The 72,089-nt window shown below is 47.7% G+C and overlaps 1 protein-coding gene across 1 annotated transcript; it reads right to left on the reverse strand.

The window, feature by feature from the left end:
* Window positions 1–4,345: 4,345 nt before the first annotated feature.
* LOC138643503 (zinc finger protein 585A-like) lies at window positions 4,346–58,712 on the reverse strand. Its single transcript, XM_069732401.1, has 9 exons — window positions 58,499–58,712; window positions 56,108–56,267; window positions 48,751–48,924; window positions 48,554–48,677; window positions 45,784–46,781; window positions 10,522–10,665; window positions 6,310–6,483; window positions 6,113–6,236; window positions 4,346–5,734 (listed from the first exon to the last, which is right to left on the reverse strand). The coding sequence occupies exons 2-9, from the start codon at window positions 56,183–56,185 to the stop codon at window positions 4,740–4,742; spliced, it is 2,811 nt and encodes a 936-aa protein (XP_069588502.1). The 5' UTR covers window positions 56,186–56,267; window positions 58,499–58,712; the 3' UTR covers window positions 4,346–4,739.
* Between the last annotated feature and the right edge of the window lie 13,377 nt (window positions 58,713–72,089).

A 72,089-nucleotide genomic window follows, 5' to 3' on the forward strand; every position in this document is an offset into this window, starting at 1 on the left:
ATATTATATCCCATAAAAAATTAGGCAGTGCTTTATCAAAAATATTTTATAAAGATGTTATAAATGAGACAATTGCAAATATGTACAAGGGTAATTATAACATAAAGGGAATAAATTAGAAAAAGCAACACTTACATGTTCAAAGCATGACAGGCAACCAGGCTAGGGCAGTTTTCCATACGTCCCAACTCATGGGATGTACTCAGCTCTTCCAGGAAAATAGGACAAGTAAGAAGCTGGGGATGTGTGCAGACAGTTATAGCTTAAGCCTGTAACATCCCAGAAAGGGGTTGGATCACCTCGTCCCTCCTACCTCTTCAGTTTACTGATTTTACCCTAACCTATATCTAATTTCTATAATTCTGCTACAAAACATCTCATAGTCCTAACCAACCCATCATTCATCTCGGATTAACGTGAGCATTCTAATGAGATTAAATATGTCCTATCTGGGATACATATTTACAGAGAAAACCCTACTTCTTTACCAGACGGAGTTAGAAGCCCATGTTTCGGGAAATGGGTAGGTACACCGAGTGAGAATAAGAATATATATTTTCGTATGTCTAGCTTAAATCGTTTGCCTAATATCTAACAAAAACTAAACAAAGAATCTCTCATGGATCCTCGAAGTTTCTACTTCACTTATAGCTGAACAAGAGCTTACACAGGAAATGCCGGTCGTAAATACTTTTGGCTCTCCTAACCCCCACACTCTCTGAGAAGGAAAGCCAGGAATTTGCAGTATCACTCCAAGAAGGGGGGCTTAGCCCACGCAGGCTAGCAAGAGAACTACTTATGATATTTCATACCATATTGTGACAGAGTGCTAGGATTCTGGAATAGATTGCTGGTGCCAGGTCGCAGATCCAGAAACCCCCCCAGAAGTGACCCATTATGGATGCTCCATCACTCCAGTAACACACTACGTATCCCAGTGTGGCGCTACCCTCCGTTCTCAGACACTACTGTGCGGGAACATGAGGGCTGAGGACGGAAGGAGCAGTTTATCTTCTGGGGTGTACATTTTCTTGGAGTAGTTTGCGGGTGCCATTTGCACAACCCCTGAGCTGCCAGAAACACAGAAATCGCTGAAAAGTGACCCATTCTCCAAGTTACATGTGGGAGCAGTGATGGTTTTGAGCTCACCTGTGTTTTCTAGGAATTAATGTTCAGTGGATTTGCAGGGAGAACTTTGCAAATCTGCTCTTCTCTTGCCTCAGACATTGTGTGCAGCTTGTGCTTCTAGAGATCTCATGCTTCTGGAGATCTTGTGCTTCTGGAGATCTCGTGTATTTGGAGATTCGCGCCCCATAAAATGTTAAACCGGATTTCCAGGACTTTTATAATTCATGACCTCAGTGCGAAGTCAGAGGTGGTCCAGCACCGCAACGATCAGCTGAAAGCTGCTTCAGACAAGGCCCAAACTAAGCAATGTATGGGAGGACACGGCAGCCCCGCACATTGGTGGCCACTGCCACATACTGTAGTACATTCACTTCCATGGGAGACCACGTGCAGCACTCGTCTGCGGCCAATAAGCAATGTATGAAGTTGTTGTGTTCTGCCCGAACATCATTCAGTTCCGGATGCTGCTGGAGCAGTTTTCAGCTGACCGCCAGGTGTGACGGCAGTCGGACCCCCACCACTTCATGTCGATGACCATTTACTTTAACGTGAGAAATAATAGAGCACAACAGCTGGATCAGGATGCACTAGACAGATGTAGCAGAGCGGAGTGTGTCATCAACTCCACACCATCTACATCTTGTGGCGCACAGCAGACTGTATATATGTATAGCACTAATAGTTCCCTCTAGCACAGCTCCCATGATGTCCCAGTCTGTGCGGCAGCCCCCACACTTTGCTCTGCATATTACCTTTTAGCTCCAGTGACATCAGGAGGACAGGATAACGCAGGGATAGCTGAGCATAGTATAGGTATGAGCTCAGCAGAGGAGCGTCCCGCAGACTGAATGATTTGCTTATTCTCCTGAGCTTTACTGATCAGACAGGTTAGTGTCTGCAAGGAGAGAAAGCATTGCTTGGCCATGTAATATGAACACTGCTGTCAGTTGAAGAGGGGAGGCGCAGCTTTCTGAGCGCTCTCCCACATCACAGCATTGTGGCTCTGGCACTGCGGGAGCCGGGTGGGAATAGCTGCCTTCTAACTATAGCACACAAACACTTTTCAGCAAGATTTGTTTCTTGCTAAAAAGTGCATCTTATCATCCAAAATATACTGCAGTTGTTATTTTTTGGGAGCGATGTTGTTCCAGAGGTTTTGAGCTAATAATGTGTAAAATGTTTTGTCAGCAAGAGATCACTAGAGGACCAGGTGTTTAGTGCCTCCTAGTCAACTTGCTCTGTGAAAACTAAAAAAATAAATCCCTCATAAAATTATTAGTGACAAAATATCTTAGTTATATTTTTTTCCTGCTTTTTTTTTTTCTTAAAGGGAACCTGTCACCTGAATTTGGCGGTACTGGTTTTGGGTCATATGGGCGGAGTTTTCGGGTGTGTGATTCACCCTTTGCTTACCCACTGGCTGCATGCTGGCCGAAATATTGGATTGAAGTTCATTCTCTGTCCTCCGTAGCACACGCCTGCGCAAGGCAAGATTGCCTTGTGCAGTCATGTACTACGGAGGACAGAGAATGAACTTCAATCCAATATTGCGGCCAGCATGCCGCCAGCGGGTAAGGAAAGGGTGAATCAAACACCCGAAAACTCCGCCCACATGACCCAAAACCAGTCCCGCCAAATTCAGGTGACAGGTTCCCTTTAATAGTTGGACAAGTATTGTGGTATTAGACCAGCGATCGGACCAGTGAAAGCGGAAAAAAGTAGAAAAGATGTCATCAATATCAGATGGCAGGTGGGTGTCTGACACCTGGAACCTCCAGTTACCATTTTTTGGTAGCCGAATGTAGGCAATTACAGCTCAGTTCGATGTGTAGTCGCCACTGCTGGTACTGAGGCTCCTATTATAAAAAAATAAAGACAGGAGGTGATCTGCTGTACCCGGCCGTGGCCACTACATTTTCAACAAAGCTTTGTTCATTGATAAGATCTGGCCACAAGAGCTATTACGATTTGACTCGGAGGGCCGCCAAGTGTCAGACCCCGAACAATCTGATATTGATGACCTAGGTAAATTTTTGGAAATCGATGCTCAACGCACCCTGATGCAGCTCGGCTCAATGTGAACCTTGAACCATGATACGGATCCTGAACTTTTCAGTAAACCCACTAACGGCTCAAAAAAAAAAAAAAGATGGAAAGTTTTCGAATGACCAAGCTCGGTTCTGACCCCTGTCTCGATGCTCGGAGAAAAGTGTTTGAGAGATTGGCGCTTTCTCACATTTTGGATCTACTGTGAGGCAGTGACTCATGTCACAGGTAGGGGTCGCTGTCTTCTCCCCAGGTTATGTATGCAGACGGATGAAGTCCATAGGTGTGCATTGGAGTTACGGATTTCTGACTCGGGTTTTCCATGTGGCTGTAGGCCACAGGTTTGTGTGTGTTAAAAGCCCTGAAGAGGTATGGGTGTGTCAGGTGTACGTCAGTGTCAGTCTGGTGTGTGCTGTTGTGCAGAGCAGAGGCCTGCAGAGCGCTGGCTGAGTGCATGGGAGCACAGTCCAGCAGAGCCAGCACCCAGGGCAGCTGAATAGCCTGGCACCTACAGTGTATACAGCGATGCAAGATATCCATGGTACTGGTCTCGGATGTGGACAGTCCTGTGCCCAAAAGAGACAGATGTGGACAGTCCTGTGCCCGGAGGTGAATATCCTGTGCCCGAAAGAGGACTAGCATGTGTAACGATTGCAAACAGGTGGATATGGTGCCCGGCTGCTATCTGAAGGATATCCTGGGCTGTGTACGGCTGTGTGAATAAAGAGACTGTAAAAGTCTGTGATACAGTAATGCAGGACACCCACAGGAACTAAGCAGATGGGGCTGGCGTGTGGTGTCTGCAACATATGAGGATGTATGGAGACTGTCATATGGCGTGTCGTCGCCCAGGGAAACTGGACAAGGGAAGTCTGGCCTGTTTAGGGATTGTAAATCTAAAGCCATATGATTTATATTGGTGTGAACTGAACACTGATAATATGCCCTGACGTTATATGCATTTGTGTGAATTGGACTTTAATGCTGTGAGGAAACACATTAAGAGACTTTTGTGTTGGAACTTTGTGGGTCACTGCCTCTTCACTACGTACGGTGCTACTACAATCTTACCATACCCTTCCTTTATCTTAAATCCAATAATGATGCGGCATAATGACCGGAACACAAAAGTGAGAAAGAAGCTTTTAAACAAGGTTTTCACTCGACGGTAGAAATTTCATTAGTGTTAATTTTATTTTACATACTGTATAAATGAAAATCAAAATATTAATATGTCTACAAGTATTAAAAATGCATGTTCCATGGCGACAATTCAGCTTCACGGGTTTCTCTTTACTGCTCAATAGCCACAGTACTGTTCATTCATGGTTCCTGGTCACAGTTGAACTATGGTATTTGTAGGGTGTCTAGAAGATCCAAGCTAATTCCACCCCAAAAATAATATGAATGCCTGTTTAAACAGTCTTTGAAGAACCTGTAGTGTTAATATTCTTTTTTGCTCTTCTACCATTTTCCACATAAAAAAAAAAGTTTATGGATTTTTCTATGACTTCTCTGATAAGGTTCGAAATTTGATTTCCATGTAATACATTTTCCACATAACATCAAAGCTGCTTCTCTCCTGTGTGACTTCTCTCGTGTTTACCAAGACTTGATTTACCGGCAAAACATTTTTTACATACAGAACATGAATACGGCTTCTCCCCTCTGTGTAGTCTCTCGTGTATAACAAGATTCGGTTTACTTGTGAAGCATTTTCCACATTCGGAACACGAATACGGCTTCTCTCCTGTATGAATTCTCTGGTGTTTAACAAGACGTGATTTTGTTGGAAAGCGTTTCCCACAATGTGAACATGAATGCGGCTTCTCTCCTGTGTGAATTTTTTGATGTGTAAAAAGACTTGAGTTATCTGTAAAGCACCTCCCACATACTGGACATGAATACGGCTTCTCTCCTCTGTGAATTCTGTCATGTATAAGAAGACTTGCTTTACCTGTAAAGCATTTCCCACAGAGTGAACATGAATATGGCTTCTCTCCTGTGTGAGATCTCTCATGTTTAACAAGATTTGGTTTATGTATAAAACATTTTCCACATACTGTACATGGAAATGGCTTCACTCCTTTGTGAAGTTTCTGATGACTTACAAGACTTGATCTATCCGTAAAGCGTTTCTCACATTCTGGACATGAAAACGGCTTCTCTCCGGTGTGAATTCTCTCATGTGTAACAAGATTTGCTTTTTCTGTAAAGCATTTCCCACATACGGAACATGAATACGGCCTCTCTCCTGTGTGGATTTTCTCATGTCTAACAAGGTGTGCTTTACTTCTAAAACTTTTCCCGCAATCTGAACAAGAATACGGCTTCTCTCCTGTGTGAATTTTCTGATGATTAGCAAGAATATATTTTGTTGTAAAATATTTCCCGCATTGTAAACATGGATACAGCTTCTCTCCTATATGCCTTCTTTCACATATAACAAGGGTTGATTTATGGGGAAACAATTTCCCATGCTGTGAATAGGAATATCTTCCCGAGGAGTGCTGCGTAATAGCTTCATCTTCTAATTTATAAGATTTCTTACTGGGATTTTCTGTTCAGATAATAAATGAATGATAAATTCAAAAAGCAAAGGGGAAAGGAAGTGGCTGATAAGTGGAGAAAGAAGATGCATTCTCTGATAAAATACAAAGATTCTAATATATATTAGCTTCGACTAATGATTTATGCAAAGTTTGGTGACTGTATAGAGGGCACTCGGGAGCTGAGCTCCCTACACACGTGGCTGATGTCGGCTATATTACCTAGCAGCGGCTGTTAACCATTTAGATGCTGCAGTTAATGCAGCACAGACAGAGATGAAGTCGCCTCACCCAAAGGGTTTTTAGGATCCACCTCTTCAGGAGAGACAAAGCAGGCTTCAGTATGGATGCCATCCCTGGCCAACAGTAATGATCAAGCATCTCCTTACCTGGTGATGTGCGGGGCTGGTCGTCCTCCATCATGACGTCCTCGTACAGATCCTTGTGTCCTTCTAGATACTCCCACTCCTCCATGGAGAAATAGACGGCGACATCCTGACACCTTACAGGAACCTGACACATACAATGATACCATCATTACCCAGAATCCTCCAGTGCCGCTACCGTATAATGTCCCAGCAGTCACCTCTCCGGTCAGCAGCTCAATGATCTTGTTGGTCAGTTCTAGGATCTTTTTATTGCTCCTCTCATGTACTGGGGAGTGCGGGGGAGGATCCTTGATGAGGCTCCGCCCTCCTGACTCATTGAGACGACTGTCGGGAGTCACACAGTCACTTGTCTTCTTCACTATTGTATAATCCTGTGTGTGGAGACATTATTGTTATAGACACCATATAAAGGTGATGTCCCATAATAGAGGACTACAATCTGCCTCCTTCCACCCAATCTTCCCCTATCAACCTACAATCTAGTAATGGAAACATCTCCGCTACCCTGACATTGTGGAGGATGTCCACCACCGCTCTAGATGGAGACCTAATCTCCTTAATTCCGCACCATTATACTATGTTCGGTGATTAAACTTCTTGCCTTAGAAAAAATCTGAACGAGAGATCGACAGCCGCCATCAAATCCGACAGCTTGTGTAGGACACGGAGGAGCCGCCCACCCACTACCAAGCCGGGAAAGGAGAAAAGTCCGTCGAGTTCTATTGATTCTGTACAGTCGATTCCAAGCTCCTGCCATCAGCTCCTCATTCCTGGTTGTTAACCTGTAATTTCCTACTAGTTGCTGATGTTTGTGCCATATAAAGATTATCATCCAGAGGACGGCAAACTTTCATGATCGACAAACCCAATTTTCTTCGACATAAAGGAAAACAAATTTCTGACTTTAAACTTGTTGCTGTCACTTGGTGTTACGCCCGCTGAGGAAGGAGATCATCCGAAACGTGCGTCGGGGTGAGTGCGCGGACCCCGGGAACCCGTATACCTACACCGCTGTTAAGGTAATGTTTATCCCATCGGCTATTAATCTGTCCCTTAGGAGTTTTCACATGCACAGCTAGGAAATGTGGCTGACAAGGAGAGAGATGATGCCGACGCTGTTGGCTATGACCAAACATCACAGTGCAGGGCGGAGAATGAAACAACGGGGCCCTTATTCACACTGGTGACAATGGCACGCTGCATGCTTGGCTGCTTACACGGTAACCTGCACACTGTTAGTATCACGCAAAGGAATGACTGTTACATAGCCATGCTGTTAGACCCTCATTACAAAAACAAAATGGGGGGGATTTTTTCCTGCTTCTGATGCAGAGGCATGAGCTTATTACCAGGAAAGGCTCACTTATGAGGTTCTCGAAGCTTTCACCGAGCAGACACCTGCTGGATGCACATACGGCAGGGAGGCTCCAGCCAATACAATGGAAATCAGAGCATGAACCAGATGTTTATAGTCGCTGAGCCAACCTGACGCACAACATGAAATGGTGCAGCCGTACATGAACCTTTCTCTAGCACAAATTGACCCCAGGGACTTCTGGGTCAGAAGAATAGACTAATGGCAGGAAATGGTCTAGTTTGCCATTAGTGTTCTATGTTATCCACTCCATTGCACTGGGATTAGATCTGCCATTATTGACAATGGAGACTGGCAATTTATAACTGGCAAATTAATGCCACTGCACAACTGTTCATCATGTTCCATACTGTACTGTTACCAGTGCTATTGCCTATACACAGCCAACATCTCCTGCCTGTCCATTTTGTCAAAAACTAAACTGCTGCCACTTCCGGCCTCACTACACAGCGGCACATCTCCTGCCTGTCCATCATGTTCCATACTGCACTGCTACCACTCACTACAGAGCTGCACATCTCCTGCCTGTCCATCATGTTCCATACTGTACTGGTACCACTGTCACTACACAGCTGCACATCTCCTGCCTGTCCATCATGTTCCATACTGCACTGCTACCACTCACTACAGAGCTGCATATCTCCTGCCTGTCCATCATGTTCCAAACTGTACTACTACCACTGTCACTACACAGCTGCACATCTCCTGCCTGTCCATCATGTTCCATACTACTGTACTGCTACCACTGTCACTACACAGCTGCACATCTCCTGCCTGTCCATCATGTTCCATACTGCACTGCTACCACTCACTACAGAGCTGCATATCTCCTGCCTGTCCATCATGTTCCATACTGTACTACCACTGTCACTACACAGCTGCACATCTCCTGCCTGTCCGTCATGTTCCATACTGCACAGCTGCTACCACTGTCACTACAGAACTGCATATCTCCTGCCTGTCCGTCATGTTCCATACTGTACTGCTACCACTGTCACTACACAGCCGCACATCTCCTGCCTGTCCGTCATGTTCCATACTGTACTGCTACCACTGTCACTACACAGCTGCACATCTCCTGCCTGTCCGTCATGTTCCATACTGTACTGCTACCAGTGTCACTACACAGCTGCACATCTCCTGCCTGTCCATCATGTTCCATACTGTACTGCTACCACTGTCACTACACAGCTGCACATCTCCTGCCTGTCCATCATGTTCCATACTGTACTGCTGCTACCACTGTCACTACACAGCGGCACATCTCCTGCCTGTCCATCATGTTCCATACTGTACTGCTGCTACCACTGTCACTACAGAGCTGCACATCTCCTGCCTGTCCATCATGTTCCATACTGTACTGCTACCACTGTCACTACACAGCTGCACATCTCCTGCCTGTCCATCATGTTCCATACTGTACTGCTGGGAAGGAATCCTACTCTGCACAGGGTAAATATCAGACCAATCCTGAAACTGTTCTTAATAAAAGGCTCATATTTTATGAAAGAAAAAGCATATTGCTTCTTCACTTTCTAAACACACATACCTGTCACTGATCCCCCCAATCGGTTGTAATGAGGAAGCTATTTGCATAGACCCTGTATATGTATAAACACCGATAGACATCTTCCCCCAAAAGAGATTATTTTTGGACTGATTTTTAATTTCAAAGGACAACAAGCCTTACTGCAGTGTTATTACAGAGGTCGCTGACTTCCATACTTCATCTGTGTACTCACTGCCATATATACTGATGACACTGACATTACTAAGGACAATCTTACATTATGGAGCACTTAATTCATGCAGAATCGAACCGGAAATGCTTTTCAGGACATTTGCTCATCTCTATTCCTGATCCTACTGAACTCAGGGATTCATCATGACAACTTTCTGGAGCAGCAAGCTATGTATTCTCACTACTCTTACAGTAAAGAATTACCGTATATACTCGAGTATAAGGCTTCTTTCACACTAGCGTCGGCCCGCCCCGCTGACGCGCGTTGTGAAAGTAGTGCCCGACGTGGGCAGCGGAAGCAGTTTTACAACGCTTCCGCTGCCCCATTGTAATGTCCGGGGAGGAGGGGGCGGACACGACGTGCAAAAAAAACGTTACATGTTTGTCATTGTTCTGACAATGTTGCATTGCGGTCTGATGCATCTGCATCACATATTGTATGTTTTTATGGTTCCTTGCTGCATGCCAGTGAATATGCCCTATTCAAAGATGGCCACGGTTGTTGTTCGCGCATGCGCAGTTGCGTCGTTCCTGTCTTCGGCTTTTGCGGTGTCTTGTGGGGCGGATCACATGGGGCCCCGTGTGTTTCCGGTCCCGCAGGCCGGATGCAGGAGGATGCGACGCGCCAGGGAGCGCGATCACCGCTACTTCCGGGCAAAAAGGTATTTAATCTGTGCCCCCCATCATCGGGCACACCCCCTGAGGAAGGTAGTCACGGAAACGCGCGTCGGGGTGGACGGGATTGGTGTGCACGGGCATTGTGACTCTCCATCGTGGTATGTACTTTATCTCTCTCACATATATATATATATATATACACACAGTCACATGTATTGATGACAGGCGTCTTTACATTGTTGCATGACGCAATTGTATATTTAATACGGACTTTCTGCAGTCATTGTCCATGATTATGTAAGTGCACCCTAATCTGGTCCCTTTTTGATGTGTGTGCGGGCTTGTGTAGGGGATTTGTTTGCCTGCCATGCTGCATACCTGTGTTTTATGTTTATTTCTTAATAAAGTTTTTGTATATTTGCATTAATTGGACGTTTTTTGACTGCTTTTTTGGTGCTCTTAATTTATTCTATGTATATGTGCAGTTGTCCATATATGGTCCTAGTCTGCCTTAGTGAATATGATGGCTATACTAAAATGACAGAGTAACTAAGACAGACCATGTATTCCACTGATTTTAGGACACTGGATGGCTCCTGATACTGACAATTATGTATAATTCCCTTTCCTAGGATTCACTTTATATAATAAAGGCAGCAATATAGAAAGGTTTACCTCTCCGGTCAACAGGTAGATCATCTCCATGGTGAAGTTTAGTAATCTTTTGGTGATCTCATTCTGTTCCTTGTCCATCCTTTGTGGGTCATTCAGAAGGACTTTTGGACGGGAAAATGAGAAAACGGAATGAACCGGAGGGATCTAGTCCTGCAGGAACCTTTATGGAAAAAGGAGAGGCCCCGATTCACAGAGAGGACAACATCATGTGTGAAATGCAGAACCGCGCTTACTGAGCAGAGGAAAACAGGCTGTTGGGGGGTTTCACATGATGGATTAAATGAGCATTTCCAACATATCCACGGGCTAGGTCAGAATTGCCTGATGACTCCAACTCTGGGACTAGAACTTACTTGGTTTACGGGGATACTTCCCCCCCGCCAGGCGAGGCAGCGAATGGGGAGATGTCCAAGCCCAAGTGTGGCTAATGGAGACATGCCTGCCCCGGTACAAGAAGCCAGGAACGGGGGACTGATATTTAGGAAGAGTTGTTTCATAGTCTGTTTTCCTGCAGAGCGGCATCTAGAGAAGCACTGGATGGTCGGAAAATAAAAAACACATTTCTAGGGAGGATGTGAGGGCTGAGGCTTATTTTTAGTAAGGAGAGCTCATGCCTTCAGCAGTCTGAGAAATAAACGCGTCCAACCTAGGAGCATAGTGACAAGATGGCCTGTGAGAGAACGCTTTGAAGCTGGGTCGGCTGCGGAGACTTTCAGGACTTCTCTGCACAGGACGGTTGATGGGTAGGATTCACCAACTTATTTCTGAAAAACTGCAGACAATATGCCCCGGTGCATCTAACGTGCACACAATGTGACGGCTTCACTGAGCCAGGTGGGCGCACAGACCGGCCTGATGGCCACACCACCACCGGCCTCAATGACTGACAAGCATCCAAGGATAACGCCAGCCCAAGTCTACCTTGGGAGAAGACCACTTGGTTCACCGAGCTTACAAAGTACATACATCTGTTCAGATGCTGGGGAATGAGAAATACCGGGCAGGGTGCGTCCACCCCTCAGAGTGAAGATCAAAGTCAGAATCTTTACAAAAGACAGAGCTTCTAGATCTACGAGAGGAGAAAACCCCTCAGGTAGCGAAAAGTCAAAGACCCTTGATCAGGGGCATCGACCAGACTGTCAAAATGAGGAAATCACCATAACAACCAATATGGAGTTCTGGCCAAGATCAAGGTCCAAATCAAAAACCTCCTCAACCAGAAAAGGCCTCGTCTTCTTCAGGTGTCACAGGAAGAGAAGTGTCAAAGGATGCAGTGAAGGAGAGGAGCAGCCATTGTCACTGAGGTTCTAGAGGGTGACTGGTTTGTTAGACGTCCCAGGAAGCCCCACACGGCACAGGACTATGATAAGGTCAGTCACGACTAGTGACAATGTGCGCTTAGTCCAGCTCGGAGGGGTCAGGACTTGGGATGAGGCAGAACAATGAGTTACAGTCTGGAGTCAGCCAGACAGGGGGCAGTTGGTTATAGCACCTGTTACAAGCAAAAACAGTTCACTAAAGAGCCGGAACAGGACGCCTCGCTCCCGAGATCTGACATGTCAAGATGAAGGAATAAAACCATCCAGGAAAAGAGGGAAATTCCCTAATATTCCAGGAGGTAAATCATCCCCTGACGCTCAAGGTGAGGGGGACAGACGAGGGGGGACGGAAGAGGGCGGCGAGGGGGACGGAAGGAGGGGTGGCGAAGGGGCGTAAAAAGGGCAGCGAAGGGGACGGAAGGGGGGTGTGCTGTGAGGGGGGCGGAAAGAGGGCGGCGAGGGGGACAGAAGTGGGGGGGTGAGGGGGACGGAAGAGGGCGGTGAGGGGGACGGAAGAGGGCGGCGAGGGGGACGGAAGAGGGCGGCAAGGGGGACGGAAGAGGGCGGCAAGGGGGACGGAAGAGGGCGGCAAGGGGGACAGAGGTGGGGCGGCGAGGGGGGACGGAGGAGGGCGGCGAGGGGGACGGAGGAGGGGCGGCGAGGGGGGACGGAAGTGGGGAGGCGAGCGGGCACGGAAGGGAGGTAGGCGAGACGGACGGAAGGAGGTGAGGGGGACGGAGGGGGGGCGGAGAGAAGGACTAAAGGGGGCTTGGCAAGGAGGACGGAAGGAGGGCAGCGAGGGGAACGGAGGGGGGGACGGATGGAGGGCTGCGAGGGGGACTGAAGTAGACAGGTAAGGTACCAGTGAGGGGGCAAGAGGGGGGTGGGGGTGAGAAGTGGTGAAACATCTCACAGACCGCTGCTCTGGATGACACACCTCGCTGCTTCGGCCGCACTCTTGGGGAGATTACCCCAGATTTGGAGTTCTGGCCCTCGTTTCCCCCTTTTCCCTCCAGAGCTGCACTCTCCTTCCTCTCTCCTCCCCGGGGCTCTATGGTCCTATCACCTTCCTCATAGCCGGGGGCTGCACACCGTCACGTGATGCGGGAGATTCCTCTGCAGTTTGTTCTTTCACATCACGGTAGCGTCTAGATTGGAGTTGATTTCTTGAGGGGGAGGAGTGATTCCTTGAAATCATGATGTCACAGGAAGGGGCGGGGCCTCCTTTATTGACGAGCCGATAGCAAGAGAGGAAGCTGCTGGAGAAGAGACGCGGGAAATGAGAGGCTGCAGCATGGAGCAGTGAGGAGAGGACCGGGGGGCTGCAGCATGGAGGTGAGGAGAGGACCGGGGGGCTGCAGCATGGAGGTGAGGAGAGGACCGGGGGGCTGCAGTATGGAGCCGTGTGAGGAGAGGACCGGGGGGCTGCAGCATGGAGGTGAGGAGAGGACCGGGGGGCTGCAGTGTGGAGCCGTGTGAGGAGAGGACCGGGGGGCTGCAGCATGGAGGTGAGGAGAGGACCGGGGGGCTGCAGTGTGGAGGTGAGGAGAGGACCGGGGGGCTGCAGTATGGAGCCGTGTGAGGAGAGGACCGGGGGGCTGCAGTGTGGAGCCGTGTGAGGAGAGGACCGGGGGGCTGCAGTGTGGAGGTGAGGAGAGGACCGGGGGGCTGCAGTGTGGAGCCGTGTGAGGAGAGGACCGGGGGGGGGGCGCAGTGTGGAGCCGTGTGAGGAGAGGACCGGGGGGCTGCAGTGAGGAGAGGACCGGGGGGCTGCAGCGTGGAGCCGTGTGAGGAGAGGACCGGGGGGGGGGGCGCAGTGTGGAGCCGTGTGAGGAGAGGACCGGGGGGCTGCAGTGAGGAGAGGACCGGGGGGCCGCAGCATGGAGCCGTGTGAGGAGAGGACCGGGGGGCTGCAGCATGGAGCCGTGTGAGGAGAGGACCGGGGGGGGGGGGCGCAGTGTGGAGCCGTGTGAGGAGAGGACCGAGGGGCTGCAGTGAGGAGAGGACCGAGGGGCTGCAGTGAGGAGAGGACCGGGGGGCTGCAGCATGGAGCCGTGTGAGGAGAGGACCGGGGGGGGGGGGGGGCGCAGTGTGGAGCCATGTGAGGAGAGGACCGAGGGGCTGCAGCATGGAGCCGTGTGAGGAGAGGACCGGGGGGCTGCAGTGTGGAGAGGACCGGGGGGGGCTGCAGTGAGGAGAGGACCGGGGGGCCGCAGCATGGAGCCGTGTGAGGAGAGGACCGAGGGGCTGCAGTGTGGAGCCGTGTGAGGAGAGGACCGAGGGGGCTGCAGTATGGAGCCGTGTGAGGAGAGGACCGAGGGGCCGCAGCGTGGAGCCGTGTGAGGAGAGGACCGGGGGGCTGCAGCGTGGAGCCGTGTGAGGAGAGGACCGGGGGGGGGCGCAGTGTGGAGCCGTGTGAGGAGAGGACCGGGGGGCTGCAGCGTGGAGCCGTGTGAGGAGAGGACCGAGGGGGGCGCAGTGTGGAGCCGTGTGAGGAGAGGACCGGGGGGCTGCAGCGTGGAGCCGTGTGAGGAGAGGACCGGGGGGCTGCAGCGTGGAGCCGTGTGAGGAGAGGACCGAGGGGCCGCAGCATGGAGCCGTGTGAGGAGAGGACCGGGGGGCTGCAGCGTGGAGCCGTGTGAGGAGAGGACCGGGGGGGGGGGGGGCGCAGTGTGGAGCCGTGTGAGGAGAGGACCGAGGGGCCGCAGTGTGAGGAGAGGACCGGGGGGCTGCAGCGTGGAGCCGTGTGAGGAGAGGACCGAGGGGCTGCAGTGAGGAGAGGACCGAGGGGCCGCAGCATGGAGCCATGTGAGGAGAGGACCGAGGGGCTGCAGTGAGGAGAGGACTGGGGGGCTGCAGCGTGGAGCCGTGTGAGGAGAGGACCGGGGGGCTGCAGCATGGAGCAGTGTGGAGAGGACCGGGGGGCCGCAGCATGGAGCCGTATGTGGAGAGGACCGGGGGGGGCTGCAGTGAGGAGAGGACCGGGGGGCCGCAGCATGGAGCCGTGTGAGGAGAGGACCGAGGGGCTGCAGTGTGGAGCCGTGTGAGGAGAGGACCGAGGGGCTGCAGTGTGGAGCCGTGTGAGGAGAGGACTGAGGGGCTGCAGTGTGGAGCAGTGTGAGGAGAGGACCGGGGGACGAGCGTGGAGCCGTGTGAGGAGAGGACTGGGGGGCTGCAGCGTTGAGCCGTGTGAGGAGAGGACCGGGGGGCTGCAGCGTGGAGCTGTGAGGAGAGGACCGGGGGGCTGCAGCGTGGAGCCGTGTGAGAGGACCGGGGGGCTGCAGCGTGGAGCCGTGTGAGGAGAGGACCGGGGGGCTGCAGCGTGGAGCCGTGTGAGGAGAGGACCGAGGGGCTGCGCTATGGAGCCGTGTGAGGAGAGTATCGAGGGGCTGCACTATGGAGCCTTGTGAGGAGAGGACTGAGGGGCCGCAGCGTGGAGCCATGTGTAGAGGACCGAGGGGCTGCAGCATGGAGCATTGTGAGAAGAGGACCAAGGGGCTGCACTATGGAGCCGTGTGAAGAGAGGACCGAGGAGCCGCAGCATGGTGCAGTGTGAGGAGAGGACTGTGGGGCCGCACCATGGAGCTGTGTGAGGAGAGGACTCGGGCGGCACCATGGAGCCTTGTACAAGGGAATGTGGATGCAGGAATCGGTTTGAGTGCTCTGAGGTTGTAATTTGCTGTGAGAAAGCATGGGGTATGTAGAGGGGCATCCAGGGGGTTGGTGTGATGGGTCTTGTAGAGGGGGCATGGGGCATCCAGGGTGCTGTGTGGATGGTGTGAGGGGGCATAGGGTATGTAGAGGGGCATCCAGGGGGCTGGTGTGAGGGGGCATGGGGTATGTAGAGGAGCATCCAGGGTGCCTTGTGGCTGTTGTGAGGAGGCATGGGGTACGTAGAGGGGCATCCAGGGGGCTGGTGTGAGGGGGCATGGGGTATGTAGAGGGGCATCCAGGGGGCTGGTGTGAGGGGGCATGGGGTATGTAGAGGGGTATCCAGGGCGCCTTGTGGCTGTTGTGAGGGGGCATGGGATATGTAGAGGGGCGTCCAGGGGGCTGATGTGAGGGGGCATGGGGTATGTAGAGGGGCATCCAGGGTGCCTTGTGGCTGTTGTGAATGGGCATGGGGTATGTAGAAGGGCATCCAGGGGGCTGGTGTGAGGGGGCATGGGGTATGTAGAGGGGCATCCAGGGTGCCTTGTGGCTGTTGTGAGGAGGCATGGGGTATGTAGAGGGGCATCCAGGGGGCTGGTGTGAGGGGGCATGGGGTATGTAGAGGGGCATCCAGGGTGCCTTGTGGCTGTTGTGAGGAGGCATGGGGTATGTAGAGGGGCATCCAGGGTGCCTTGTGGCTGTTGTGAGGAGGCATGGGGTATTTAGAGGGGCATCCAGGGTGCCTTTTGGCTGGTGTGAGGGGCATGGGGTATGTAGAGGGGCATCCAGGGGGCTGGTGTGAGGGGGCATGGGGTATGTAGAGGGGTATCCAGGGCGCCTTGTGGCTGTTGTGAGGGGGCATGGGATATGTAGAGGGGCGTCCAGGGGGCTGGTGTGAGGGGGCATGGGGTATGTAGAGGGGCATCCAGGGTGCCTTGTGGCTGTTGTGAGGGGGCATGGGGTTTGTAGGTATGTGCACACGTTGCATATCTGCCTGTGGAATTTTCTGTGCAGATTCTGCATCTCTTGGCAGAAAAATCTGTGCAGATTTGATGCTGATTTTCATGTGGCTTTGTGTGCGTTTTAATAAAGATCTATTATTTAACCAAAAAAAAAAAAAGAATTGTGATGTCATTTCTTGTTCAACCTTTTCCTTTATATACTCCATTGAAGAATAATGTTTACACACACATAGATAATAGATAAATCTATAGATAGATATATAGATAATACCAAGCCCGGTGCTTAGTAATGAACATAATAAAATGATACATAGAGAGTTAATCCGACCTGTGCCAATCCGACCTATGACGCCTATGTGGCGTCATAGCAGGATCGCGTTCCTGCAGATCGGGTGAAAGGGTTAACTGAAAATTGGTGAAATATTACAATCCAGCCATGGCCGATGCTGCAATATCATCGGCCACGGCTGGAGACCCCGATCTGCCTGCCCCCTCCACTGACTGACAGCGGCGATCCGCCGCCATCAGTCTTCTCTCTGCCTGCGCCCTCCCGCTGTCCGTTCCCACCCCCCCCATACTTACCAAGTCCCGGTGTCCCTCCGGGTGTCCGTCCGTCTTCTCCATGGGCGCCGCCATCTTCCAAAAGGGCAGGCACATGTGCAGTGCGCCCACCGAATCGGCCGGCAGATTCATTCCAGGTACATTTTGATCACTGTGATACAACCTATCACAGTGATCAAAATAAAAAAAATAAGTAACACCCCCCCCCCCCCCCTTTATCACCCCCATAGGTAGGCAAAATGATAAAATAAAGAAAATACCGGGCAGAAACACTGCGTTGTATGTTCCGCAGCATGTCAATTCATTGTGCGGATTCCGCAGCGTTTTACACCTGTTCGTCAATAGGAATCTGCAGGTGAAAGGCACACAGAAAACATTGTAAATCCACAAGTAAAATGCAGTGCGTTTTGCCTGCGGATTTTTCAAACACTGTGCGGATCCGCAATGTGGGCACTTAGGGTTAGGGTTGGAACTAGAGTTAGGGTTGGAGTTAGGGTTAGGCTTGTGGTTAGGGTTAGGGGTGTGTTAGGGTTAGAGTTATGGTTGGTATTAGGGTTAGGGGTGTGTTAGGTTTGGGATTAGGGTTACGGGTGTGTTGGAGTTAGAATTGACAGGTTTCCACTGTTTAGGCACATCAGGGGCTCTCCAAACGCGACATGGCGCCACCATTGATTCCAGCCAATCTTGCATTCAAAAAGTCAAATGGTGCTCCCTCCCTTCCGAGCTCCGATGTGCGCCCAAACAGTGGTTTACCCAAACATGGGGCATACGCCTACTACCCCTCTTAGCTCCTCAACCCTGCTCCTTAAAAACCAGCTTCTCCACCATGACAGAAGATCAGCTCTCCACCCTCCTTTCAAGATCACACCTCACCACCTGCACGCTTGACCCGCTCCCATCCCACCTCATCCCTAACCTTTCCACGGTCTTCATCCCAACCCTAACGCACCTCTTCAACCTCTCACTCACAACAGGTGTCTTTCCCTCATCCTTCAAGCATGCCAAGATCACACCCATCCTCAAAAAGCCCTCCCTCGACCCATCCTCTGTGTCTAGCTATCGCCCGATATCTCTTCTCCCTTATGCCTCCAAATTGCTGGAGCAACACGTCCATCTTGAACTGTCCTCCCACTTCTCCTCCTGCTCCCTCTTTGATCGGTTACAATCCGGCTTCCGTTCCCATCACTCAACTGAAACTACCCTAACTAAAGTCACCAATGACCTACTAACTGCCAGGAGCAAGCGACACTACTCTGTCCTCCTTCTCCTGGACCTGTCTTCCGCCTTTGACACTGTAGACCACTCCCTTTTGCTACAAATCCTCTCATCTCTTGGCATCACAGACTTGGCCCTTTCCTGGATCTCGTCATATCTGACAGACCGAACATTCAGTGTCTCCCTCCCCCACACCACCTCCTCACTTTGCCCCTTGTCAGTCTGTGTTCCTCAAGGCTCTGTTCTAGGACCCCTACTCTTCTCCATCTACACTTTCGGCCTGGGACAGCTCATAGTATCCCACGGTTTGCAGTACCATCTTTACGCTGATGACACGCAGATCTACCTCTCCGGACCTGACCTCTCCTCCTTGCTTACCAAAATCCCGCACTGTCTGCCATTTCAGCCTTCTTTTCTGCTCGCTTTCTACAACTGAACATGGACAAAACAGAATTCATCATCTTTCCCCCATCTCACTCTACCCCTCCACCAGACCTATCCATCAATGTCAATGGCTGCTCACTATCCCCAGTCCCACACGCCCGGTGCCTCGGGGTGATCCTCGACTCTGCCCTCTCTTTCAAGCCACATATCCAAGCCCTTGCCTCCTCCTGTCGTCTCAAACTCAAAAATATTTCCCGGATCCGTGCTTTCCTTGACCGCAACACTGCAAAAACGCTAGTGCATGCCCTTATCTCCCGCCTCGACTACTGCAACCTCCTACTCTCTGGACTCCCCTCTAGCACTCTGGCACCACTCCAATCCATCCTACACTCTGCTGCCCGACTAATCCACCTGTCCCCCCGCTATTCCACAGCCTCTCCCCTGTGTCAAGCCCTTCACTGGCTTCCTATCGCCCAGAGACTCCAGTTCAAAACCCTCACACTGACATACAAAGCCATCCACAACCTGTCTCCTCCATACATCTGTGACATGGTCTCCGGGTACCTACCTACACGCAACCTCCGATCCTCCCAAGACCTCCTTCTCTACTCCCCTCTCATCTTCCCATAACCGCATCCAAGAATTCTCCCGTTCTTCCCCCATACTCTGGAACTCTCTACCCCAACACATCAGACTCTCGCCTACCATAGAAACCTTCAAAAAGAACCTGAAGACTCATCTCTTCCGACAAGCCTACAGCCTGCAGTGATCCTCAACCTACTGAACAGCCGCACAGCCAGCTCTTCCCTCTCCTAGTGTATCCTCACCCACCCCCTGCAGACTGTGAGCCCTCGCGGGCAGGGTCCTCCCTCCTTATGTACTCGTGTGCCGTGTTATCTGCTCATGTTTAATGTATTTGTCTATATAATTGCCCCGTATTCACATGTAAAGCGCCATGGAATAAATGGCGCTATAAAAATGTATAATAATAATAAGTGTACTCAGGAAAAATTGCACAACAACTTTGGGGGTCTAATTTCTCCTGTTACCCTTGTGAAGAAAAAAAATGGACTAAAATTACTTTTGTGGGGAAAAAAGATTTTCTATTTTCACGGCTCTGCGTTATAAACTGTAGTGAAACACTTTGGGCTTAATAGTGCTCTCCACACATCTAGATAAGCTCTTTGGGGGTCTAGTTTCCAAAATGGGGTCACTTGTGGGGGGTTTCTACTGTTTAGATACATCAGGAGCTCTGCAATTCTGCATTGAAAAAGTCAAACGGTGCTCCTCTTCCAAGCGATGCCGTGCACCCAAACAGCGGTTTACCCCCACATATAGGGTATCGACGTACTCAAGAAAAATTGCACAACCACTTTCGTGGTCTAATTTCTCCTGTTACCCTTGTGAAAATAAGAATTTGTGGGCGAAAAGATCATTTTTGTGTAAAAAAATACGATTTTTTATTTTCACGCCTCTACGTTATAAACTTCTGTGAAGCACTTGGGGGCTCAAAGTGCTCACCACACATCAAAATAAGTTCCATAAGGGGTCTAGTTTCCAAAATGGTGTCACTTGTGGGGGGTTTCCACTAGAGTTTAGCTACTTTTACTTTTTTAGGATCGAGTCGGGTTTTGCGAAACCTTACTTTGTCAAAAGTCAGGTTGGGTGAAATCGGCCGATTATTTCGAAAAGTCGGGGGCCGATCGAAACATGAAACCCAAGCCAAGTCCATGGGGAATCAAAGTCGGCAGTGAGTGGAGGACAGGAAAACACCTACAGTGCCCATTTTAATGCCAAAAACATCAATTCTTATTACTGAAGCTTGTCAATCTTAATTTACTTTATAATAATAATTAGGCATTGAAAACGGGGTCATTTGGCTAAAGTTGTGGGGGTAGGGCTGGCTCAAGATGTTCGTGGGCCCAGGAAGCGCGGAATACGTCACGGCGGTGGAGCAGGGAGAGGTAAGTATTTTAACTTTGCAAGTGCTGTGATCCAGAGCAAGCAGGGGGGCCCACTAGTTGGCACTGGCACAGGGCCCCTCATAGTACGGCAGTGTGTTTGACGGGCGGCACCTCCCACTGTCAGATACACTTACTATGAGGGGCCCTGTGCCAGAGCCAACAAGTATGCCCCCCCCCCACCTGATGAAGGAATCTGCACTATCATCTGCACCTTCCTCTTTGTCCCCGTGTAAGGTGGTATAGTATGCGGGAAGGGGAACCTGACTTTCAGCAGGGTCAGATTCTGGCTGTGTAGAGTGCAAGGGGAATGTTGTGGTCTTTGTCAATGTACCAGCAGACTCATCTAGCAGTGGCTGGCCAATGGGCAGGACGAGGAGGAAACAGATATAGGCCCAAATAAGAAAGTAGGCTAAATCCAGTTCAAAATTGGCAACAGGACTAAACAGGCGGCATTGCTTTGCTCAGCGGAGGACAACTTTAATGAGGGCCAGACACAGTTAGGCCCAAAAAAGTAGGCTAAATGCAGTTCAAAATCTGTAACAGGACTAAACAGGCGGCATTGCTTTGTTCAGCGGAGGACAACTGTAATGAGAGGCTGACAGTTCAGTGGAGGACAGCTGTATTGAGTGGCGCAGACAGACTTAGTAGGCCTAAAATAAAAAAGGCTAAATGCAGTTCAAAATTGGTAACTGGAGTACACAGGCGACATAGCTTAGTTCAGTGGAAGACAATTGTAAGGAGTGGCACAGTCAGACTTAGTAGGCCTTAAATAAAAAAAACTAGGCTAAATGCAGTTCAAACATGGTAACAGGAGTACACAGGCGGCCTAGCTTTGTTCAGTGGAGGACAGCTGTATTGAGTGGCGCAGACAGACTTAGTAGGCCTAAAATAAAAAAGTAGGCTAAATGCAGTTCAAAATTGGTTACAGGAGTGCACAGGCGGCATTGCTTTGTTCGGTGGGGGACAACTGTAAGGAGTGGCACAGACAGACACAGGTAGTAGGCCTAAAATAAAAAAGTAGGCAAAATGCAGTTCAAAAATGGTAACAGGAGTACACAGGTGGCATAGCTTTGTTCTGTGGAGGACAGCTGTATTGAATGGCGCAGACAAAGTAGGCCCAAAATAAAAAAGTAGGCTAAATGCAGTTCAAAATTGGTAACAGGACTAAACAGGCGTCATAGCTAGGTACGGGGGTGGGCTCCTCTGCTGAGTAGCAGACAGTGGTAGTAGGCGCAAAGTATTAACTGGTCTAAATGGAGGCCAGGGCCCCTGTATATTTTAACTATCCTCTATCATTTCAACAAATTTGTATTGGCAGTGCCATTGAAGGATTTAACTGCACAGACTACACAGAAGTGGAGCAGGGAGAGGTAACTATTGCAAGTGGTAGAGCACTGTTTGAGCTGGGGGGAACACTCTCGTGAGCGGCGGTACTGGCACAGGGCCCCTCATATTACAACAGTGTGTCTGATGTTGGTTGTGCACCACCACCGTCAGCGACACTTCATTGTACTATGAGGGACCCTGTGCCAGTGCCGTCGCCCAAGAGTGGGCCCACCCACCTGTCCAGGTAAACGGACCTCGCACGGGTGCTTGCGCCAGGTGCTGACCACGGCCCTGTGGGGGGAGTCAGCCCATTTAGGGAGGTATAAAAATGGCTTATGGTGGACTTTCAGCAGCTGCAAATGGAGGAATTGGAGCAGTCAGTAAGAGGAGGCCAAAAGCAAGACATTTTTCAGGCAAGCTACGTGTCAGCAGGAGAAGGTGGGGCAAAATAATTTGAAATCCATGATTGGTTCATTTTTATGAAGGTTAGATCATCAACATTCTGGGTAGCTAGACGAGTCCTTTTTTCGGTCAGTATTGAACCAGCAGCACTGAAGACTCTTTCTGGTAGCACATTAGCAGCTGGGCAAGCGCGTTCATGTAATGCATATTCTGCCAATTCAGGCCAGGTGTCTATTTTAGATGCCCAGTAATCAAAGGGGAAAGACCTGTGAGGGAGAACATCGATAAGGGAGGAAAAATAGTTTGTAACCATACTGGACAAATGTTGTCTCCTGTCACTTTGAATCGATGCAGCAGTACCTGTCGTGTCTGCGGTCATTGCGAAATCACTCCACAACCTGGTCATAAAACCCGTCTGTCCAACGCCATTTCTGATGTGTGCACCTCTGCCATGTTGCCCCCTACAGCTCGTGTGAGAACCATCACCGCTGCTGTGTGCTGGGAATGCCTGAACCAAATGGTCTACAAGAGTTGCTTGTTTGGCGGCCAATATTTGCTCAAGGTTCTCATGTGGCATGATATTTTGTAATTTCCCTTTATATCGTGGATCCAGTAATCGTCATCGGTCATCATTTTGATAATGCGGGGGTCCCTTTTTAGGATACGCAAGGCATAGTCAGCCATGTGGGCTAATGTTCCAGGTGTCAATTCACTGCATGTGTTGTTGGGCGCAGCGTCGGCGACACAACCAACAACGCATGTACACAACGCAGCGTTTTGTGACGCATGCATTGTCATAAGATCTTACAGATCAGGAATTTCGGCGCAGGGAAAACGCTACAAGTAGCGTCCTCTGCGCCCTGTCTTGTGCATCTATATGACGCATGCGTCGTAAAATGCAGTACAACACATACCGACGTATGTCTATGCGCCCCCCATGTTAAAGATAGGGGCGCATGACGTATGCGTCGGTATGCATCGACGACGCTGCGCCCAACAACGCAAATGTGAACGTAGCCTTTCTTGCAAATCAACATCACTTGTCTCCCGCAAAAACCCTGTACCTGACCTTGCAACGCCACCAGTTTCTATTGCCCCCTGAGAAGCATCCTCCCATAAATACTCATCCCCATCATCATCCTCCTCTTCGTCCGCCACCTCGTCCAGGAGAGTTTCCTGAGCAGACAGTGGCTGACTGTCATCAAGGCTTCCTTCCTCGGCTGCAGACGCCTGCTCTTTAATGTGCGTCAAACTTTGCATCAGCAGACGCATTAGTGGAATGCTCATGCTTATGATGGCGTCGTCTGCACTTACCAGCCATGTGCATTCCTCAAAACACTGAAGGACTTGACAGATGTCTTGTAGCTTTGACTACTGCACACCAGACAACTCCATGTCTGCCATCCAACTGCCTGCCCGTGTATGTGTATCCTCCCACAAATAAATGACAGCACGCCTCTGTTCGCACAGCCTCTGAAGCATGTGCAGTGTGGAGTTCCACCTTGTTGCAACGTCGATTATTAGGCGGTGCTGGGGAAGCTTCAGCGATCACTGATGGTTCAGCATACGGCTGGAGTGTACGGGCGACCGGCGGATGTGCGAGCTAAGTCTTCGCACCTTCAGGAGCAGGGCTGGTAACTCCGGATAATTTTTCAGGAAGCACTGCACCACCAGGTTCAAGGTGTGAGCCAGGCAAGGTATGTGTTTCAGTTCTGAAATGGCTATGGCAGCCATAAAATTCCTTCCGTTATCACTGACTACCTTGCCTGCCTCAAGATGTACACTGCCCAGCCATGAATGAGTTTCTTGCTGCAAGTACTTGGCCAGTACTTCCGCGGTGTGTCTGTTGTTGCCCAAACACTTCATTTCCAACATAGCCTGCTGACGCTTACCACTAGCTGTTCCATAATGGGACACCTCGTGTGCAACACTGGCAGCTGTGGATGGAGTGGTCGTGCGACTGCGCTCTGTGGATGAGCTTTCGCTTCTGGAGGAGGGGTGGCGAACGCCTACAGCCAACTGTTTCCTAGACCGTGGGCTAGGCCCACTATGGCTGTCCCCTGTAGACCCTTCATCCACCACATTAACCCAGTGTGCCGTGATGGACACGTAACATCCCTGGCCATGCCTACTGGTCCATGCATCTGTTCTGAGGTGCACCTTTCTACTGACTGCCTCAGTGCATGGACAATGTGGTCTTTGACATGCTGGTGGAGGGCTGGGATGGCTTTTCTCGCAAAGAAGTGTCGACTGTGTAGGTCATAGCGTGGTACTGCGTAAGCCATCAGGGCTTTGAAAGCTTCTTTTTCAGCCAACCGGTAGGGCATCGTCTCTAACGAGATTAGTCTAGCAATATGGGCGTTCAAACCCTGTGTCCGCGGATGAGAGGATGAGTACTTCCTTTTCCTAACGAGAGTCTCTTGTAGGGTGAGCTGGACTGTAGAGCTGCATATGGTGGAACTAGCGGGGGTGGTGGTGGACATGGCAGACTGAGAGAGGGTTGGTGATGGTATTCTTGATGTTGGCCTACATACAGTGTTTCCTACTAAGAACCTTGTGATGATACCTCCACATTTGCTGCTGCTGGTGGTGTCCTAAGTGGTGGGCTTACAGTGAGGGAAGCAATATAGCGTTGCTGACTACCTTCCTTCTGAGCGGGTGCACCAACGGTACGGGACGTTTGGTAGTTAGTCCAGGCTTGCAAGTGCATGCTGTTCAAATGTCTACGCATGCACATTGTATATAAATTTTGGACATTCTTCCCTCTGCTAAAGGTCTTTGAGCATTTCTTACAGATAACTTTGCACTGATCATTCGGATCTTGGTTAAAAAATTCCCACACTGCACTCCTCCTAATATCGAATACCTGTTCAGGCATTGCACGCTGTGCTACTTTCACCGGATGGCCACGCTGCCCTAAAAGTGTTTTTGGTTTTGTCAAACGTTTTTGGCCAGATACGGGCCTGCCAGATGAAAGCTGTTGTGATGTAGATGGCTGCTGCGGATCATCCTCTGCTTCAGAGCTACTGACAGGGGCACCCTGTTCCCCCAATGGCTGCCAATCTTGGTCAACAACTGGGTCATCTATCACCTCCTCTTCAATGTCATGTGCACCTTCCTCTGTGTCACCGTGTAAGGTGCTATAGCGTTCGGGACGGGGCACCATAGTCTCATCAGGGTCAGATTCTAGCTCAGTACACTGCGAGGGCAATGTAGTGATCTGAGTCAATGGAACAGCAATAATAATCTAGCTGTGGCTGTGCATCTGGGCACTCCACGTCCGATTCATCTTGTAATGGGCTGTTAACAATTTCCCTCTCTAACCCATGCACGGTATGTGTAAAGAGCTCCATGGAGTAAACTGTAGTGTCGCTTGACGCATCCTTCACTTTTGCTTTGGGTGAAGGACACAAGGAAGCGACTTGTTCCTGACCGGGAGCATCCACTGTCGACTCGCTGCTTTTATATTTCGAACTTTCTGAAGAGGAGGCAAAAGAGCTAGAGTCTGAGTCAGCAAGGAAAGCCAAAACTTTTTCCTGCTGCTCCGGCTTTAAAAGCGGTTTTCCTACTTCCAGATAAGGGAGCCTTCGAGGACTTGTGTAGCCAGACGATGACGCTGGTTCAACACCTCCAGCCTTAGGTGCTATTTTGCTTTTCCCACTACCACCAGATGATGCTCCACCACCACCATCATTACCAGCTGGCAACGACAACCCACAGCCTCTTCCACCAGACTTCCTCATTTGGAAGCAAAACACCCGAAACACGTGTCCACAGGTAGGAATTGGTTGGCTGTGTAAATTTAGAAACTAATCCGCAGCATTGCACACTTGGCGGTTCCAAGCGCTGTGGATTAGACTGGGGTGGAAAGAGATGATTTGCATAGCTCCGTCTACTGCAAAGGATTCTGGGTAAACCTGCTATTCTTTGTATTATGCTGCTTGCAAGTACTTTCCGTTTCAGGAAAGCATCCACTATGTATTTCCTTTAAGTAGAGGGCTTTTCGGTCTCTTTCGTCCCGCTACATTTAGCCCAACTTGGGTCTCTCCCTAAGGTGGCTAGCATGTATGTATTGCTTACTACATATAAATAAAAGTGAACTATTCTAAATACTCCCTGTTATCCGTTTTTTTCTTGGCGTGATCCATACTCGGTGTTTACTTTTCTTAAAGTCCCAATAGGCAAAATCAGGCACACAAAAAAATGGCAAAAGTCGCATGCTCCTTCAGAGGTTATCAGCTGGTCTAGCTCCACCCACTCCAGAAATGTCGGAGCTGGGACTGGTTGGAATACAGTAAAAGTCAAATTCGGCAAAACTGAACAATCAGTGCTGTGTGTAATTATTTTTTTTACAAAAAGTGACAATACATACATGCATACATTTATAATTCCTATGCCACAAGATTGGAATCTAGGAGGAGCTCCCGGAATGAACTCCATTCTGGAAGTTTCAGTCATGAGCCGTCTAGATTAGATTTGATTCTATGAGGACACCACTCCAGCAACTCCATTCTAGTCATGTCAGCAATGAACTGTACAGAATAGAGGCTACAAGGAAAAACTCCGCTCACAGTTTGAAAAACTCAATTCTAGTCGCCTCAGCACCAAACTACAGAATACAGGCCAGTCTAGACAGTTCATCATGTCCTATCCTGCTCCCACCTTCTAATGCTCGTTCTGCTACTCCTCGTTGCTGGCGACGTATCCCCAAATCCTGGCCCTCCTCAACACATCCCCACACTCATTTTGAACACCCTACCACGATCCTCTACATGTTTTCTCAATGATGATAACCTCATACCCACTCCTTCCTTGCCATCACTGAAACCTGGCTCACTACCTGTAACTCAGCCTCTCCAGCTGCACTTTCCAATGGCGGATTCCACCTCTCACACCCCTCGCCCCAGCAACAAACGCGGTGGAGGAGTTGGCTTGCTCCTGTCAGATACCTGCTCCTTTACCCCAATTCCACTACCACCCTCTGCTACTCTTCCCTTGTTTGAAGTGCGCTCCGTCTGCATCTACTTCCCCTCCAACCTCCAGCTGGCCTTCATATGCCACCCCCCAGAACTAGCCATCTCCACCTTTCTCGACCACTTCACCACCTGGCTATTTCATTTCCTTTCTGCTGACATCCTCACTATCATCATGGTCTACTTCAACATCCCCATTGATGCTTCCACCCCAGCTGCCTCTAAATGTCTATCACTCACTGCCTCCTTTGTCCTCACTCAATGGTCCTCCGTGGCCACTCACAAAGACGCTGGATCTTATCTCCACCCGCTTCTGTTCCCTTACTAATCTCAATCTCACTAACTCACCCCTCCCCCTGTCTGTCCACAACCTACTGACATTCTCTTCTCTCTCCTCTCCTAGTGTGCAACACCTACTCCACAAACTCACTCACCCTCGCAGAAATCTAACACCTCAATTTACAATCACTCCGAGTCCCTTCTCCCTCTAACAGACAGCTTCCCTTCATGACACAGATATTGCTATCACTTTTTATAACACCACAATGACATCAACACTTGACTCGGCTGCCCCCTCATGCATAGCAAAACTCGTACAATCAACAGGCAGCCCTGGCTGACCACAGAACTGAGGCGGGCTTCCAGGGTCACTGAGCAGAAATGGAAGCGATCCCGCTCTGCCGAGCACTTCATTGCATACAAGCAGTCCCTTGCCAGCTTTAAGTCCACGCTCACACAAACTTCTCATCTCTCATATTCTCCCTGTCACACAACCCTAAACAGCTTTTCAACACTTTCAATTCTCTACTACGTCCCCCAGCACCTCCCCCCTCTCCTCATTTCTGCTGAACACTTTGCCTCTTTAAGCAGAAGATTGATACGATCAGAGAAAGCTTTGGCCCGCAGCCCCCAATACCCCTCTTAGCTGCTCAACATTGTTCCTCCAAAACCAGCTTCTCCATGACAGAAGATATGCTCTCCATCCTCCTGTCAAGATCGCATCTCAACACTTGCTCGCTTGACCCGCTCCTATCCCACCTCATCCCTAACCTCGCCACAGTCTTCATCCCAATCCTAACACACCTCTTCAATCTCTCACTCAAATTCCCCTCATCCTTCAAGCATGCCTCGATCACACCCATCCTCAAAAAGCCCTCCCTTGACCCATCCTCTGTGTTTAGCTATCACCCAATATCTCTTCTCCCTTATGCCGCAAAACTACTTGAACTGCATCTCCATCTCCTTCCTCTCCTCCTGCTCCCTCTTTGTCCGGTTACAATCTGGCTTCCGACCGCATCACTCATCTGATACTGCCCTAACTAAAGTCACCAACGACCTACTAACTGCCAAGAGCAAGCGACACTACTCTGTCCTCCTTCTCCTAGACCAGTGTTCTGCCTTCTATACTATCGACCATTCCCTCCTGCTACAGATTCTTTCATCTCTTGGCATCACAGACTTGGCTCTATCCTGGATCTTGTCATATCTAACAGACCGAACATTCAGTGTCTCCCTCTCCCACACCACCTCCTCACCTCGCTCCCTGTCTGTCAGTGTTCCCCAAGGCTCAGTCCTAGGGCCCCTGCTCTTCTCCATCTACACCTTTGGCCTGTGACAGCTCATAGAATCCCACAGTTTGCAGTATCATCTCTACGCCGATGACACGCAGATCTACCGATCTGGACCCGACCTCACAGCCTTACCAAAATCCCACAATGTCTGCTATTTCAGCTTTCTTTTCTGCTTGCTTTCAAAAACTGAACATGGACAAAACAGAATTCATCATCTTTCCCCATCTCAATCTGCCCCTCCTCGAGACCTATCTGTTATGATAAGGCAATTCAGTACCACAATGGACATGGAGGTCAGAGCACATACAGTGATCTGACAATAACCCAAAAACATAGAACGAGCTCTGAGACGTGGGAACTCTGCAGACCGCAATCCCTAATCCTCTCCAACAACACTAGAGGCAGCCGTGGATTGCGCCTAACGCTCCCTATGCAACTCGGCACAGCCTGAGAAACTAGCTAGCCTGAAGATAGAAAATAAGCCTACCTTGCCTCAGAGAAATACCCCAAAGGAAAAGGCAGCCCCCACATATAATGACTGTGAGTTAAGATGAAAAGACAAACGTAGAGATGAAATAGATTTAGCAAAGTGAGGCCCGACTTTCTGAACAGAGCGAGGATAGGAAAGGTAACTTTGCGGTCAACACAAAACCCTACAAAAACCACGCAAAGGGGGCAAAAAGACCCTCCGTACCGAACTAACGGCACGGAGGTACACCCTCTGCGTCCCAGAGCTTCCAGCAAACAAATAGACAAGCTGGACAGAAAAAACAGCAAACAAAATAGCAAAGTAGAACTTAGCTATGCAGAGCAGCAGGCCACAGGAACGATCCAGGAGGAAACAGGTCCAATACTAGAACATTGACTGGAAGCCAGGATCAAAGCACTAGGTGGGGTTAAATAGAGCAGCACCTAACAACTTCACCACATCACCTGAGGAAGGAAACTCAGAAGCCGCAGTACCACTTTCCTCCACCAACGGAAGCTCACAGAGAGAATCAGCCGAAGTACCACTTGTGACCACAGGAGGGAGCTCTGCCACAGAATTCACAACACCTATCCATCAATGTCAATGGCTGCTCACTTTCCCCAGTCCCGCATGCTCGGTGCCTCGGGGTGATCCTCGACTCTGCCCTCTCTTTCAAGCCTCATATCCAAGCCCTTGCCTCCTCCTTTTGACTCAAACTCAGTAATATTTCCCGAATCCGTGCATTCCTTGACCATGAAATCACAAAAACGCTACTGCACACTCTTATCATCTCCCGCCTTGATTACTGCAACCTCCTACTCTCTGGCCTCCCCTCTAGGACTCTGGCACCTTTCCAATCCATCCTACACTTTGCTGCCCGACTAATCCACCTGTCTCCCCGTTATTCCCCAGCCTCTCCTGTCTGCCAAGCCCTTCACTGGCTTCCTATTGTCCAGAGGCTTCAGTTCAAAACCCTAACTATGACATAAAAAGCTATCCACAACCTTGTCTCCTCCATACATCTGTGACATGGTCTCCCGGTACTTATCCATACACAACCTTCGATCCTCTCAAGATCTCCCTCTCTACTCCCCTATTATCTCTTCTTCCCACAACTGCATACAAGACTTCTATGCCTCCCCATACTCTGGAACTCTCCCAACACATCAGACTTTCGCCTACCACGGAAAGCTTCAAAAAGAACCTGAAGACCCACCTCTTCTGACAAGCCTACAACCTGCAGTGATCTTTAGTCTGCTGAACCGCCGCATGACCAGCTCTACCCCCTCCTACTGTATCCTCACTCATCCCCTGTGGACTGTGAGCCCTCGTGGGCAGGGTCCTCCTTCTGTACTTGTGTGTGCCTTGTTTTGCTCATGCTCATTGTGCTTGTCTATATCTGCCCCTTTCACATGTAATGCACCGTGGAATAAATGGCGTTATAAAAATGTATTATAATCTACTATATACAGTAATTGTCTAAGGGTCACTTCCGTCTTTCTGTCTGTCTGTCACGGAGAACCCAAGTCGCTGATTGGTCGCAGCCAAGACCAATCTGCGACAGGCACAGTCCGGCAGCGAAATGGCCGCTCCTTACTCCCTTGCAGTCAGTGCCCCCTCCATACTCCCCTCCAGTCAGCGCTCACACAGGGTTAATGGCAGCGTTAACGGACCGCATTATGCCGCGGTATAACATACTCCGTTAACGCTGCTATTAACCCTTTGTGACAAACTTTGATGCTGCCTATGCAGCATCAATAGTAAAAAGATGTAATGTTAAAAATAATTTTTAAAAAATAATCATTATATTCTCACCTTCCGGTGCCTTTCCCGCTCCTTGCGACGCTCCGGTCCATGCATTGCGGTCTCGCGAGATGATGACGTAGCGGTCGAGACCGCTATGTCATCATCTCGCGAGACCGCAATGCATTTTTGGGACCCGAGTGTCGCGAGGAGCATCGCTGAATGCCTGGGCTATATCCGGAGGCCGTCGGAGGGTGAGTATATAATGATTTTTTATTTTAATTCTTTTTTTAACAGTGATATGGTGCCCACATTGCTATATACTACGTGGGCTGTTATATACTACGTCGGCTGTGCAATATACTGCGTGGCTGTGCAATATACTACGTGGGCTGTGCAATATACTATGTGGCTGTGCAACATACGTGGCTGTGCAACAAACTATGTGGGCTGTGTTATATACTACGTGGCTGTGGCGGTCCTCAAAAAATCCACTACGATCCAATGTTGTAAATAACAAGGACTCTGTTGCGTCACTCTGTTATGTTTCTCCCTGCGAAGCTCCGTTCAGTCTTTGAAAAACTCGATTCCAGTCACCTCAGCACCAAACTGTACAGATTGAAAGCTACAGGGAGGTCCTCAAAAAATCCACTCCGATCTAGACAGCTCACTAGTAAATCAGCTAGAATGGAGTTGACAAAATGAGGTCCTCAAAAAATCCACTCCGATCTAGACGGCTCAATGGTGAGTCAGCTAGAATGGCGTTGCTAAAATGAGCTCCTCAAAAAATCCACTAGAATCCAATGTTATAAATTATGAGGACTCTGTTGCTGTGCTATGTTATGTTTCTACCTGTGAAGCTCCACTCAGTCTTTGAAAAACTCGATTCCAGTCACCCCAGCATCAAACTGATCTACACGGTTCACTAATGAATCAGCTAGAATGGAGTTGGTAAAATGAGGTCCTCAAAAAAATCCACTCCGATGTAGATGGCTCAATGGTGAATCAGCTAGAATGGAGTTGCTAAAATGATGTTATAAATTATGAGGACTCTGTTGCTGCGCTATGTTATGTTTCTCCCTGTGAAGCTCCGCTCACTCTTTGAAAAATTAAATTCCAGTCACCTCACCATCAAACTTTACAGATTGAAGGCTACAGGAGGTCCTCAAAAAATCCACTCTGATCTAGACAGCTCACTAGTAAATCAGCTAGATTGGGGTTGCTATAATGAGGACCTCAAAAATTCCACTCCAATCTAGACGGCTCAATGGTGAATCAGCTAGAATGGAGTTGCTAAAATGAGGTCCTCAAAAACCCACTCCGATCCAACGTTGTAAATTATGAGGACTCTGTTGCTGTGCTCTGTTATGTTTCTCCCTGCAAAGCTCCGCTCAGTCTTTGAAAAACTCGATTCCAGTCACCTCAGCATCAAACTGTACAGACTGGAGGCTACAGGGAGGTCCTCAAAAAATCCACTCCGATCTAGATGGTTCACTAATGAATCAGCTAGAATGGAGTTGCTAAAATGATGTTATAATAATAATAATAATAATAATCTTTATTTATATAGCGCCAACATATTCCGCAGCGCTTTACAGTTTAACAGTTTCAAACACAAAAGTCATAAGTAACAACGTTAACAATACAATAATTAAAGCAAAATAAGACGACCCTGCTCGTGAGAGCTTACAATCTACAATGAGGTGAGGGAGATACAAAGTACAGGTGTGTATTTACAATGATGTATTTACAATCATGGTCCAGCCATCTTCAGGGGGTGGGGAATAGATGGGGATAGTGAATGGGCTACACACACACAAACACAACATAACTTTGATTAGTGAACGTGATAGGCCGCTCTGAACAAATGTGTTTTGAGCGAGCGCCTAAAACTATGCAAATTATGGATGGTCCTAATATCTTGGGGTAGAGCATTCCAGAGGATTGGCGCAGCACGGGAGAAGTCTTGGAGTCGGGAGTGGGAGGTACGGATTAGTGCAGAGGTTAGCCGAAAGTCATTTGCAGAGCGCAGTGGTCTGTTAGGCTGATAGACAGAAATGAGGGAGATGTAAGGGGGTGCCGCACTGTGGAGAGCTTTGTGGGTGAGAACAAGTACTTTGAATTGTATCCTGTAATGAATGGGCAGCCAGTGTAACGACTGGCGAAGAGCGGACGCGTCCGAGTAACGATTAGCCAGATGGACGACCCTGGCTGCTGCATTAAGGATGGACTGGAGAGGGGAAAGTCGAGTGAGGGGGAGGCCAATTAATAGAGCGTTACAGTAGTCCAGGCGGGAGTGGATCAGGGCGACCGTGAGGGTTTTAGCTGTCTCCATGGTGACAGCTATAGTTATAAATTGTGAGGACTCTGTTGCCGTGCTATGTGATGTTTCTCCCTGTGAAGCTCCGCTCACTCTTTGAAAAATTAAATTCCAGTCACCTCACCATCAAACTGTACAGATTGAAGGCTACAGGGAGGTCCTCAAAAAATTCACTCCGATCTAGACAGCTCACTAGTAAATCAGCTAGAATGGAGTTGCTACAATGAGGACCTCAAAAATTCCACTCCAATCTAGACAGCTCAATGGTGAATCAGCTAGAATGGAGTTGCTAAAATGAGGTCCTCAAAAAACCCACTCCGATCCAACGTTGTAAATTATGAGGACTCTGTTGCTGTGCTCTGTTATGTTTCTCTCTGCGAAGCTCCACTCAGTCTTTGAAAAACTCGATTCCAGTCACCTCAGCACCAAACTGTACAGATTGGAGGCTACAGGGAGGTCCTCAAAAAATCCACTCCGATCTAGACAGCTCACTAGTAAATCAGCTAGAATGGAGTTGCTACAATGAGGACCTCAAAAATTCCACTCCAATCTAGACAGCTCAATGGTGAATCAGCTAGAATGGAATTGCTAAAATGAGGTCCTCAAAAAACCCACTCCGATCCAATGTTATAAATTATGAGGACTCTGTTGCTGCGCTCTGTTATGTTTCTCCCTGCAAAGCTCCGCTCAGTCTTTGAAAAACTCGATTCCAGTCACCTCAGCATCAAACTGTACAGACTGGAGGCTACAGGGAGGTCCTCAAAAAATCCACTCCGATCTAGACGCTTCATTAATGAATCAGCTAGAGTGGAGTTGACAAAATGAGGTCCTCAAAAAATCCACTCCGATCTAGATGGCTCAATGGTGAATCAGCTAGAATGGAGTTGCTAAAATGAGGTCCTCAAAAAACCTACTAGGATCCAATGTTGTAAATTATGAGGACTCTGTTGATGCGCTCTATTACATTTTATCCTGTGAGGCTCCGTCCACTCTTCCAATGTCGATGCTGCGGCCAGGACTGGCAATACAGGAAAAGTAAGATTCAGGCAAAAATCAACAAACCGCGCTATGTGTAATTAGTTATATTATAAAAAGCAGTAATAAAATGCAAGTTTGATTAATCATGAAAAAAATTTTTTTGCCCTTTGTAAATACATAACAAATATAATAGTTTAAGCAAGTATCTAAAAAATAAAAGTATTATATTATTACAATTATAAAGCTGATTTTATATATATACACACACACACACACACTGTGCATACATTCCAATTCCACTACACTGCAGTCTATGAGGATCCTGGAATCAGCTCCATTCCGAACACTGGAGTTGATTTTTTGAGAGACGTCACTGTAGAAACTGAACTGTCTAGAATGGAGAAGCTGCAGAGAGATCATCAAAAAATCCACTCCGATCCAGTCACCTCACCAGTGAATTATCTAGAGTGGAGTGGCTAAAATGAGGTCATCAAAGGCATGTGACTGCAGTGAGGCCTCAAAAATTCAACTCCGATCTAGACGGCTCACTAGTGAATCAGCTACAATGGAGTTGATTTTTTGAGAACCACAAAAAATCAACTCCAAACTAGATGCAACCTTCACATCACCTTCTGCAGCTGTGGAGCTGAAGGACCTGCAGTGACGTCATCAACGTGCGACGTGTGGGCGGGGCCTAGCTGTGAAGAGTATATATAGGTCGAGGCTACAGGACCTGAGATGATGTCACCAGCGTGTGACCAGTCGCGTGGGTGGGCGGAGCGCAGCTACAGGTTACTGAGGAGGCGGGGAATGCTGAGACTTGTAGTGTATATAACCTGGATACGATGGGAGTCATTGTCCTCCTGATACAGCTCTGCTTAACATCCGCTGGTGTCATAGCCCATAATAACAGCCTGGACATGCTGGGACTTGTCGTTCCTTTCTTACCTCCTGACCAGCTGGGCATGCTGGGAAGTGTAGTTCTCTGTATCCCCCTGACTAGCTGGGCCTGCTGGGAGTTGTAGTTCTTTCTGTATCCCCCTGACTAGATGGACATGCTGGGACTTGTAGTGTTCTTAGCATTACTCCTTATGACTAGCTGGGCCTGCTGGCACTTGTAGTCCCTCCATCTCCCAGTAGCCCGGGGATGACGCGCTGTCCGTCTTCTCCCCCAGTGGCGGCTCTGTGACCGGTGGGCTCGCGGCGTCTCCTCCGTGGAGCGGGGGTCTCTTAATGTGACGTCTTTGCAGCCTCGTTCTGAGTCTCGCAGGAGCTATAATAATAATGATGATGATGATGGGACTTGTAGTGCACCCGGTAGACGCCGACAGGTCACATGGTCAGAGCTGCCATCGCCATCATCGGCCATAAACGTAATAGCTGCACCGCGCCCAGAATCACAGCCCAAGGGGTGACAGGGAATCCGCCAGTTCGTCACCACCTAATCTGAGAGCAGCGGACACAGACCCTGACTCCAGCGATGTCACTCACTGGGCCGCTGGCTGCAAGTTTGATAACACCACTGATTTATCAGCAGGAGATTATCACTAGAAGTCTAGTTGTCTCCTGCCTCCTAGTCCTCCTGCTCTGTTTAACTCTGCCTCAACATTGAGTGGCAGTTTTCTGCCTATGCACAGTGTACACAGCTGCTAATCAGTGGTCTGGTGCGGTTATACAGTGCTCAGCATTCAGAGCTCCGCAGCAGAGAAAACAGGGATTTTATAAAAAAAAAAAAATACAGCAAGCAGCCCAGTAAGTGACACGTCGCTGTAATCGGGATCTCTGCCCCTACATCATGCTGCTGTCAGATTCCATAGAAAAGCCTGCGGATATAAAACAAGTTCATGCAGTTCTACTTTAAAGCTGAGAAATCAAAACAGAATGAACAAGGTCTGATGATTAGGTGTAAAAACCTATAACAGTGAGCGTTACTGTACAGTGAGGTAACATAGTTAGTAAGGCCGAAAAAAGACATTTGTCCATCCAGTTCAGCCTATATTCCATCATAATAAATCCCCAGATCTACGTCCTTCTACAGAACCTAATAATTGTATGATACAATATTGTTCTGCTCCAGGAAGACATCCAGGCCTCTCTTGAACCCCTCGACTGAGTTCGCCATCACCACCTCCTCAGGCAAGCAATTCCAGATTCTCACTGCCCTAACAGTAAAGAATCCTCTTCTATGTTGGTGGAAAAACCTTCTCTCCTCCAGACGCAAAGAATGCCCCCTTGTGCCCGTCACCTTCCTTGGTATAAACAGATCCTCAGCGAGATATTTGTATTGTCCCCTTATATACTTATACATGGTTATTAGATCGCCCCTCAGTCGTCTTTTTTCTAGACTAAATAATCCTAATTTCGCTAATCTATCTGGGTATTGTAGTTCTCCCATCCCCTTTATTAATTTTGTTGCCCTCCTTTGTACTCTCTCTAGTTCCATTATATCCTTCCTGAGCACCGGTGCCCAAAACTGGACACAGTACTCCATGTGCGGTCTAACTAGGGATTTGTACAGAGGCAGTATAATGCTCTCATCATGTGTATCCAGACCTCTTTTAATGCACCCCATGATCCTGTTTGCCTTGGCAGCTGCTGCCTGGCACTGGCTGCTCCAGGTAAGTTTATCATTAACTAGGATCCCCAAGTCCTTCTCCCTGTCAGATTTACCCAGTGGTTTCCCATTCAGTGTGTAATGGTGATATTGATTCCTTCTTCCCATGTGTATAACCTTACATTTATCATTGTTAAACCTCATCTGCCACCTTTCAGCCCAAGTTTCCAACATATCCAGATCCATCTGTAGCAGAATACTATCTTCTCTTGTATTAACTGCTTTACATAGTTTTGTATCATCTGCAAATATCGATATTTTACTGTGTAAACCTTCTACCAGATCATTAATGAATATGTTGAAGAGAACAGGTCCCAATACCGACCCCTGCGGTACCCCACTGGTCACAGCGACCCAGTTAGAGACTATACCATTTATAACCACCCTCTGCTTTCTATCACTAAGCCAGTTACTAACCCATTTACACACATTTTCCCCCAGACCAAGCATTCTCATTTTGTGTACCAACCTCTTGTGCGGCACGGTATCAAACGCTTTGGAAAAATCGAGATATACCACGTCCAATGACTCACCGTGGTCCAGCCTATAGCTTACCTCTTCATAAAAACTGATTAGATTGGTTTGACAGGAGCGATTTCTCATAAACCCATGCTGATATGGAGTTAAACAGTTATTCTCATTGAGATAATCCAGAATAACATCCCTCAGAAACCCTTCAAATATTTTACCAACAATAGAGGTTAGACTTACTGGCCTATAATTTCCAGGTTCACTTTTAGAGCCCTTTTTGAATATTGGCACCACATTTGCTATGCGCCAATCCTGCGGAACAGACCCTGTCTCTATAGAGTCCCTAAAAATAAGAAATAATGGTTTATCTATTACATTACTTAGTTCTCTTAGTACTCGTGGGTGTATGCCATCCGGACCCGGAGATTTATCTATTTTAATCTTATTTAGCCGGTTTCGCACCTCTTCTTGGGTTAGATTGGTGACCCTTAATATAGGGTTTTCATTGTTTCTTGGGATTTCACCTAGCATTTCATTTTCCACCGTGAATACCGTGGAGAAGAAGGTGTTTAATATGTTAGCTTTTTCCTCGTCATCTACAACCATTCTTTCCTCACTATTTTTTAAGGGGCCTACATTTTCAGTTTTTATTCTTTTACTATTGATATAGTTGAAGAACAGTTTGGGATTAGTTTTACTCTCCTTAGCAATGTGCTTCTCTGTTTCCTTTTTGGCAGCTTTAATTAGTTTTTTAGATAAAGTATTTTTCTCCCTATAGTTTTTTAGAGCTTCAATGGTGCCATCCTGCTTTAGTAGTGCAAATGCTTTCTTTTTACTGTTAATTGCCTGTCTTACTTCTTTGTTTAGCCACATTGGGTTTTTCCTATTTCTAGTCCTTTTATTCCCACAAGGTATAAACCGCTTACACTGCCTATTTAGGATGTTCTTAAACATTTCCCATTTATTATCTGTATTCTTAATTCTGAGGATATTGTCCCAGTCTACCAGATTAAGGGCATCTCTAAGCTGGTCAAACTTTGCCTTCCTAAAGTTCAGTGTTTTTGTGACTCCCTGACAAGTCCCCCCAGTGAAAGACAGGTGAAACTGTACAATATTGTGGTCGCTATTTCCTAAATGCCCGACCACCTGCAGATTTGTTATTCTGTCAGGTCTATTAGATAGTATTAGGTCTAAAAGTGCTGCTCCTCTGGTTGGATTCTGCACCAATTGTGAAAGATAATTTTTCTTGGTTATTAGCAGAAACCTGTTGCCTTTATGGGTTTCACAGGTTTCTGTTTCCCAGTTAATATCCGGGTAGTTAAAGTCCCCCATAACCAGGACCTCATTATGGGTTGCAGCTTCATCTATCTGCTTTAGAAGTAGACTTTCCATGGTTTCTGTTATATTTGGGGGTTTGTAACAGACCCCAATGAGAATTTTGTTACCATTTTTCCCTCCATGAATTTCGACCCATATGGACTCGACATCCTCATTTCCTTCGCTAATATCCTCCCTTAAAGTGGACTTTAGACAAGACTTTACATAGAGACAAACCCCTCCTCCTCTCCGATTTTTACGATCCTTTCTAAACAGACTGTAACCCTGTAAGTTAACTGCCCAGTCATAGCCTTCATCTAACCATGTCTCGGTTATTCCCACTATGTCAAAGTTACCTGTAGATATTTCTGCTTCTAGTTCTTCCATCTTGTTTGTCAGGCTTCTGGCGTTTGCGAGCATGCAGTTTAGAGGATTTTGTTTTGTTCCAATCTCCTCACTGTGGATTGTTTTAGAAATGTTCTTACCTCCCTTCTGAGTATGTTTTCCTGGATCTTCTTTGTTCAAGTCTAATGTCTTTCTTCCCGTCCCCTCCACAGTCTCCACAGTCAGTGATGGTTTGGGGGCCATGTCATCTGCTGGTGTAGGTCCACTGGGTTTTATCAAGACCAGAGTCAGCGCAGCCGTCTACCAGGACATTGTAGAGCACTTCATGCTTCCCTCTGCCCACAAGCTTTATGGAGATGGAAATGTCATTCTCCAGCAGGACTTGGCCCCTGTCCACACTGCCAAAAGTACCAATACCTGGTGTAAAAACAACAGTATCACTGGGCTTGATTGGCAGCAAACTCCCCTGACCTTAACCGCTTAGCTCGTCTTCCATTTTGGGGGCGACAGGTTCCCTTTAGCGCTGAGGAAATGTTTTTCGACAAAAACCACTGATCACATTATAACGGATAAACAGTGAAACCGATGGTGAATGACTGACAGCAGATAAGAACATGAAGTCCTGGCGGGAGCGTCAATCTCCTGGACACTACGTGGATCCCTTTATTGTGAGGATCCAGACGACTCTGCAGCGAGAGCAGATCCGTGACCTGCGCTGACCTCAGTGAGAAGTCACGGCGCAGCGAGTCACTGTCTGCCGCTCTTCAGCCGTCGCCTCAGGACGCCGCTCATGATGATGAGCAAATTTCACAGCTGGATTACGGCGTGGGACACTGGCTTCTTTCAACGTCGGACAGGTGAGGGATGTTGTTTTTTATTTATCTTTATTTACAGGGGACAGTGGCTTCAGGGGTTTAACCCCTTCATGACCTCTGCCATACTAGTACTGCGGAGGTCGCATCTCTTCCTTTGATGAAGGCTCCGGCGCTGAGCCCACCTCAAAGCCGGGACATGGACATGTTTTCAACAACTGACATGTGCCCGCAATAGCGGCGGGTGGAATCGCGATTTACCCGCCCCTATTAACTAGTTAAATGCCGCTGTCAAACGCTGACAGCAGCATTTATCTACCGCTTCCGGCCATCGGGCTGGAAATGAGCGCATCGCCGACCCCCGTCAAGTGATCTGAGATCAGCGATGTGTCGGCATGACAACCAGACGTCTCCTTGAGACCTCTATGGTTGTTGATGCTGATTGCTGTGAGCGCCACCCTGTGGTCAGATCTCGTAGCAATGCAGTAATTCTGCTACATAGCGGCGATCTGAGCGTCGCTCCTATGTAGCGGAGCCGATCGAGCAGCGGATGCTTCTAGCCTCCCATGGAGGCTATTGAAGCATAGCAAAAGTAAAGAAAAAAAAATGTTTTTAGAAAATATGAAAAAAAAATTAAAAAAAATATGAAAGTATAAATCTCCCCCCTTTCAAAATAAAATGAAAAAAAAAAGTCAAACCTACACATATTTGGTATCGCCGCATTCAAAATCGCCCGATCCATCAATAAAAAAAAGGATTAACCTGATCGCTAAACGGCGTAACGAGAAAAAAAAAATTGAAACCCCAGAATTACTTTTTTTTGGTCACCACGACATTGCATTAAAATGCAATAATGGGCGATCATCAGAACATATTGGCCCAGATTGCGAAAAATGGTGGCGCTACGGGTCTCGGAAAATGGCGCGTTTTTTTTTAGTAAAGTTTGGAATTTTGTTTCATCACCTAGATAAAAAATAACCTAGACATGTTTGGTGTCTATGAACTCGTACTGACCTGGAGAATCATAACGGCAGCTCAGCTTTATCATTTAGTGAACCTAGCAAAAAAGCCAAACAAAAAAAAACAAGTGTGGGATTGCACTTTTTTTTGCAATTTCCCCGCTCTTGGAATTTTTTTTCCCGTTTTCTAGTACACGACATGGTAAAATCAATGATGTCGTTCAAAAGGGCAACTCATCCCGCAAAAAAACAAGCCCTCACATGGCCATATTGACGGAAAAAATAAAGGAAGGGAGCGAAAAATGAAAACACAAAAATGGGAAAGGGCTGCGTCTTGAAGGGGTTAGGGGCTAAGATGAATACAATGTGTTTTTTTATTCTTCATTTTACACTTGATGTAGACAGCGGGGGCTGACAACTACTCTCAGCATTGTCCCCGGCTAGCGCTGATCACAGGGAGAGCAGGAGACAATGATGTGCGCCGTCTTCAGCACCCGGAGCCTGAGAACAGCACGGACTGTGCCGGCCTTTCTCAGGCGCCGGTACGTGCGATACTGATGCGGCGCACGGGGGCCACACGTACTACACACGGACATCTCCAGTACCAGAAATATCAGGACGTGGGAAGGAGGCATTAAGGGTATGGAGACCTCGTGACTCTCATCCAATAGATCATTTTGAGGGAGAGGAGGATCCACTACGTCAGATTTCCATCGGTGATCCTTCTGGAGGACACAGGGCAGTCATGAGAAACATGGGAGCGCTAAGCTGTGCAGTCCCACGTAAGGGGGAGTCTGGTGACAAAGTGTATGGGGCCGGAGCATAACCTTAGATTCGATCTCCTTCTATGATCGTTTGCTTTCTTTGTTTTAATAATGAAACACTGTGACTCCCGGGGGTCTACTGTACACGGAGCCCCTCGGTCATCTTTCCGATAGATCACACACCGTACTGAACATTAAGCTGTCGGCAGCGGATCCTGATGATTTGTACAATCTGCAGCAGAACCTTCCTCAGGCAACATTCATGACCTCAGTGACAGCAGCCGAGGCTATAAGTGCCGAGATATCTACATGTTACACTCGATAGTGGACAATATCTTTTTCATTTTTTGTCAACAAAACTTAGAATTTTTTTTTTTGTTACAGACCTATTATCTCTTGAAATTACTCTGTGGAACGTATATGTCAGAAACTATACAAAATAGATAACATTTTAAAAACTGAGGTTAACCCTTCAGCTGCATCACCGAAATTAATGCAAAGTGGAATAAAAATTAAATTTGATCAACTAAAATTTTGTATTAACTTTAAATTGTTCATCTTCAGAATGGACGAGGGAAAATGCACCGAAAACATCTAACACAATCTCGCCCAAAACAAGGCGATACCCTATATGTGGCTGGAATCTGGCAAACAGGGCGGCATGGAATGGAAGGAGCGCTAGGATTCTGGAATAGACTGCTGGTGCCAGGTCGCAGATCCAGAAACCCCCCCAGAAGTGACCCATTATGGACGTTCCATCACTCCAGTAACACACTACGTATCCCAGTGTGGCGCTACCCTCCGTTCTCAGACACTACTGTGCGGGAACATGAGGGCTGAGGACGGAAGGAGCAGTTTATCTTCTGGGGTGTACATTTTCTTGGAGTAGTTTGCGGGTGCCATTTGCACAACCCCTGAGCTGCCAGAAACACAGAAATTGCTGAAAAGTGACCCATTCTCCAAGTTACATGTGGGAGCAGTGATGGTTTTGAGCTCACCTGTGTTTTCTAGGAATTAATGTTCAGTGGATTTGCAGGGAGAACTTTGCAAATCTGCTCTTCTCTTGCCTCAGACATTGTGCGCAGCTTGTGCTTCTAGAGATCTCATGCTTCTGGAGATCTTGTGCTTCTGGAGATCTCGTGTATTTGGAGATTCGCGCCCCATAAAATGTTAAACCGGATTTCCAGGACTTTTATAATTCATGACCTCAGTGCAAAGTCAGAGGTGGTCCAGCACCGCAACGGTCAGCTGAAGGCTGCTCCAGACAAGGCCCAAACTAAGCAAATGTATGGGAGGACACGGCAACCCCGCACATTGGTGGCCACTGCCACATACTGTAATACATTCACTTCCATGGGAGACCACGTGCAGCACTCGTCTGCGGCCAATAAGCAATGTATGAAGTTGTTGTGTTCTGCCCGAACATCATTCAGTTCCGGATGCTGCTGGAGCAGTTTTCAGCTGACCGCCACGTGTGACGGCAGTCGGACCCCCACCACTTCATGTCGATGACCGTTTACTTTAACGTGAGAAATAATAGAGCACAACAGCTGGATCAGGATGCACTAGACAGATGTAGCAGAGCTGAGTGTGTCATCAACTCCACACCATCTACATCTTGTGGCGCACAGCAGACTGTATATATGTATAGCACTAATAGTTCCCTCTAGCACAGCTCCCATGATGTCCCAGTCTGTGCAGCAGCCCCCACACTTTGCTCTGCATATTACTTTTTAGCTCCAGTGACATCAGGAGGACAGGATAACGCAGGGATAGCTGAGCATAGTATAGGTATGAGCTCAGCAGAGGAGCGTCCGGCAGATTGAACGGTCTGCTTATTCTCCTGAGCTTTACTGATCACAGGTCAGTGTCTGCAAGGAGAGAAAGCATTGCTTGGCCATGTAATATGGCTGAACACTGCTGTCAGATGACGAGGGGAGGCGCAGCTTTCTGAGCGCTCTCCCACATCACAGCATTGTGGCTCTGGCACTGCGGGAGCCGGGTGGGGATAGATGCCTTCTAACTATAGCACACAAACACTTTTCAGCAAGTTTTGTTTCTTGCTAAAAAGTGCATCTTATCATCCAAAATATACTGCAGTTGTTATTTTTTGGGAGCGATGTTGTTGTTCCAGAGCTTTTGAGCTAATAATGTGTAAAATGTTTTGTCAGCAAGAGATCACTAGAGGACCAGGTGTTTAGTGCCTCCTAGTCAACTCGCTCTGTGAAAACTAAAAAAATAAATCCCTCATAAGATTATTAGTGACAAAATATCTTTGTTATATTTTTTTCCTGCTTAATTTTTTTTCTTAATAGTTGGACAAGTTTTGTGGTATTAGACCAGCGATCGGACCGGTGAAAGCGGAAACAAGTAGAAAAGAGGTCATCAATATCAGATGGCAGGTGGGTGTCTGACACCAGGAACCTCCAGTTACCATTTTTTGGTAGCCGAATGTAGGCAATTACAGCTCAGTTCGATGTGTAGTCGCCACTGCTTGGTACTGAGGCTATTATAAAAAAAAGACAGGAGGTGATCTGCTGTACCCGGCCGTGGCCACTACATTTTCAACAGAGCTTTGTTCATTGATAAGATCTGGCCACAAGAGCTATTACCAGTTGACTCGGAGGGCCGCCATGTGTCAGACCCCGAACAATCTGATATTGATGACCTATTTTTGGAAATCAATGCTCAACGCACCCTGATACAGCTCGGCTCAATGTGAACCTTGAACCATGATACGGACCCTGAACTTTTCAGAAAACCCACTAATGGCTAAAAAAAAAAAAAAAAAAAGATGGAAAGTTTTCGAATGACAAAGCTCGGTCCTAACCCCTGTCACGATGCTCGGAGAAAAGTATTTGAGAGATTGGCGCTTTCTGACGTTTTGGATCTACTGTGAGGCAGTGACTCATGTCACAGGTAGGGGTCGCTGTCTTCTCCCCAGGTTGTGTATGCAGAAGGATGAAGTCCATAGGTGTGCATGGGAGTTACGGATTTCTGACTCGGGTTTTCCATGTGGCTGAAAGCCACAGGTTTGTGTGTGTTAAAAGCCCTGCAGTAAGAGGTATGGGTGTGTAAGGTGTACGTCAGTGTCAGTCTGGTGTGTGCTGGTGTGCAGAGCAGAGGCCTGCGGAGCGCTGGCTGAGTGCATGGGAGCACAGTCCAGAAGAGCCAGCACCCAGGGCAGCCGAATAGCCTGGCACCCAGAGCGTATACAGCGATGTAAGATATCCATGGTACTGGTCTCAGAGGCGGATATCCTGTGCCCGAAGGTGGATGTCCTGTGCCCGAAAGAGACAGATGTGGACAGTCCTGTGCCCAGAGGTGGATATCCTGTGCCCGAAAGAGGACTAGCATGTGTAATGATTGCAAACAGGTGGATATGGTGCCCGGCTGCTATCTGGAGGATACCCTGGGCTGTGTACGGCTTTGTGAGTAAAGAGACTGTAAAAATCTGTGATACAGTGATGCAGGACACCCACGGGAACTAGGCGGAGGGGGCTGGCGTGTGTAGTGTCTGCAACATATGAGGATGTATGGAGACTGTCATATGGCGTGTGGTCGCCCAGGGAACCTGAACAAGGCAAGTCTGGCCCGTTTAGGGATTGTAAATCTAAAGCCATATGATTTATATTGCTGTGAACTAAACACTGATAATATACCCTGAAGTTATATGCATTTGTGTGAATTGGACTTTAATGCTGTGAGGAAACACATTAAGAGACTTTTGTGTTGGAACTTTGTGGGTCACTGCCTCTTCACTACGTACGGTGCTACTACAATCTTACCATACCCTTCCTTTATCTTAAATCCAATAATGATGCAGAATAATGAGCGGAACACAAAAGGGAGAAAGAAGCTTTTAAACAAGGTTTTCACTCGACGGTAGAAATTTCATTAGTGTTAATTTTAAGAACCCTACTAAACACTGTAGGGTGTTTAGTACATCCAAGCTAATTCCACCCCAAAAATAATATTAATGCCTGTTTAAACAGTCTTTGAAGAACCTGTAGTGTTAATATTTTTTTTTTGCTCTTCTACAATTTTCCACATAAAAAAAAAAAGTTTATGGATTTTTCTATGACTTCTCTGATAAGGTACGAAATTTGATTTCCATGTAATACATTTTCCACATAACATCAAAGCTGCTTCTCTCCTGTGTGACTTCTCTCGTGTTTACCAAGACTTGATTTATCTGTAAAACATTTTTTACATACAGAACATGAATACGGCTTCTCCCCTCTGTGTTTTCTCTCGTGTATAACAAGATTCTGTCTACCTGTGAAGCATTTTCCACATTCTGAACACGAATACGGCTTCTCTCCTGTATGAATTCTCTGGTGTCTAACAAGATCTGATTTTTTTGGAAATCGTTTCCCACAATGTGAACATGAATACGGCTTCTCTCCTGTGTGAATTTTTTGATGTGTAAAAAGACTTGAGTTATCTGTAAAGCACCTCCCACATACTGGACATGAATACGGCTTCTCTCCTCTGTGAATTCTGTCATGTATAACAAGATTTGCTTTACCTGTAAAGCATTTCCCACAGAGTGAACATGAATATGGCTTCTCTCCTGTGTGAGTTCTCTTATGTTTAACAAGAGTTGATTTATATCTAAAACTTTTTCCACATACTGTACATGGAAATGGCTTCACTTCTTTGTGAATTTTCTGATGAGTTATGAGACTTGATCTATCCGTAAAGCGTTTCCCACATTCTGGACATGAGAACGGCTTCTCTCCGGTGTGAATTCTCTCATGTGTAACAAGATTTGCTTTTTCTGTAAAGCATTTCCCACATACGGAGCATGAATACGGCCTCTCTCCTGTGTGGATTCTTTTATGTCTAACAAGGTGCGATTTATTTCTAAACCTTTTCCCGCAATCTGAACAAGAATACGGCTTCTCTCCTGTGTGAATTTTCTGATGATTAGCAAGAATATATTTTGTTGTAAAATATTTCCCGCATTGTAAACATGGATACGGCTTCTTTCCTGTATGCCTTCTTTCACGTATACCAAGGGTTGATTTATGGGGAAACAATTTCCCATGCTGTGAATAGGAATATCTTCCCGAGGAGTGCTGCGTAATAGCTTCATCTTCATCTTCTAATTTATAAGATTTCTTACTGGGATTTTCTGTTCAGATAATAAAATGGATTTTATTATTTTCTTCCAAACACAAAGTAAGCACATTTATAACCTTCCTATTAAAGCAGGGAGTCATCGCTGACCGAGAATGGACACTATCGAACCCTCGACTAGCTGACCTGATGTTACAGTCACACTGTGATACAACATTGGGAGGCACAAGACCAAGATTCCAATAAGTTCCCGTTTAGCTCAAACCTTGGATACTCGATTAGAATTTGTGTCCGATACGGTTTTATCTTCCCCTCAAATATAAAGTCTGAATACAACTTGGGCCAGGTCGATTAAAATCACACTCTCCTTTGGTTGTGTTAAGAGTTAACCCAACAATATGACTTCTTCTGTGAGAAGTCAACTAGCGATGAACGGCACAATTAGGATAAATAATGGTGGCGTGGAATACAAAATAGAATTGTTGATCTAGCTACGGAGTGGAACTGTAACCGTGCACCCAAACCAGACTGAGTGCTGTGTATCTGAACCCTCCTACCGTGGTAGTCTGCCACGCAGAGAGAAGCAGCAGGTACTGGCCCCGGCTTTATCTGTGCAATATATTAAACTAGTACTTTAGTGCAGCATTAAAGTGGAACCTCACCCTGAAGAGGACCCATCACGCCTTAGAAAACTGTACGAGCTAGGAAGAGACCAACATATAGCCATTTCTCTAATGAGTCTTCCTCCCTGTATTATCTCAGACCATGGAGTACAATTTACCTCAAAATATCTTCAATTAAAGACACGGCTGTGGGGTAGGTATAAATAAGACCGACTCCGACAACACAAAATTTGGGAAAGTTATAAAATGTCCTATAAATGTCTGTTCTGTTCCTGATCTTAGGATCTTGGCTTTTAGTGGAGATGAATCTGTGCTGCACTTTATGCACATACTCAGTAGTGACCGGGGGTGTGGAGTCGGGAGTCAGGGAAATTGTGGCATCGAAGATTTGGCTTACCGACTCCACAGCCCTGATTATAGGGTAGCTATACTTTTAGGTGTGCATGCATTAAAGCACTAATTCCGGCCATCGTTTGACCAGTATTCTGCATTTTCAACAGTTTTCCCCTCTGCAAGCACAATGCCATGTCTGAATTTGCAAGTGACTGAGCTGGTGGATGTAGACTAGCTACTAAGATGTCTCCCAGTCACTGCTCTTTTTTTCCTTAGTTATGACACAGACAGAAGCAGCAGCAAAGATGAAGTTATAAGGCAGCACTCAGCAGTGCACATGTGAATCCAGCTCGGAGGGGAGATACGTTACTTGTTAGAATGCTTCGAACAATCTTTTTACATCTCCCCCTCCTCACCATAGAGTATAATAGGTGTAGTCTGGCACCTCACTTTATTAGTATGTCTTCTTGAGCCAGATGGAGCTGTTTTTTTTTTTTTTTTTTGCAGAATGAATGATAAATTCAAAAAGCAAAGGGGAAAGGAAGTGGCTGATAAGTGGAGAAAGAAGATGCATTCTCTGATAAAATACAAAGATTCTAATATATATTAGCTTCGACTAATGATTTATGCAAAGTTTGGTGACTGTATAGAGGGCACTCGGAAGCGGAGCTCCCTACACACGTGGCTGATGTCGGCTCTATTACCTAGCAGCGGCTGTTAACCATTTAGATGCTGCAGTTAATGCAGCACAGACAGAGATGAAGTCGCCTCACCCAAAGGGTTTTTAGGATCCACCTCTTCAGGAGAGACAAAGCAGGCTTCAGTATGGATGCCATCCCTGGCCAACAGTAATGATCAAGCATCTCCTTACCTGGTGATGTGCGGGGCTGGTCGTCCTCCATCATGACGTCCTCGTACAGATCCTTGTGTCCTTCTAGATACTCCCACTCCTCCATGGAGAAATAGACGGTGACATCCTGACACCTTACAGGAACCTGACACATACAATGATACCATCATTACCCAGAATCCTCCAGTGCCGCTACCGTATAATGTCCCAGCAGTCACCTCTCCGGTCAGCAGCTCAATGATCTTGTTGGTCAGTTCTAGGATCTTTTTATTGCTCCTCTCATGTACTGGGGAGTGCGGGGGAGGATCCTTGATGAGGCTCCGCCCTCCTGACTCATTGAGACGACTGCCGGGAGTCACACAGTCACTTGTCTTCTTCACTATTGTATAATCCTGTGTGTGGAGACATTATTGTTATAGACACCATATAAAGGTGATGTCCCATAATAGAGGACTACAATCTGCCTCCTTCCACCCAATCTTCCCCTATCAACCTACAATCTAGTAATATAAACATCTCCGCTACCCTGACATTGTGGAGGATGTCCACCACCGCTCTAGATGGAGACCTAATCTCCTTAATTCCGCACCATTATACTATGTTCGGTGATTAAACTTCTTGCCTTAGAAAAAATCTGAACGAGGGATCGACAGCCGCCATCAAATCCGACAGCTTGTGTAGGACACGGAGGAGCCACCCGCCCACTACCAAGCCGGGAAAGGAGAAAAGTCCGTCGAGTTGTATTGATTCTGTACAGTCGATTCCAAGCTCCTGCCATCAGCTCCTCATTCCTGGTTGTTAACCTGTAATTTCCTACTAGTTGCTGATGTTTGTGCCATATAAAGATTATCATCCAGAGGACGGCAAACTTTCATGATCGACAAACCCAATTTTCTTCGACATAAAGGAAAACAAATTTCTGACTTTAAACTTGTTGCTGTCACTTGGTGTTACGCCCCCTGAGGAAGGAGATCATCCGAAACGTGCGTCGGGGTGAGTGCGCGGACCCCGGGAACCCGTATACCTACACCGCTGTTAAGGTAATGTTTATCCCATCGGCTACTAATCTGTCCCTTAGTGGATGTAATTACATGTATGACCGCATCGCCTTTGGGTTATTTATCTGATAACGTTGCCTCCATGAGTTACATTTTTTTTCTTATGGGTAGTTATAGTCACTCTATCTACAGATTTCTCCCCCTGATTAATTTGTACAATGGGGAGGGGTAAATGTACCTTGCCTGCAATATTGTTGATGTGATTGGTGGTTCCCTGGTTCTTTGCACTACTGCCACAGTTGCCGGGTTTCACAGTATCTGCACATTTGTGGTGCACCTCTCTTCTTACCTGCTACATTTCTTGTTTAAATAAAGAATTTTTCTACTTTTATACTTCTAGACTATATGTCCGTTTTTTTCTGGCTTGATTGCCTCTGTGTTTCGTGTCATTAGTTTAGGCAGTGGCAGTTTTGTGAAGCACAGCACTCAATAACCAGTGCAGACTCACGCCATCGGCCAGTAACAACGTGTGAGGGTGTGAAGCAACACTATCGGCACCAGTCACCCGGCTATTAATCTATTAAGCTATCAATCACAGCAGAAAGATGTTACCTCTGGCAGAGACACCATCATCAGTGCTCAGCCCACTCATTGCAACAGTTCATTTGGAGGAGGAGGAGGAACTAGCAGGGTTTGAGGTGGAAGACAAGGAGTTTTCACATGCACAGCTAGGAAATGTGGCTGACAAGGAGAGAGATGATGCCGACGCTGTTGGCTATGACCAAACATCACAGTGCAGGGCGGAGAATGAAACAGCGGGGCCCTTATTCACACTGGTGACAATGGCACGCTGCATGCTTGGCTGCTTACACGGTAACCTGCACACTGTTAGTATCACGCAAAGGAATGACTGTTACATAGCCATGCTGTTAGACCCTCATTACAAAAACAAAATGGGGGGGATTTTTTCCTGCTTCTGATGCAGAGGCATGAGCTTATTACCAGGAAAGGCTCACTTGAGATTAGTGTTCTATGTTATCCACTCCATTGCACTGGGATTAGATCTGCCATTATCGACAATGGAGACTGGCAATTTATAACTGGCAAATTAATGCCACTGCGCGACTGTTCATCATGTTCCATACTGTACTGTTACCAGTGCTATTGCCCATACACAGCCGACATCTCCTGCCTGTCCATTTTATCCAAAACTAAACTGCTGCCACTTCCGGCCTCACTACATAGCAGCACATCTCCTGCCTGTCCATCATGTTCCATACTGTACTGCTACCACTGTCTCTACACAGCTGCACATCATCTGCCTGTCCATCATGTTCCATACTGTACTGCTACCACTGTCACTACACAGCTGCACATCTCCTGCCTGTCCGTCATGTTCCATACTGCACTGCTGCTACCACTGTCACTACACAGCTGCATATCTCCTGCCTGTCCAGCATGTTCCATACTGCACTGCTGCTACCACTGTCACTACACAGCAGCACATCTCCTGCCTGTCCATCATGTTCCACACGGTACTGCTACCACTGTCACTACATAGCTACACATCTCCTGCCTGTCCGTCATGTTCCATACTGTACTGCTACCACTGTCACTACACAGCTAAACATCTCCTGCCGGTCCATCATGTTCCATACTGTACGGCTACCACTGTCACTACACAGCTGCAAATCTCCTGCCTGTCCGTCATGTTCCATACTGTACTGCTACCACTGTCACTACACAGCTGCACATCTCCTGCCTGTCCATCATGTTCCATACTGCACAGCTGCTACCACTGTCACTACACAGCTGCACATCTCCTGCCTGTCCAGCATGTTCCATACTGCACAGCTGCTACCACTGTCACTACACAGCTGCACATCTCCTGCCTGTCCGTCATGTTCCATACTGTACTGCTACCACTGTCACTACACTGCTACACATCTCCTGCCTGTCCATCATGTTCCATACTGCACAGCTGCTACCACTGTCACTACACAGCAGCACATCTCCTGCCTGTCCATCTTGTTCCATACTGTACTGCTGCTACCACTGTCACTACACAGCAGCACATCTCCTGCCTCTCCATCTTGTTCCATACTGCACAGCTGCTACCACTGTCACTACACAGCTACACATCTCTTGCCTGTCCATCATGTTCCATACTGTACTGCTGCTACCACTGTCACTACACAGCTGCACATCTCCTGCCTGTCCATCTTGTTCCATACTGTACTACCACCACTGTCACTACAGAAGGAATCCTACTCTGCTCAGGGTAAATATAAGAACAAACCTGAAACTGCTCTTAATAAAAGGATCCTGTCACGATATGGTATGCAATATCATATAAGTAGCTTCTCTTGCTCAAGGCTGTGGGCTAACAAGCCCCACCTTCCCTTTCACTCAGCCAAGAGCTGCTTTGCCAATGTAGATGGGGGAAGAAGAGTTTATTACCTCTAGCTCGGAGAGCAGAAGTATTTACGACCGGCATTTCCTGCCGTGTAAGCTCTTGTCCAGCTATAAGTGAACTAGAAACTTCTAGGATTCATGAAAGTTTTTTGTTTTGGTTTTGTAAGATTTTTTGCCAACCGTTTACGGTACGAACACGAAAATATATATTCTTAATCTCACTCGGTGGACCTACCCATCCCTCGAAACACGGGCTTCTAACTCCCTCTGGTAAAGAAGTAGGGTTTTCTCTGTAGATATGTATCCCAGATAGGACACATTTGATCTCATTAGAATGCCCATGTGAATCCGAGATGAATGCTGGGTTTGTTATGACTATGACATGTTTTGTAGCGAAGTTATAGCAAGTAGATAAATTTAAGATTGAAGTACTCAGAATGTAGAGAGAGGAGGGTCTGGATAAGCCAGCCTTCCTGTGATGTCACAGATTTAAGGTTTTAAGTTTGTGGCAGGCTCCCCAGCTCAGTCTTCTGCTTGATTTCTTCTTCTTGACTTCTGCTCTCCTCCTGAGGCCCTGAGCACGTCCAATGAGCTGGGACGTATGGTTGCCTGCCATGCTTTGACCATGTGAGTGTTACCTTTTCTCATTTAATCCCTGTTTATTTTTATAATTACCCTTGTACATATTTGCAATTGTCTCATTTGTAACATCTTTGTAAAATATTTTGATAAAACACTGCCTGAAACTTTTGATGGGGTATATTATTTAATACTAGTTCTTTCTCCTGTTCTAAACCGTACCCTAAGTCTCTTGAAGGGAAAATACGCTACTGTTGTGTTGGGTTAGCTTCGGACCCGTTTAATCGAAGCTGGTGGCGGCGATACCGTGTGCAGGCTTTTGGGGTGCTGCTGTAGCGACTGCGGCGTTGATAATTATTGTTCCTGCCTAAGTGGGAGTAGTTAATCGTGTCGCTGCAGCGTGCCCAATAGCCAGTACATAGCAGGCAGCCTTTCTGGCGACTAATTACCCAGGGTGCAGTACCTAATCTGACCTGAGAGTAAGGGGGGCGCCAGAGAGCTGCAAGTGTTAAGTAGAACTGTAAGCGGGATATACATAAATCCCTGCAGTTCGTGGTATATTGAAAGCAGTGGGATACCTAGAATAAGCCCCTGCTGTAAACTAGGAGGTCAATAGCCTTGTGTGTGGTTTTTCATCACATCGTGGAGTGGAGGGATAACTAAGATAAGCCCCCCTGCACATGTGATAGCCGTCTGTTGACCTAAAGTCACCTCGATCCGTCACGTAGGGGTGACGGTCACGGTGTGAATCCTGACAGATCCCCCCAATCGGTTGTAATGAGGAAGCTATTTGCATAGACCCTGTATATGTATAAACACCGATAGACATCTTCCCCCAAAAGGGATTATTTTTGGACTGATTTTTAATTTCAAAGGACAACAAGCCTGACTGCAGTGTTATTACACAGGTCCTTGACTTCCATACTTCATCTGTGTACTCACTGCCATATATACTGATGACACTGACATTACTAAGGACAATCTTACATTATGGAGCACTTCATTCATGCAGAATCGAACCGGAAATGCTTTTCAGGACATTTGCTCATCTCTAATCCTGATCCTACTGAACTCAGGGATTCATCATGACAACTTTCTGGAGCAGCAAGCTATGTATTCTCACTACTCTTACAGTAAAGAATTACCGTATATACTCGAGTATAAGGCTTCTTTCACACTAGCGTCGGCCCGCCCCGCTGACGCGCATTGTGAAAGTAATGCCCGACGTGGGCAGCGGAAGCAGTTTTACAACGCTTCCGCTGCCCCACTGTAATGTCCGGGGAGGAGGGGGCGGACACGACGTGCAAAAAAACGTTACATGTAACGTTTTTTTGTGCCGACGGTCCGCCAAAACACGACACAACCATCGCACGACGGTTGCAACGTGTGGCACTCCGTCGCAATGCGTCGCTAATGAAAGTCTATGGAGAAAAAAAACGCATCCTGCGGACAACTTTGCAGAATGCGTTTTTTCTACATAACGACGCATTGTGACATGCGTCGAACGACGCGAATGTGAAAGTAGCCTTCGCCAGATTTTTTCACACATTTTTTGTGCTGAAAAAGCCCCCTTGGCTTATACATGAGTGAGGGTCCCAGAAGACAGAGGGGGAGCAGTAGCGGCCGAGCCGCGGGTCACAGGAGGTAGGGGCAGGGTGGGGGATAATGAGCCATGCAGACCAGGATGGGAATAAGGGGACAATGCAGACCAGGCTTATACTCGAGTCAATAAGTTTTCCCAGTTTTATGTCTCCTTGTTATAGCTACAGTCTAATCTACAGGTTAAGCTGTCAATAAAATTCATCTACAAACCATATTCTGGCCACCTGACATTTTGGTTTCTTTCCTACAACATACATAACCGGATTAAGGTTAGTGATGAGCGGATAGACTTGTTGCTCAGATTTTCCAGAGCACGCTTGGGTGGTCTACGAGTATTTGTTAGTGCTCCTGGAGATTTAGTTTTCATTGCCTCAGCTGCATGATTTACGGCTGCTAGCCAGCCTGAGTACATATGGGGATTCTCTAGCAACCAGGCAACCCCCACATGTACTCAGGCTGGGTAACAGTCAAAAATCATGCAGCTACATAAACATAAACTAAATCTCCAAACACTGACAAATACTCGGTGACCACCCGAGCGTGCTCTGGAAAACCCGAGCAACGAGTATACTCGCTCATCACTTATTAAGATGACACCTAACAGACCAGACTGGTGGTCGATCTTCACGTGTTCCGTGGTTTTGTACATTTACGTCACTGGGAAGGTCGGGGAGCGGTTATGTACAGGACACTGGATGGCTCCTGATACTGACAATTACATATAATTCCCTTTCCTAGGATTCACTTTATATAATAAAGGCAGCAATATAGGCAATATATGCCTTATTAGAAAACACCAGTGATTGTCTTACCGCTGTCTCTAACATCATGTCCTCCCTCTATCTGAAACTGAACCTGTCAAACACTGAACTCCTCGTGTTCTCTCCCTCTACTAACCTACCTTTGCCTGACATTGCCATCTCCGTGTGCGGATCCACCATTACTCCCAAGCAACATGCCCGCTGCCTTGGGGTCATCCTTGATTCTGAGCTTTCATTCACCCCCCACATCCGATCACTGGCTCGCTCTTCTTACCTGCATCTCAAAAACATTTCTAGAATTCGACCTTTTCTTACTTTCAACTCTGCAAAAACTCTTACTGTTTCACTTATTCATTCTCGTCTGGACTATTGTAACTCTCTACTAATCGGTCTCCCTCTTGCAAAACTCTCCCCGCTCCAATCTGTCCTGAATGCTGCAGCCAGGATCATATTCCTCACCAACCGTTACACCGATGCCTCTACCCTGTGCCAGTCATTACACTGGCTACCCATCCACTCCAGAATCCAGTACAAAACTACTACCCTCATCCACAAAGCACTCCATGGCTCAGCACCACCCTACATCTCCTCCCTGGTCTCAGTCTACCACCCTACCCGTGCCCTCCGCTCCGCTAACGACCTCAGGTTAGCATCCTCAATAATCAGAACCTCCCACTCCCGTCTCCAAGACTTTACACGTGCTGCGCCGATTCTTTGGAATGCACTACCTAGGTTAATATGATTAATCCCCAATCCCCACAGTTTTAAGCGTACCCTAAAAACTCACTTGTTCAGACTGGCCTACTGCCTCAACGCATTAACGTAACGATCCCTGTGTGGCCTATTTAAAAAAAAAAAAAATGAATGTTCTCATTCACTTTATACAGTTAATAGCCCCCTGTGTCTGTACTGTGACATACTTAGGCTGATAACTGGTTCATGCAGCTTTACATGGACACCTGAGCCTTACACTATGGCCGGTCCGAATAACTAAAGCAATTGTTACCATCCACCTCTCGTGTCTCCCCTTTTCCCCATAGTTTGTAGCTTGCGAGCAGCAGGGCCCTCACTCCTCCTGGTATCTGTTTTGAACTGTATTTCTGTTATGCTGTAATGTCTATTGTCTGTGCAAGTCCCCTCTATAATTTGTAAAGCGCTGCGGAATATGTTGGCGCTGTATAAATAAAAATTATTATTATTATTAATATAGAAAGGTTTACCTCTCCGGTCAACAGGTAGATCATCTCCATGGTGAAGTTTAGTAATCTTTTGGTGATCTCATTCTGTTCCTTGTCCATCCTTTGTGGGTCATTCAGAAGGACTTTTGGACGGGAAAATGAGAAAACGGAATGAACCGGAGGGATCTAGTCCTGCAGGAACCTTTATGAAAAAAGGAGAGGCCCCGATTCACAGAGAGGACAACAACATTTGTGAAATACAGCACCGCGCTTACTGAGCAGAGGAAAACAGGCTGTTGGGGAGTTTCACATGATGGATTAAATGAGGATTTCCAACATGGCCACTTCCTACATATCCACGGGCTAGGTCAGAATTGCCTGATGACTCCAACTCTGGGACCAGAACTTACTTGGCTTACTGGGATACTTCCCCCCGCCAGGCGAGGCAGCGAATGGGGAGATGTCCAAGCCCAAGTGTGGCTAATGGAGACATGCCTGCCCCGGTACAAGAAGCCAGGAACGGGGGACTGATATTTAGGAAGAGTTGTTTCATAGTCTGTTTTCCTGCAGAACGGCATCTAGAGAAGCACTGGATGGTCGGAAAATAAAAAAACACATTTCTAAGGAGGATGTGAGGGCTGAGGCTTATTTTAGTAAGGAGAGCTCATGCCTTCAGCAGTCTGAGAAATAAACGCGTCCAACCTAGGAGCATAGTGACAAGATGGCCTGTGAGAGAACGCTTTGAAGCTGGGTCGGCTGCGGAGACTTTCAGGACTTCTCTGCACAGGACGGTTGATGGGTAAGATTCACCAACTTATTTCTGAAAAACTGCAGACAATATGCCCCGGTGCATCTAACGTGCACACAATGTGACGGCTTCACTGAGCCAGGTGGGCGCACAGACCGGCCTGAGGGTCACACCACCACCGGCCTCAATGACTGACAAGCATCCAAGGAAAACGCCAGCCCAAGTCTACCTTGGGAGAAGACCACTTGGTTCACCGAGCTTACAAAGTACATACATCTGTTCAGATGCTGGGGAATGAGAAATACCTGGCAGGGTGCGTCCACCCCTCAGAGTGAAGATCAAAGTCAGAATCTTTACAAAAGACAGAGCTTCTAGATCTACGAGAGGAGAAAACCCCTCAGGTAGCGAAAAGTCAAAGACCCTTGATCAGGGGCATCGACCAGACTGTCACAATGAGGAAATCACCATAACAACCAATATGGAGTTCTGGCCAAGATCAAGGTCCAAATCAAAAACCTCCTCAACCAGAAAAGGCCTCGTCTTCTTCAGGTGTCACAGGAAGAGAAGGCAGTGAAGTAGAGGAGCAGCCATTGTCACTGAGGTTCTAGAGGGTGACTGGTTTGTTAGACATCCCAGGAAGCCCCACACGGCACAGGACTATGATAAGGTCAGTCACGACTAGTGACAATGTGCGCTTAGTCCAGCTCGGAGGGGTCAGGACTTGGGAGGAGGCAGAACAATGAGTTACAGTCTGGAGTCAGCCAGACAGGGGGCAGTTGGTTATAGCACCTGTTACAAGCAAAAACAGTTCACTAAAGAGCCGGAACAGGACGCCTCGCTCCCGAGATCTGACATGTCAAGATGAAGGAATAAAACCATCCAGGAAAAGAGGGAAATTCCCTAATATTCCAGGAGGTAAATCATCCCCTGACGCTCAAGGTGAGGGGGACGGAAGGAGGACGGCGAGGGGGACGGAAGGAGGGGTGGCGAAGGGGGCGTAAAAAGGGCAGCGAGGGGGACGGAAGGGGGGTGGGCGGTGAGGGGGGCAGAAGGTGGGTGGCGAGGGGGGACGGAAGGAGGGCGGAGGGAGGAGGGGCGGCGAAGGGGGACGGAGGAGGGCGGCGAGGGGGGACGGAAGAGGGCGGCGAGGGGGGACGGAAGAGGGCGGCGAGGGGGACAGAAGTGGGGCGGTGAGGGGGACGGAAGAGGGCGGCAAGGGGGGCGGCAAGGGGGACGGAAGAGGGTGGCAAGGGGGACAGAGGGGGGACGGGGGAGGGGCGGCGAGGGGGGACGGAGGAGGGGCGGCGAGGGGGGATGGAAGAGGGCGGCGAGGGGGGACGGAAGAGGGCGGCGAGGGGGACGGAAGTGGGGAGGCGGGCAGGCACGGAAGGGAGGTAGGCGAGACGGACGGAAGGAGGTGAGGGGGACGGAGGGGGGGGCGGCGAGAAGGACAGAAGGGGGCTTGGCAAGGGGGACGGAAGGAGGGCAGCGAGGGGAACGGAGGGCGGCGGTGAGGGGGACGGATGGAGGGCGGCGAGGGGAATGGAGGGGGGCGGTGAGGGGGACGGATGGAGGGCGGCGAGGGGGACGGAAGTAGACAGGTAAGGTACCAGTGAGGGGGCAAGAGGGGGGTGGGGGTGAGAAGTGGTGAAACATCTCACAGACCGATGCTCTGGATGACACACCTCGCTGCTTCGGCCGCACTCTTGGGGAGGTTACCCCAGATTTGGAGTTCTGGCCCTCGTTTCCCCTTTTCCCTCCAGAGCTGCACTCTCCTTCCTCTCTCCTCCCCGGGGCTCTATGGTCCTATCACCTTCCTCATAGCCGGGGGCTGCACACCGTCACGTGATGCGGGAGATTCCTCTGCAGTTTGCTCTTTTACCTCCTGCAGCTGTGGAGCTAAAGGACCTGCAGAGACGTCATTAACGCGCGACCCGTGTGGGCGGAGTCTAGCTGTGAAGAGTATATAATAGGTCGAGGCTACAGGACCTGAGATGATGTCACCAGCGTGTGACCAGTCACGTGGTTATCATTCCTGATCCTGCCAAGTCTGCAGCAGCAGGTTACTGAGGAGGCGGGGAATGCTGAGACTTGTACGAGGCTGAAATTGGTTTCTTATTCATCAGTTTCTTATTCGGCATTTTTTTCTTTTCTGTTTTTATAGGTTTAACAACTAAAAATGTTCATCACAATAATAACATACAATGCAGCGAGGAGCCCTAATGTGAATACACTTAAAAACGGCTACAAAAACAATAAAACTGGCACAAAAATGGGCATCAAAGTGGGCACCAAAGAGCGCTGAAGAAAGGGTTAAATGCCTTTGGGCCACTGATCTCACACTGCAGACATATAGAACTGGGCGCCCCACATCCAAACCAGTTTTTTCCAGCCTGGCCCAAATGGGTTCTGGGCACCAGAACTGGCATCAAAGTGGGCACACAGCCCATTTTCACAGATTTGAATAAGTAACTGATGTTTTTAAGGGGTTAAATGCCTTTGGGCCACTGATACAACACTTACAATACACAGACAGTGATGCCCAGCATCAAACCCAGGTCCATTCAGCCTGGCCCAAATGGGTTCTGGGGACCAGAACTGGCATCAAAGTGGGCAAACGTCCCTTTTTTACAGATATAAATAAGTAACTGATGTTTTTAAGGGGTTGAATGCCTTTGAGCCACTGATATCACAGTGCATATGTAAGGAAATAGGAAAAAGTCCTGATTACTTCAATTACACATACAGAGCTCTGAGCTGCAATTTCCTCTGCCTGCCCACACAAGGCTGGAATTCTAAGCCACTCTTTCTCCCTCCCCCCGCTATACGGCCGTAATGTACGACGAGCCTGCCAGCGTCATTGAAGAATTTATATGGCCCTGTGCTGCTGTCACGATAATGCAAAAAATTGTCTTATTGTCAGTGTAGTTTAAGAAGGACATGGCTAACTACACACACACACACACACAATGCAGCTGCGACCCCTTTCTCTTCCCCCCCACCCCTCAGCTTCACTCCTACCCGAAACAAAGCCTATGATAGAGACTGGGCAACCTGATACTAATGGTGGGCAGGGTGTGGCTTTAAACTGCAGGTGACCAATCCGGCAAAGCCACCCGTTGTCCCTCCCCTCTCACTCAGGAATGCCTTTGTCTGAGACCTTGGAATAAGGTAAAGAACTGTCCGATCAGTGCATATCATTAACCAGCCCTTTAGTGATGTCACAAGCTCAGAAGTATAAGTCACTATACTCTTAGACCAGCCATCAGTCTTGGCCGGGAAGCGATCTAACACAGTTTGGCAAAGCTGTTCCATGCATCTGGATGTATTTATCCTCCTAAGGCTCCTTTCACACTAGCGTCGTTTTGGAGAAAAAACGCATTCTGCAAAGTTGTCTGCAGGATGCGTTTTTTCCCCATAGACTAACATTACCGACGTTTTGCCGCACGTCGCAACCGTCGTGCAACGGTTGTGCCATTTTGTGGCGGACCGCCGGCACAAAAAAGTTCAATGTAACTTTTTTTGTGCGTTGTGTCCGCCATTTTCGGCCGCGCATTCGTGGCCGAAGCTCCGCCCCCTCCTCCTCGTAACTCACAATGGGGCAGCGGATGCGTGGAAAAAATGCATCCGCTGCCTCCGTTGTGCGGCGCTTCCACAGCATGCGTCAGTACCTGGGCCCGACGCTCTGCGACGGGCAGAGCCCGACGCTAATGTGAAAGTAGCCCAAGCCACAGGCCAGCCAAGATGATACCATGACATAACCTGTAAGTTCTCTTTTCAACGTTAATCCTTTTTTATTTTGTAATCTGTAATGTACCGTATTTTCCGGCGTATAAGACGACTTTTTAACCCCTGCAAAGCATCTCAAAAGTCGGGGATCGTCTTATATGCCGGGTACGGCATGTGCAGGGAGCGGTCCTGTGTGGTTCCCAGGATCTAAAGGAGAGGAGACTCTCCTTCAGGCCCTGCGATCCATATTCATGTAAAACAAAAGAATAAAAATAAAAAATATGGGATATACTTACCCTTTGACGGCCCGCGGCTCTCATCGGTGCAAGGGCCGGCCTCCAATCCTAAGGATGCATTGAGCAAAGGACCTTCGGTGACGTCACGGTCACCCGACCGGTCACGCGACCGCGACGTCATTAAAGGTCCTTCGTTAAATGCATCCTTAGGAACGGAGGTCGCCGCTTGCGTCACTGAGAGCCGCGGGCCGTCAGAGGGTAAGTATATCCCATATTTTTTATTTTTATTCTTTTTTTACATGAATATGGATCCCAGGGCCTGAAGGAGAGTCTCCTCTCCTCCAGACCCTGGGAACTATCCGCACCGCAAATGCTATATAAGATGACTGGGCGTATAAGATGACCCTCGTCTTGTACAGCGAATATATCCCAAACTCCATATTTTATATGGAAAAGTTGGGGGTCGTCTTATATGCCCAGTCGTCTTATACACCAGAATATACGGTATATATGAATTGTCTCCTTTCTAATATCTTTTTATACTTTGTAAACACTGCCTATTTTTTCATGGAGTAAAATATTTAATTGCTAGCGTGTCTCTTCTGCTCTATAATGAACTGTGTCCTCTGAAGTGAATTGCGCTACTGATTTGGGTTGGCTCCGGACCCGTTAATCGGAGTTCGTGGCAGCATACTTTGTTCTGTGTGATTCGGAATCTTTGCAGCGATGGCAGCTGTGAGGAAACTGTATAAAATAAGAAGTAGTTTCTCTGCCTGTTAGCACCATAGCTGAGGGATTTTTGGCACTTCTGACCATGGTTCCAAAAACACATGGCAGACCCTGGGCTCAAACCCCCCCCCTTCCCATTACTTCAGAGTTTAGCTTTCCTTCTCAGAGAGTGTGGGGGTTTTAGGAGAGCCAAGGTATTTACGACCGGCATTTCCTGCCGTGTAAGCTCTTGTCCAGCTATAAGTGAACTAGAAACTTCTAGGATGCATGGAAGTTCTTTGTTTTGTTTTTGTAAGATACTATGCAAACTGTTTACGTTACGAACACGAAAATATATATTCTTAATCTCACTCGGTGGACCTACCCATCCCTCGAAACATGGGCTTCTAACTCCATCTGGTAAAGAAGTAGGGTTTTCTCTGTAAATATGTATCCCTGATAGGACATATTTGATCTCATTAAAATGCCCACGTGAATCCGAGATGAATGCTGGGTTTGTTATGACTATGACATGTGTTGTAGCGAAGTTATAGAAATTAGATATAGATTAGGGTAAGATTAGTTAACTGAAGAGGTAGGAGGGACGAGGTGATCCAACCCCTTTCTGGGATGTTACATGCTTAACTATAACTGTCTGCCCACATCCCCAGCTGCTGCTTCTTGTCTTTTTTTCCTGGAAGAGCTGAGCATGTCCCATGAACTGGGACTTATGGAAAACTGCACTAGCCTGGGTGCCTGCCATGCTTTGAACATGTGAGTGTTATCTTTTCTCATTTAATCCCTGTTTATTTTATAATTACCCCTGTACATATTTGCAATTGTCTCATTTGTAACATCTTTATAAAATATTTTTGATAAAGCACTGCCTAATTTTTATGGGATATAATATTTAATATTAGTTCATTCTGCATGCTCTAAACGTACCCTAAGTCTTCTGAAGGGAAATACGCTACTGTTGTGTTGGGTTAGCTTCGGACCAGTTTAATCGAAGCTGGTGGCAGTGATACTGTGTGCAGACTTTTGGGTTATGTTGTAGCGACTGCGGCGTTGATAATTATTGTTCCTGCCTGAGTGGGAGTAGTTTATCGCATCGCTGCAGCATGCCCAATAGCCAGTACATAGCAGGCAGCCTGTCTGGCGACTAATTACCCCAGGTGCAGTACCAAATCTGACCTGAGAGTAAGGGGGGCGCCAGAGAGCTGCAAGTTTCAAGTGGAACTGTAAGCGGGATATACATAAATCCCTGCAGTTCGTGGTATGTTGAAGAGCAGTGGGATACCTAGCATAAGCCCCTGCTGTAAACTAAGAGGTCAATAGCTTTGTGTGTTTTTTCATCGCATTGTTAACAGTGGAGGGATAACTAAGATAAGCCCCCCTGCACATGTGATAGCCGTCTGTTGGCCTAAAGTCACCCCGACCCGTGACGTAGGGGTGACGGTCACGGTGTGAATCGTGACAAATTGGTGGCTGCAAAAGGGGATTCCTGACAAATTGGTGGCAGCGGTCAGGGATTCCTGACAGCAGCATTGATAATTATTGTTCCCGCCTGTGTGGGAGTAGTTATATTGCCCTCGCTGCAGTGTGCCCAATAGTCAGTACATAGCAGGCAGCCTTTCTGGTGACTAATTACCCTAGGTGCAGTCTCTAGTCTGACCTGAGGGTAAGGGGGTGCCAGAGAGCTGCAAGTTCCAAACTGGAACTGGGAAGTGGAATATAGGTTAATCCCCTTCAGAAGGCACCAGGGGCAACCAAAAAACCCCGGTTCATGACCAATTGGTGTGAGTAGTGGGAGCGATAAAGATATCCTCCCTGGGATCCCTGTGGCTGTGAGGGAGCCTTCCAGGCATTGAAAACAGCCCTGTGCAACTCTCCCGTGTAAAAAGCAGTCGACAGCAGTCGACCGTTCTTGGTGCAGACCGTCGCCAGCGAGTTTGGCCTCGGTGCTGTGCTCAGCCAGGTCGACTCAGGGAACCAAGAGCACCCCATGTTGTACCTGAGCCGGAAGCTTCTGTCGAGGGAAGTGGCCTATTCCACCATCGAGAAGGAGTGCTGGGCCATAGTCTGGGCCCTGCAACGTTTGCAGGCCTATCTGTATGGTCGCACCTTTACTGTGGTGAACGGCCACAACCCTCTGCACTGGCTAAAAGCCATGTGTGGAACCAACGGAAGGTTGCTACTCTGGGGCCTTGCCCTCCATCAGTACGACTTTCCAGTCAAACACAAAATGGGCAGGGAGCATGACAATGCAGACGGGTTGTCCCGCCGGGGCAAATGTGCTGAGGTGCGCATGGAGGAGTACCGCGAGGTTCTGCCTCCGTAACGCAGTGAAAAAGGGGGAGGTGTCAGGAAATAGGAAGAAGTTCTGATTACGGCAATTACACATACAGAGTTCTCAGCTGCAGTTTCCTGTGCCTGCCAGCAGAAGGCTGGAATTCTAAGCCTGCAAGCAACTCCCTCCGCCCTTCTATATAGTTGTTATGTGAGACCAGGAATGTTTATGCCTCTGTGCTGTGACAGACAAGTCTCCCTACACTCCTCATTCCAACCTTCCGCCTGTCACTAGCTAAAACCAGTAAAGCAAGCTTGGGATTCTATTGTTCTTTTAAAGGTTATGTATATTGGCACCGATCACAGCTGTAGATATAAGGATTATATATTCTGGATGTCCATTGAGAGATCTATAGCTCACGGAAATCGCTAGGAGCTAAACTGTTATGACCTGGTGGTTAGGAGCACCCGGCACGACCTGATAGTTAAACTGACACAAGACAAGCTCTGGGATGTGGGAGCTCTGCTGACCGCAACCCCTTATCCTATCACACACACTAGAAATAGCCGTGGAGCGTTCCTGACTCTCCCTAGACGCCTCTTCACAGCCTAAGAGCTAGCTAGCCCTAGAGATAGAAAATAAAGCCTACCTTGCCTCAGAGAAATTCCCCAAAGGTAAGGGAAGCCCCCCACATATATTGACTGTGAGTTAAGATGAAGTCACAAACATAGAAATGAAACAGATTTCAGCAAAGGGAGGCCAGACTTACTAAACAGACAGAGGATAGGAAAGGTATCTGCGGTCAGCACAAAACACTACAAAAGACCACGCAGAGTGTGCAAAAAGACCTCCGCACCGACTAACGGTGCGGAGATGCCACTCTGCATCCCAGAGCTTCCAGCTAGCAAGACAAAATCATGATATCCAGCTGGACAATTAAACAATGAACAAAAAATAACTAGCAGGGACTTAGCTTCTGCTGGAATAGACAGGTCACCAGAAAGATCCAAGAGCGAACTGAACCAATGCAGGAACATTGACAGCTGGCATGGAGTAACGATCTGAGTGGAGTTAAATAGAGCAGCCAACCACAGGATAAACCACGTCACCTGTGTAAGGAACCTCAGAAGCAGCAGCTCCACTCACAGCCACCAGAGGGAGTCCATAGACAGAACTCGCCGAAGTACCATTCACGACCACAGGAGGGAGCTCGACAACAGAATTCACAACACTAAACACAATGAGTGCAAGGAGTGGGTTCCTCTGTAAGCGGGTTATGTAACTATGCCATGTTTACACTTAAAGGAATCCCCCCGATGGGGTGCACATCCTGATCATTGTGTATTTCATATAGGAGGTTCTTACAGCGAGCTATGAATAAAAATGGTTGCCAGAACTCTAAGAAAAGGGGAGGATTCAGCCTCTAAGCGAGGTCAGCACAGGGGGAGTACCTTTTGTCCTGGGTCTGAGAGACAGGGGTGTGATGCATCTGGAATTATGCTCGCCATTACACAGCACACGGTCAGCCATGAGATGAAATGACATAACGAAATGTAAGTGTTTTTCAACTTTAATCCCATTTTATTTGCAATTGTACTGTACATACGATATTTGTCTTCTTTATAATATCTATTTATACTTCTGTCATGGATCACGGGGAGGATACCTTTATCATCCCCACCACTCACACCAATTTGTCATGAACCGGGGTTGTTTCGTTGCCCAGTTCATTCTGAAGGAGTTTTATCTATATCCCACTTCCCAGTTCCAGTTTGGAACTTGCAGTTCTCTGGCGCCCCCATTACCCTCAGGTCAAACAGGGTACTGCACCTAGGGTAATTAGTCGCCAGAAAGGCTGCCTGCTATGTACTGGCTATTGGGCACACTGCAGCGAGGGCGATATAACTACTCCCACACAGGCGGGAACAATAATTATCAACGCTGCCATCGCTGCACAGATTCCCAATCGCACAGAACAAAGTATGCTGCCACCAACTCCGATTAACGGGTCCGGAGCCAACCCAAATCAGTAGCGCAATTCACTTCAGAGGACACAGTTCGTTATAGAGCAGAAGAGACAAGATAGCAATTAAATATTTTACTCCATGAAAAATTAGGCAGTGTTTACAAAGTATAAAAATATATTAGAAAGGAGACAATTCATATATACCATATTTTCTTGTGCATAAGACGAATGGGCATATAAGATGACCCCCAACTTTTCCATATAAAATATGGAGTTTGGGATATATTCGCCGTATAAGATGGGAACATCTTATACGCCCAGTCATCTTATACGGTATGTGCGGTGCAGATGGTTCCCAGGGTCTGGAGGAGAGGAGACTCTCCTTCAGGCCCTGGGATATATATTCATGTAAAAAAAAGAATAAAAAAAAAAAAGTGGGATATACTTACCCTCCGACGGCCTGCGGCTCTCAGCGGCGCAAGAGGCGGCCTCCGTTCCTAAGGATCTATTGAACGAAGGACCTTTGATGACGTCGCGGTCGCGTGACCGGTCGGGTGACCATGACGTCACCGAAGGTCCTTCGATCAATGCATCCTTAGGATTGGAGGCCGGCCCTTGCACCGATGAGAGCCGCGGGCCATCGAAGGGTAAGTGTATCCCATATTTTTTATTCTTTTCTTTTACATGAATATGGATCCCAGGGCCTGAAGGAGAGTCTCCTCTCCTTTAGATCCTGGGAACCATACAGGACCGCTCCCTGCACATGCCGTACCCGGCATAGAAGACGACCCCCGACTTTTGAGATGCTTTGCAGGGGTTAAAAAGTCGTCTTATACGCCGGAAAATACGGTACATTACAGATTATAAAATAAAAAAGGATTAACGTTGAAAAGAGAACTTACAGGTTATGTCATGGTATCATCTTGGCTGGCACTGTGGCTTAGGCTACTTTCACATTAGCATCGGGCTCGGCCCGTCGCAGAGCATCGGGCCCAGGTACGGAAGCATGCTGTGGAAGCGCCGCACAACGGGGGCAGCGGATGCATTTTTTCCACGCATCCGCTGCCCCATTGTGAGTTGCGAGGAGGAGGGGGCGGAGCTTTGGCTGCGAATGCGCGGCCGAAAATGGCGGACATAATGCACAAAAAAGTTACATTGAACTTTTTTTGTGCCGTCGGTCCGCCACAACACGGCACAACCGTCGCACGACAGTTGCGACGTGTGGCAATGCGTCTGTAATGTTAGTCTATGGGGAAAAAATGCATCCTGCAGACAACTTTATTATCTTGGCTGGCCTGTGGCTTAGGAGGATAAATACATCCAGATGCATGGAACAGCTTTGCCAAGCTGTGTTAGATCGCTTCCCGGTCAAGACTAAAGGCTGGTCTAAGAGTATAGTGACTTATACTTCTGAGCTTGTGACATCACTAAAGGGCTGGTTAATGATATGCACTGATCGGACAGTTCTTTACCTTATTCCAAGGTCTCAGACAAAGGCATTCCTGAGTGAGAGGGGAGGGACAATGGGTGGCTTTGCCGGATTGGTCACCTGCAGTTTAAAGCCACACCCTGCCCACCATTAGTATCAGGTTGCCCAGTCTCTATCATAGGCTTTGTTTCGGGTAGGAGTGAAGCTGAGTGGGGGGAAGAGCAAGGGGTCGCAGCTGCATTGTGAGTGTGTGTGTGTAGTTAGCCATGTCCTTCTTAAACTACACTCACAATATGACAATTTTTTGCATTATCGTGACAGCAGCACAGGGCCATATAAATTCTTCAATGACGCTGGCAGGCTCGTCGTACATTACGGCTGTATAGCGGGGGGAGGGAGAAAGAGTGGCTTAGAATTCCAGCTTTGTGTGGGCAGGCAGAGGAAATTGCAGCTCAGAGCTCTGTATGTGTAATTGAAGTAATCAGGACTTCTTCCTATTTCCTGACATATGTACTGTGGTATCAGTGGCCCAAAGACATTGAACCCCTTAAAAACATCAGTTACTTATTCAAATCTGTGAAAATGGGCTGTTTGCACACGTGAATGCCAGTTCTGGTGCCCAGAACCCATTTGGGCCAGGCTGGAGGGACCTGGGTTTGATGCAGGGCATCACTTTCTGTGTATTTTAAGTGTCAGATCAGTGGCCCAAAGGCATTTAACCCCTTAAAAACATCAGTTACTTATTCAAATCTGAGAAAATAAGCTGTTTGCCCACTTTGATTCCAGTTTTGGTGCCCAGAACCCATTTGGGCCAGGTTGAAGGGACCTGGGTTTGATGCAGGGCATCACTGTCTGTGTATTTTAAGTGTCAGATCAGTGGCCCAAAGGCATTTAACCCCTTAAAACATCAGTTACTTATTCAAATCTGTGAAAATGGGCTGTTTGCCCACTTTGATGCCAGTTTTGGTGCCCAGAACCCATTTGGGCCAGGCTGAAGGGACCTGGGTTTTATGGAGGGCATCACTGTCTGTGTATTTTACGTGTCGTATTAGTGGCTCAAAGGCATTTAACCCCTTAAAAACATCAGTTACTTATTCAAATCTGTGAAAATGGGCTGTTTGCCCACTTTGATGCCAGTTTTGGTGCCCAAACCCCATTTGGGCCAGGCTGAATGGACCTGGGTTTGATGCTGGGCATCACTATCTGTGTATTTTACGTGTCAGATCAGTGGCCCAAAGGCATTTAACCCCTTAAAAACATCAGTTACTTATTCAAATCTGTGAAAATAGGCTGTTTGCCCACTTTGATGCCAGTTTTGGTGCCCAGAACCCATTTGGGCCAGGCTGAAGGGACCTGGGTTTGATGAATGGCATCACTTTCTGTGTATTTTAAGTGTCAGATCAGTGGCCCAAAGACATTTAACCCCTTAAAAACATCAGTTACTTATTCAAATCTGTGAAAATGGGCTGTTTGCCCACTTTGATGCCAGTTTTGGTGCCCAGAACCCATTTGGGCCAGGCTGAAGGGACCTGGGTTTGATGCAGGGCATCACTGTCTGTGAATTTTAAGTGTTGTATTAGTGGCCCAAAGGCATTTAACCCCTTAAAAACATCAGTTACTTATTCAAATCTGTGAAAATGGGCTGTTTGCCCACTTTGATGCCAGTTTTGGTGCCCAGAACCCATTTGGGCCAGGCTGAAGGGACCTGGGTTTGATGAAGGGCTTCACTGTCTGTGAATTTTAAGTGTTGTATTAGTGGCCCAAAGGCATTTAACCCCTTAAAAACATCAGTTACTTATTCAAATCTGAGAAAATGGGCTGTGTGCCTACTTTGATGCCAGTTTTGGTGCCCAGAACCCATTTGGGCCAGGCTGAATGGACCTGGGTTTGATGCAGGGCATCACTGTCTGTGTATTTTAAGTGTCGTATTAGTGGCCCAAAGGCATTTAACCCCTTAAAAACATCAGTTACTTATTCAAATCTGTGGAAATGGGCTGTTTGCCCAATTTGATGCCAGTTCTGGTGCCCAAAACCCATTTGGGCCAGGCTGAATGGACCTGAGTTTGATGCTGGGCATCACTATCTGTGTATTTTACGTGTCAGATCAGTGGCTCAAAGGCATTTAACCCCTTAAAAACATCAGTTACTTATTCAAATCTGAGAAAATGGGCTGTGTGCCTACTTTGATGCCAGTTTTGGTGCCCAGAACCCATTTGGGCCAGGCTGAAGGGACCTGGGTTTGATGCATGGCATCACTGTCTGTGTATTTTAAGTGTCGTATTAGTGGTCCAAAGGCATTTAACCCCTTAAAAACATCAGTTACTTATTCAAATCTGAGAAAATGGGCTGTGTGCCTATTTTGATGCCAGTTTTGGTGTCCAGAACCCATTTGGGTCAGGCTGAAGGGACCGGGATTTGATGCAGGGCATCACTGTCTGTGTATTTTACGTGTCGTATTAGTGGCTCAAAGGCATTTAACCTCTTAAAAACATCAGTTACTTATTCAAATCTGTGGAAATGGGCTGTTTGCCCACTTTGATGCCAGTTCTGGTGCCCAGAACCCATTTGGGCCAGGCTGAATGGACCTGGGTTTGATGCTGGGCATCACTATCTGTGTATTTTAAGTGTCAGATCAGTGGCTCAAAGGCATTTAACCCCTTAAAAACATCAGTTACTTATTCAAATCTGTGAAAATAGGCTGTTTGCCCAATTTGATGCCAGTTCTGGTGCCCAAACCCCATTTGGGCCAGGCTGAATGGACCTGGGTTTGATGCAGGGCATCACTATCTGTGTATTTTACGTGTCAGATCAGTGGCCCAAAGGCATTTAACCCCTTAAAAACATCAGTTACTTATTCAAATTTGAGAAAATGGGCTGTGTGCCTACTTTGATGCCAGTTTTAGTGCCCAGAACCCATTTGGGCCAGGCTGAAGGGACCTGGGTTTGATGCAGGGCATCACTGTCTGTGTATTTTAAGTGTCGAATCAGTGGCACAAAGGCATTTAACCCCTTAAAAACATCAGTTGCTTATTCAAATCTGTGAAAATGGGCTGTTTGCCCAATTTGATGACAGTTCTGGTGCTCGAAACCCATTTGGGCCAGGCTGAAGGGACCTGGGTTTGATGCAGGGCATCACTGTCTCTGAATTGTAAGTGTTGTATCAGTGGCCCAAAGGCATTTAACCCCTTAAAAACATCAGTTACTTATTCAAATCTGAGAAAATGGGCTGTTTGCCCACTTTGATGCCAGTTCTGGAGCCCAGAACCCATTTGGGCCAGGCTGAATGGACCTGGGTTTGATGCTGGGCATCGCTATCTGTGTATTTTAAGTGTCAGATCAGTGGCTCAAAGGCATTTAACCCCTTAAAAACATCATTTACTTATTCAAATCTGTGAAAATGGGCTGTTTGCCTACTTTGATGCCAGTTCTGGTGCCCAGAACCCATTTGGGCCAGGCTGAATGGACCTGGGTTTGATGCTGGGCATCACTATCTGTGTATTTTATGTGTCAGATCAGTGGCCCAAAGGCATTTAACCCCTTAAAAACATCAGTTACTTATTCAAATCTGAGAAAATGGGCTGTGTGCCTACTTTGATGCCAGTTTTGGTGCCCAGAACCCATTTGGGCCAGGCTGAATGGACCTGGGTTTGATGCAGGGCATCACTGTCTGTGTATTTTAAGTGTCGTATTAGTGGCCCAAAGGCATTTAACCCCTTAAAAACATCAGTTACTTATTCAAATCTGTGAAAATGGGCTGTTTGCCCAATTTGATGCCAGTTCTGGTGCCCAAAACCCATTTGGGCCAGGCTGAATGGACCTGAGTTTGATGCTGGGCATCACTATCTGTGTATTTTACGTGTCAGATCAGTGGCTCAAAGGCATTTAACCCCTTAAAAACATCAGTTACTTATTCAAATCTGAGAAAATGGGCTGTGTGCCTACTTTGATGCCAGTTTTGGTGCCCAGAACCCATTTGGGCCAGGCTGAAGGGACCTGGGTTTGATGCATGGCATCACTGTCTGTGTATTTTAAGTGTCGTATTAGTGGCCCAAAGGCATTTAACCCCTTAAAAACATCAGTTACTTATTCAAATCTGAGAAAATGGGCTGTGTGCCTACTTTGATGCCAGTTTTGGTGTCCAGAACCCATTTGGGTCAGGCTGAAGGGACCTGGGTTTGATGCTGGGCATCACTGTCTGTGTATTTTACGTGTCGTATTAGTGGCTCAAAGGCATTTAACCCCTTAAAAACATCAGTTACTTATTCAAATCTGTGGAAATGGGCTGTTTGCCCACTTTGATGCCAGTTCTGGTGCCCAGAACCCATTTGGGCCAGGCTGAATGGACCTGGGTTTGATGCTGGGCATCACTATCTGTGTATTTTAAGTGTCAGATCAGTGGCTCAAAGGCATTTAACCCCTTAAAAACATCAGTTACTTATTCAAATCTGAGAAAATGGGCTGTTTGCCTACTTTGATGCCAGTTTTGGTGCCCAAACCCCATTTGGGCCAGGCTGAATGGACCTGGGTTTGATGCTGGGCATCACTATCTGTGTATTTTACGTGTCAGATCAGTGGCCCAAAGGCATTTAACCCCTTAAAAACATCAGTTACTTATTCAAATTTGAGAAAATGGGCTGTGTGCCTACTTTGATGCCAGTTTTAGTGCCCAGAACCCATTTGGGCCAGGCTGAAGGGACCTGGGTTTGATGCAGGGCATCACTGTCTGTGTATTTTAAGTGTCGAATCAGTGGCATAAAGGCATTTAACCCCTTAAAAACATCAGTTGCTTATTCAAATCTGTGAAAATGGGCTGTTTGCCCAATTTGATGCCAGTTTTGGTGCCCAGAACCCATTTGGGCCAGGCTGAATGGACCTGGGTTTGATGCAGGGCATCACTGTCTGTGAATTGTAAGTGTTG

This window comes from Ranitomeya imitator, chromosome 6 (assembly GCF_032444005.1).
Source record: "Ranitomeya imitator isolate aRanImi1 chromosome 6, aRanImi1.pri, whole genome shotgun sequence".
Lineage (NCBI taxonomy): Eukaryota > Metazoa > Chordata > Amphibia > Anura > Dendrobatidae > Ranitomeya > Ranitomeya imitator.

Excerpts from the sequence above, each read along its gene's own strand:
- LOC138643503 (XM_069732401.1), bottom strand. The coding sequence starts at position 56,185 with ATGGACAAGGAACAGAATGAGATCACCAAAAGATTACTAAACTTCACC. Across the intron at positions 46,782-48,553 it reads CCAGCCCCGCACATCACCAG|AAAATCCCAGTAAGAAATCT; the intron begins GTAAGGAGATGC and ends TTATCTGAACAG. Across the intron at positions 6,484-10,521 it reads TCTACCTGTTGACCGGAGAG|GATTATACAATAGTGAAGAA; the intron begins GTAAACCTTTCT and ends CTCCACACACAG.